The sequence below is a fragment of the Sturnus vulgaris genome, chromosome 13, assembly GCF_052056855.1.
Source record: "Sturnus vulgaris isolate bStuVul1 chromosome 13, bStuVul1.hap1, whole genome shotgun sequence".
Classification (NCBI taxonomy): domain Eukaryota; kingdom Metazoa; phylum Chordata; class Aves; order Passeriformes; family Sturnidae; genus Sturnus; species Sturnus vulgaris.
Window position 1 is genome coordinate 2,161,771 of NC_142255.1, and position 68,831 is coordinate 2,230,601.

Genomic DNA, 68,831 nt, shown 5'->3' on the forward strand with positions numbered 1-68,831 from the left:
TTGGGATGTTCAAATGGATTTGGGATATTGGGCTGGATTTGGGATGCTGGATTTGGAATGTTCAGATGGATTTGGGATGTTGGGCTGGATTTAGGATGCTGGATTTGGGATACTGGAAGGATTTGGGATGCTGGGCTGGATTTGAGATGTTGGAATGGATTTGGGATATTGGGCTGGATTTGGAATGCTGGATTTGGGATACTGGGATGGATTTGGGATACTGGACTGGATTTGGGATACTGGAATGGATTTGGGATGCTGTGCTAGATTTGGGATGCTGTGCTAGATTTGGGATGCTGGGCTGGATTTGGGATACTGGGATGGATTTGGGATGTTGGGATGGATTTGGGATGCTGGATTTGGGATGTTCAGATGGATTTGGGATACTGGGATGGATTTGGGATGCTGGGATGGATTTGGGATGCTGGGATGGATTTGGGATACTGGGATGGATTTGGGATGTTCAGATGGATTTGGGATGCTGAGATGGATTTGGGATACTGGGATGGATTTGGGATGTTCAGATGGATTTGGGATGCTGGGATGGATTTGGGATGTTCAGATGGATTTGGGATGCTGGGATGGATTTGGGATGCTCTCATGTCCCCCAGGGATGGTGACACCAGGGATAGACAGATTAAATAAAATAAGGTTGATAAATTAAATAAAAAGGTTGATAAATTAATAAATATGGGTCGATAAATAAAAAGGGGGTTGTGAAATAAAAGGGGGTTGATAAATAAAATAAAAGAGGGGCTGATAAACAAGACGGGAGTTAATAAAAAAAAAGAGGAAAAATTAAGTAAAGAGAGGACGATAAATTAAATGAAAAGAGGAGGATAAATTAAATTATAGGGCTGATAAATTAAATAAAAGGGATGATAAATTAAATAAAGGGCATTGACAGATAGAATAAAAGGGTTAATAAATAAAAGGAGTTGATGGATAAAATAAAAAAGGGGTTAAATTAAATAAAAGGGGTTAATAAAATGAAAGAGCAGTTGATAAATAAAATGAAAGGTTTGATAAATTAAATAAAGGAGGTTGATCAATTAAATAAAAGGGGTTGATAGATAACATAAAACGGGTTGATAGATAAAATAAAAGGAGTTGATAAACAAAATTAAAATGGATGATAAAATAATAAAAGGGATGGCAAATGAAAGAATGAAATGAAATAAAAAATAAAATAAAATAAAATAAAATAAAATAAAATAAAATAAAATAAAATAAAATAAAATAAAATAAAATAAAATAAAATAAAATAAAATAAAATAAAATAAAATAAACACTTGCCGGCGGACGGAGCAGGGGCCGCTCGTGCATTATTCAGGAGCCGGGGGATGCAATTAGCGGGGCAGGCTTTGCTCTGCGGGCCCGGGGCTCCTTTTCCATGGAAATACAGGAAAAAACAGCTCCTTATCCATGGAAAAGCAATGTCAGGGCCTTCTTTTCCCTGGAAAAACGTGGAAAGCAGCTGCTTTTCTATGGAAAAATTGGGGGAAGCAGCTCCATTTCCACGGAAATACAGGAAAAAACAGCTCCTTTTCCATGGAAAAGTGAAAAAAGCACCTCCTTTTCCAGGGAAAAGTGTGGGAAAGCTGCTCCTTTTCCATGGAAAAATCTGGGGGGGGAAGGAAGGAAGGAAGGAAGGAAGGAAGGAAGGAAGGAAGGAAGGAAGGAAGGAAGGAAGGAAGGAAGGAAGGAAGGAAGGGATGATGGATGGATGGATGATGGATGATGGATGGATGATGGATGATGGATGATGGATGATGGATGGATGATGGATGGATGGATGATGGATGATGGATGATGGATGGATGGATGATGGATGGATGATGGATGATGGATGGATGGATGATGGATGGATGATGGATGATGGATGATGGATGATGGATGATGGATGATGGATGGATGGATGGATGATGGATGGATGATGGATGGATGGATGGATGATGGATGGATGATGGATGGATGATGGATGATGGATGGATGGATGGATGATGGATGATGGATGATGGATGATGGATGGATGATGGATGATGGATGGATGATGGATGGATGATGGATGATGGATGGATGATGGATGATGGATGATGGATGGATGGATGATGGATGGATGATGGATGATGGATGATGGATGATGGATGGATGATGGATGGATGGATGGATGATGGATGGATGATGGATGATGGATGATGGATGGATGGATGATGGATGATGGATGATGGATGATGGATGATGGATGATGGATGATGGATGGATGATGGATGGATGGATGGATGATGGATGGATGATGGATGATGGATGGATGATGGATGATGGATGATGGATGGATGGATGATGGATGATGGATGATGGATGATGGATGATGGATGATGGATGGATGATGGATGGATGGATGGATGATGGATGGATGATGGATGATGGATGGATGATGGATGATGGATGGATGATGGATGATGGATGATGGATGGATGGATGATGGATGATGGATGGATGATGGATGATGGATGGATGATGGATGATGGATGATGGATGATGGATGATGGATGATGGATGATGGATGATGGATGGATGGATGATGGATGATGGATGATGGATGATGGATGATGGATGATGGATGATGGATGATGGATGGATGATGGATGGATGATGGATGATGGATGGATGATGGATGGATGATGGATGATGGATGGATGATGAATGGATGATGGATGGATGGATGATGGATGATGGATGATGGATGATGGATGGATGATGGATGATGGATGATGGATGGATGATGGATGATGGATGGATGATGGATGATGGATGGATGATGGATGGATGATGGATGATGGATGGATGGATGGATGGATGATGGATGGATGATGGATGATGGATGGATGATGGATGATGGATGATGGATGATGGATGATGGATGGATGATGGATGATGGATGGATGATGGATGATGGATGGATGGATGGATGATGGATGATGGATGGATGGATGGATGATGGATGATGGATGATGGATGGATGGATGATGGATGATGGATGGATGATGGATGATGGATGGATGATGGATGATGGATGATGGATGATGGATGATGGATGATGGATGATGGATGATGGATGATGGATGGATGATGGATGATGGATGATGGATGATGGATGGATGATGAATGGATGATGGATGGATGGATGATGGATGATGGATGATGGATGATGGATGATGGATGGATGATGGATGATGGATGGATGATGGATGGATGATGGATGATGGATGGATGGATGGATGATGGATGGATGATGGATGATGGATGGATGATGGATGGATGATGGATGATGGATGGATGATGGATGATGGATGATGGATGGATGATGGATGATGGATGGATGATGGATGATGGATGGATGATGGATGGATGATGGATGATGGATGGATGGATGGATGGATGATGGATGGATGATGGATGATGGATGGATGATGGATGGATGATGGATGGATGATGGATGGATGGATGGATGATGGATGATGGATGGATGGATGGATGATGGATGATGGATGATGGATGGATGGATGATGGATGATGGATGGATGATGGATGGATGGATGGATGATGGATGATGGATGGATGGATGGATGATGGATGATGGATGATGGATGGATGGATGATGGATGATGGATGGATGATGGATGATGGATGGATGATGGATGATGGATGATGGATGATGGATGATGGATGATGGATGGATGATGGATGATGGATGATGGATGATGGATGGATGATGAATGGATGATGGATGGATGGATGATGGATGATGGATGATGGATGATGGATGATGGATGGATGATGGATGATGGATGATGGATGGATGATGGATGGATGATGGATGATGGATGGATGGATGGATGATGGATGATGGATGGATGATGGATGGATGATGGATGATGGATGATGGATGATGGATGATGGATGGATGATGGATGATGGATGGATGATGGATGGATGATGGATGATGGATCATGGATCATGGATGGATGGAGCAGTGTGGGATCCCCAGCAGGAATTTTCCCCTCTGGATTTTGCCCAGTTTCTCTCTCTCTGTGCCCCTCTGGTGCCAGGGCCCTGCTCCAGCCATGGGATCTCTCTCCATTTCCATAAATCAATTATTGCCGGATATCTCCAGCCATTCCCACATCAATATCCCCCTCCATCCTGCGTTGCCACGGCAACCATGGGGTTTTTCGGGATGCAGGACACAAGAGGGGCCTTTTAGTAACCATAGTGAGGGAGCAGGGCCTGGAGGGAAGCTCTGAGTGCTCTGGCAAAAATGGGATTTTATGGAATTGGACAGACATCGATCCCCCCCACAAACTTTCCCACCCCAAAAAGATTCGATCCTAGAGCGGAGAGCAGCAATTCCAGTGACTTCCAAAGACTCAGGGAGGGAAAAGGAGCCTGGAAAAGCCCTGGGAGATCCTTGAGGGGATGGGACATGGGTGGGGATTTTCCTTTTGGGATATTTCTGGGTCCTGGGAGCCCAACAGACACCTCTGGATATCCCAGAATTCCCCCATTCAATGGGTTTGGGGGTTCCTGTGTCCCAAAAATTCCCCATTCCCGCTTCCAGGGGTTCAGGGGTTCCAGTACATTTCCAAATCCCCCATTTCCGGGGGGATTCTGGACATTCCTAAATCCCCTATTCGCATTTCCTGGACATTCCCAAATCCCCATTCCCATTTCCAGGACATTCCCAAATCCCCAATTCCCGTTTCCTGGACATTCCCAAATCCCCCATTCCCGTTTCCATGGGACTGGAGCCCCATTCCCTCCCCCTCTCCCAAGGCCAGCAGGATTCAGGGCTGACCTTGGAGCCCAGGCCCCAATTAATGTAATTAGCGCAATTAACGGCCCGGGCTCCTCTCAGAGCTCCTCAAGGCCGCGGCGAGGCCGCAGCTGCTCCCGCCTGGGGTGGCACCGCCCTGTCCCCGTGTCCCCCTGTCCCCCTGTCCCTCTGTCCTCTGTCCCCCTGTCCCTCTGTCCCTCTGCCCCTGTAGTGTCCCCCTGTCCCTGCAGTGTCCCATTGTTCCCTTGTCCCTGTCCTGTCCCTCTGTCCCTGCCCTGGTAGGAATGGGATGGAGAATCCATACTGGGATATCCCACAGGGAATAGGATGGAGAATCCATCCTGGGATACCCCATAGGGAATGAGATGGGGAATTCATCCCAGAGAATCCTGGAAAAAAAATCCAGAGCATTCCCATTCCTCGGGCCCTAAATCCGGAGCATTCCCATTTCCCGTATCCTAAATCCAGTGTTCCTGTTTCCTTGGACCCTAAATCCAAAACGTTCCCATTCCTTGGACCCTAAATCCAGAGTGCTCCCATTCCCAGTGTCCCCATGGGTGTCCCCACCTCATTGCTGACAGGACTTGGGGCGGGTTTGGGCTTTTTGGGTTTAGGGGACCGTGGAGACCCCTAAAATTCCCGCCAGCCCCGTTAAACCGTGGATCAGTTATTTAATTAGCCAAGCTCATTAACGGGGGATTAATTGATCCAGATGGCCGGGACAGCGCAGTAAAAGATCCCAAACACCCCATAATTAATGAGCCCCGAGCACCCCATAATTATCCCATCCTAATGAGGCCCTCGTTAACATTCCAACCCCTCTCCCCCTCATCAATTCCGGGATAATTAACCCCCAGAGCCTGGAACGGCCTTTGGGATGGAGGGGATAAAAAAAATCCCCGTTCCATCTGAGTTCCCCTGGAGCTTGGCCGCCCCATTCCCAAAAATCCGCCGGAAATTCCCATTTTTTCCTTCAAAAAAAAATCCGTGGAAGGGCTGGGAAGGAGCTGGGGGTGACGCTGGAATCGGGACAGGAGTGGCCGGGATTGGGATGTGGGATTCGCCTCCTCCGGGGATTATTTGGGATTCTGCAGCCCCCAAGCAGAGGAAGGGACATTCCCGGGACGCAGCCACGACCCCACAACATCCCAAAGGGAAATTCCCCCAAATTTTGGAGCCAAATCCCGACGCTTTTCCCTGGAACCGGGACAAACCCCGTGGATTTAGGGCCGGGATTTGGTTACAAAAGCGGCTCCTTACAAAACAAACGGCTCGAGCCAACTTTCGCCTGGGCCCTAAATCCCTGATCCCACCAAAAATGAGGAGATTTGGGGGGATTTGCTGCTCCCTCAGAGTTCCGGGAACCTCCAGATGTTTACAGATGTGCGCACCTTTCCCCTCTGCCTGGGAACACCATTCCCACCCTTTTCCTTCCCGCAAATCTCCATTCAAATTTTTTTTATTATTATTTTTTAAAATCCCCAGGACCATTTTATTTTTAATTTCCCAGAGAAAAGAGAAATTTCCATAGAAACGTGGCGCGCCTGCCTCATTCCCCATTTTTAGGGGTTTTTTTTTAATTTTTTTTTTTTTTTTTCCAGCTTCCCTGCGGCATTCCCGGCTCGGCCAAGCAGGAGTTAAGCTGAGCCTGGCTAGGCCGGGCTGGGGGAAGGGAAGGCAAGGCCGAGCGCTGATGGCAGCATAAAGAGAGGGCGTTTTTCCTTTCCATCAGCTCCTTTGATTTGTGTTTTTCTCCCTTTTTTTTTTTTTTTTCCACCCCGTTTCCATGAAAAGCTCCCACTCCCGCCTGTCACATCAATCGCGCCTCGGCGTTAATTGCAGGGGGGTGGCGATGTCACCGCGCCAGGGGACAAACGGGACAGCGGGGGTGGCGTGGGGCGGGCTCGGAGGGGATAAATGGGAATTTTGGGGTTATTCGCACATGGAGGGGGGAAAGAAATGGGAATTTTGGGGTTATTCCTTCGTGGAATGTTCTGGGATGTGCTGGTCGTGGGACCTTGGGGTGCGAGGGGGTTTTATCCCACTTTGGGGTCGGAGAGGGGAGGGAGCAGCCGGAATTGGATCCATCCCCCATTCCCTGCCCCAAATTCTGGATCCAGCCCCCATTCCCTGCCCCAAATCCCAGACCCATTCCCTGCCCCAAATCCCGGATCCATTCCTGGCCCCAAATCCCAGATCCATTCCCTGCCCCAAATCCTGGATCCATCCCCAATTCCCTGCCCCAAATCCCTCATCCCTTTCCCATTCCCTGCCCTAAATCCCAGATCCAGCCCTGCCATCCCTCCCTGCCACCAGGGTGTCCTTGGGGACATTCCCTGGTCTTGGGGACATTCCCTGGCCTCGGGGACATTCCAGCTGCCGGGTGCAGCTCCGAGCTCTCCCGATTCCCGAGTTAAATCTGATTTTTCCCAGATTTCAGCGGGGCTCAGGGAGCCTCGCCTGACCCCATAATCCCGGTGGGAACAGCTCGGGGAAAGATCCCAAAGCGGCTCGGGAACAAGGGCGGCCTTGTTCCCAAAGGGAACACCGGGATTTTGGGAAAAGCCGCAGGGAAGGGCTTTTCCCCTCGCTCATTAAGAGCTTGGTGTTAATTAACCCCCGGGGAGAAGCCGCGTCCTGGGCTCATCCATTTGGGATTTCTCCATCCCAAGGGGAGCCGTGTGCTGCAGAGACCTCACAAACGAACTCTGTTCCCCCCAAAATCCACCGGGTGGGAATGGGATCTTCCTAAAATCCACTGGTCACCCCAAATCCACCTGGTGGAAAGGGGATCACCCCAAAATCCACTTGGTCATTCCGAATTCACCTGGTGGGAATGGGATCGCCCCAAACCCACCTGGTCATCCCAAATCCACCAGGTGGGAATGAGATCACCCCAAAATCCACCTGGTGGGAATGGGATCGCCCCAAAATCCACTTGGTCACTCCAAATTCACCTGGTGGGAATGGGATCACCCGAAATCCACCTGGTGGGAATGGGATCCCGTAAAATCACCCCATCGCACCAGTGTGGGACTGGATGTGACCCCATGGAAAGGAAAGGAAAGGAAGGGAAAGGAAAGGAAAGGAAAGGAAAGGAAAGGAAAGGAAAGGAAAGGAAAGGAAAGGAAAGGAAAGGAAAGGAAAGGAAAGGAAAGGAAAGGAAAGGAAAGGAAAGGAAAGGAAAGGAAAGGAAAGGAAAGGAAAGGAAAGGAAAGGAAAAAGGAAAGGAAAGGAAAGGAAAAAGGAAAGGAAAAGGGCAGCCACCTTCTCCTCCCCGCTCCTCAAGTGCCGCCGCGGCATCTTCAAACCCGCCGTTGCCGAGGCAACCGATGCTCCGGGCCGCGCTTTTGTTCCCAAAAACTCGGGGAGGAGGGAGCGGGGCAGGGCTGGAGGCAGCGGGAATCGCCGCCTGGAGCTGCCGCATCCCCCGGGAAGCGCGGCCGGGGGCAGAGGTCCGGCCGGCCCTGGAATACGGATCCAGCTGGTGGAGCACAGGTTGCTCCGTGCGCTGAATTTTGATGGCGCTTGGGAGCAGAATTCCCTGGATCAACACGTCCCCGGGAGGCCATCAATAAAATATCATGGAAAGGAGAGCGGCAGAATTCCAGGTGGGCCGTGAGGCGCTGGATTGTCACCAAAAAATCAGCGCGGTTTTCCAAGAATTCTGGAAAAATGGGGAGTAACCCCCCCCGCCTTCCCCCCCCCCCCCAGTTTGGGTCGGCGTGGATTTGGGATTTGGGATTTCGGGAAGGAAATCCCTGCCCGCTTCTCTCCCCCAGCCCAGCATGGATTTGGGATATTTTACCCACACAGAGAATTTGGGAAGGAAATCCCTGATTCGCCCTCTTCCCCTCCCTGCTCCAGGACGAATTTGGGATGTTTTACCCACACAGACATTTCGGGAAGGAAATCCCTGCCCTCTTCCCAATCCCCGCCATTTCCCGGGGATATTTCCCTTGCTCTAAACTCCCCCCAGACGCTTTTCTGTGGGATTTGGAGGGATGAATACAAACACAGCCGCCGGGAACTTGTGGGATTCGCGGATCCCCCATCCCTGGCACTGCCGGGAGCACCAGGAATGATTAATCCCGGCCATCTGGCCATCCTCCTCCTCCTCCTCCTCCTGCTGCTGCTCTGCTCCTGCTTTTCCTCCTCCTCATCCACATCCCTGAGGATGCTCCCCCACATCCCCTGCCTCAGTTTCCCCACCTGTAGGCCGTGCTTTGTTCTTGGGGGGGGGGGGAAATGTTGGGAAAGGCCGGGAAGAGGAGGAGGAGGAGGAGGAGAAGGAGGAGGAGGAGGAGGAGAGAGCGTGGCCGCTCCGCTTCCAGAGGTTAATGGCTTTCCCTGGGCTCGGGATAATGGGATTCCAGGATCCCCCGCGTCCTCTCGCCTGTCGCTTCCCATCAGATCCGCTCTTGGCTTCACCGGTTCGGTGTTGTTTTTTTTGGGGGGGGTGGGATCGTGGGTGTTTAACCCTTCCCTGGAATCACGGAGAGTTGGAATTCCTGGCCAGGAGCTGGAGATTCCGCAGGGATCCACCCGTGGGAGCGCTGGGTGCTCTGCCCTCCTTGGGTGTTCCCATGGTGCCAAAAAACTACTTTTCCACCAAAAAAAAAAAACCAAAGGGATTTGGACACTCTGGGAACAGCCCGGATCCACGTGGAGGCGGAAAGCCGCGTCCCAGCACCGAGCTCCGGGAATTTCTGGGATAAATTCATTTTTGGGGTCTTTTCCTTGGGGGTTCTCCAGCCGAACCCGCTCATCCCTTGGGATTGGCCCTGCCCGTGCCAAGGATCCCGGGGGATGAAGGCGGCTCCTTCCCCCCCCCACCTCCTCCTCCTCCTCCCGGTCCCTTTGTCGCGCCGCTCCAGGTGGCCGCGGGTGGCGGTGCCAAAACGTCCTCGCGCATCAGAGCACCGGTGGTGACATCGCCCACGGAGCCGCCATCTGTCCCCCCGGCCCCGGCCCTCATCCCAAATCCGGGGGAAAACCGGGAATGTCGGCGACAGCAGCCACGTGGGTGACAAATCCGTGGTGTGTCCCTAAATTTGGTTTGTCCCTCCCCAAATGTGGCTGGAGCGGGGCCATCTCCGGGACCTCCTGTGGGAAACAGCAGCGGGAGGCAGAATTTGGTGGATTTGGGAATTCTTTTCCCCCCCCCAAACCGGATTTCCCGAGCGGCTGGAGGGTGCAGAGCTTTTTTTTCCCCCAAGGATTCCCCGCATCCAAACCTGGCTGCACCCCTGCCAAAAATCCCTCAGGAATCGCTGGCAAATCCCCTCTGAAGAACCAGCTCTGCCCATCCCGGGGGATTTTCCCAGCTCTGGAGCATCCCAACCCCTCCTTCCCAAGGCACAGCTCTCCCAATTCCATCATCCCATCCCAAGCCTGGGAGCAGAGGGGACATGGCACCGCTTTTCCAGCCTCCCTGGGAAGCTGCTGCAGAAAAAACAGCCGGGATCTCGTTCGTTCCCAGAGGAGCAGCTTTGGGATGGAGCTGCTGTCGATAAATTCCCGGTGTTGGGATGGAGCTGGCGGGGTTGACCTTCAGGAAGTTGTCCCCCATGCTGGGCACTGGCTGATGTCATTCCCGACAAGTTGATGTCAATCCCAATGATGGATTGTGGATTTGGGGATGGACACACTTCCCACTGTTCTGTATGGCCTGGAATTGCAGCTTGGGAAGGGGTTTGAGGATGAAAAATGGACACTGAGTGCCTTGCTAAGATCTGTGCTGCCCACAAATCCCAAATTGCCCACAAATCCTAAATTGCCAGTTTTGTCCTCAGAAATGGATGATGGATGGATGGATCCATGGATGGATCCATGGATGGATTCATGGATCCATGGATTCATGGATGGATCTATGGATGGATCCATGGATGGATCATGGGTTTTGGGATGCAGACCCCCTCCCCCTCCAGGCCTGGATGAACATCCTGGCACAGAAATCCCACAGGAATCTGGGATCTCTGCTCCAACCCCAGCCCTGCCCCTCTGGAAGACACCGGGGTAATTCCAAATCCATGAATTCCATGGAAAACCCAATCCCACCCTTCCTCTGCCTCCCCTGGGCACTGAGATCCAGACTCGGAGCTTGGGGCTCCACCTGTGACTCCAGGTGCGATCCCGGGGATCCCAAATCCCTTGGCTGGGAGTGACAGGGACAAGGACAGGGACAAGGACAAGGACAGGGCCCCTCCCCAGCCCTCCCAGCGGGGCTGGATCCCACTTTTATCCCTCGGCGATGTTGTCCCAAGGCTCTGGAAAAAGCAGCACCGCAAATCCGCGGCTTTTCCGGGAATTTCAGCACGTGCCGATATTCCCAGGAAACCACAGCGGGAGGAGGGGGAGGGGGGGATTGGGGAGAGGGGAGGGGGGGAAAGGCCAGGCTGCTTAACCCCGGTGACAAATGTCCATCTGTCCCCATCTGTCCCCGGGAGCCGCTTTTCCAGGGAATCACGGCCTCGGCAAGGTCGGGATGTGCCGCCAGCCCGATCGATCTCATTTCCACATCCCCCAAATCCCCTCGGCCGGCAGAATTTTGGGAATTGGAGCGGCTCTGGAATGAGGAGGGAAAAGGGGGATTCGCCTGATGAATTATTCAGGGCTCCAGGATTAATCCCAGCGCTTCCAGCTGGCGCTAAATTATCGCCGGCGGTCATGCGGGAAAACGCCTTTGGAATTCATTTCCCTGATTATTGTTTGGATCTAAGAGCTGCCAGGGGCTCTTTTTAAATTTATTTTTTTTAATTTTTGGGTGGATTTTGTTGTTTTTTTCCCCCCCTTTTCCTCAACTTCTCCCATTTCCCATTCCGGCTTCCCCGTCACGGATGGGAGAGTTGGGAGAGGAGACGAAAACCAGGGAAGCAGATCCCGATGATTTATCCGGAGTGGTGGAAATGAGGCAGAGAATTCCTGCTGAGAGAGGCCACGGCCCTGCCTGCAGCTCGGGATTTTCCAAGGAAAGTCACAATTTCCCAAGGAAAAAATGTGGATTTTCCAAGGAAAGTCACGATTTCCCAAAGAAAAAATCCGGATTTTCCAAGGAATGTCATGATTTCCCAAAGAAAAAAATCCGGATTTTCTAAGGAGTGTCACGATTTTCCAAAGAAAAAATCCGGATTTTTCCAAGGAAAGTCACCATTTTCCAAGAAAATAATCCGGATTTTCCAAGGTATGCCACAATTTTCAAAGAAAAAAAATCCGGATTTTCCAAGGAAAGTCTCGCTTTCCCAAAGAAAAAATTCTGGTTTTCCAGGGAAAGTCATGATTTCCCAAGAAAAAAATCCAGATTTTCCAAGGAATGTCACGATTTTCCATGCAAATAATCCGGATTGTCCAAGGAAAGTCACAATTTCCCAAGAAAAAAATCCAGATTTTCCAAGGAAAGTTATGATTTCCCAAAGAAAAAAATCCTGTTTTTCCAAAGATTGTCACAATTTTCCAAGGAATAACACAGTTTTCCAAGGAAAGTCAGGGTTTTCCACGGGAGGTCACGATTTTCCAAGGAATGTCATGATTTTCCAAGGAAAAATCCCAATTTTCCAAAGAATGTCACAATTTTCCAAGGAAAAACCCTGATTTTCCAAAGAATGTCACAATTTCCCAGGGGAGGCCACGATTTTCTAAGGGAAGCCATGATTTCCCAAGGAATATCAATTTTCCAAGGAAGGTCAGAGTTTTTTCCAAGTAATGTCACAATTTTCCAAGGAAAATCACGATTTTTCCAAGGAATATCACAATTTTTCCAAGGAATATCTCGATTTTTCCAATGAAAAATCCTGATTTTCCAAGGAAAGTCCCAATTTTCCAAGGAATATCACGATTTTCCAAGGAATATCCCGATTTTCCAAGGAATATCACCATTTTCCCTGGATGTGAGGATCCCACAATCCCCAAAATCCCTGGATTTGAGGAATCCTACAATCCCTGTGGGGTTTGTGAAAACCCCAGAGCCCCCACACCGAGATGAGCAAATCCCGGGAATGTTACCCCTTGGAAAAGGCACTGAGACCCCCAAAATTTTCCCTTTTCCATCTTTTTTTCCCCCCTTTTCCCTCATCCCACCCCTCTGGAGAACAAAAGCCTTTGATCATCTGCAGGAGACAAAGAAATCAAAGACTTCAGCAAAACGCTGCTGTTGGAGCAAATTAACATCAAGAAAACTCCACCTTTCCCAGGTTTTTTTCCAGGTTTTTTTCCCTTTTTTTTTTTTTTTTTTTTTCCCCAGGGGAAACTCGGAGTAAAATTCCTCCTCCCTCTCCCAGCTTGTGGCTCCTCTTTTCCCTTTATTTTTTCTTTTTTTCACCCCAAAAACAGCATTTCACCCCAAAACCGCTGCGTTTGAGGGAGGATGAACCCCGGGGGATGAATCCCAGGAATGCTGAGCTTGGAAAACACAAATCCCGAGGGATTTATTTCCATCCCAAATTTAATCACCGGCCGCGTTTTAGGCTCGGTTTTAACCCAGCCCGACCTTTCTCAGCGGCTTTAATTTGTCACCTGCCGCCTTTGGGGTGCCACCAGCCTGGCAGTGTCACCCACACGGGGATTTGGGGACATCCAGACCCTGGAAAAGCTGGAAAATCAGGGATAGGTGCTGATGGAGCTTAACCAGCTCTAATTTATGGGATTGCTGCGCTAAAAACCCCGAGCGGAGCCGGGCTGGCGCCGATTGTCGCTGATTGTCACCGCGCCAGGCTGGAGCTGTCACCGAGCCAGCTTGGCCATCAAAACCCCCCTCGGGCTGGCCAAAAAAAAAAAACAAAAAAAACCGGGATTGCATTCGGGGTGGGAGCGGGCTCGGGCTTCTCCTGCTTCCAGCCTGGATTGAGCAACAAATTTGGTTTTATTCCCAAATTAATGGGGGGAAAGGTTTGGTTTAGGGAATGCCAGAATTGGGGTTTTTATCCCCAAACCACAAGTGGGAAAGGTTCGGTTTGGGGAATTCCAAAATTGAAAGGTTTGGGTTGGGGAAATCCCAGAATTGGGGTTTTTATCCCCAGGAAATGTTTGGTTTTGGGAAACTCAAATTTGAAAGGTTTGGTTTGGGGAAATCCCAGAATTGGGGGGTTTTTATCCCCAAATCACAGGTGGGAAAGGTTTGGGACTTTCAGATTTGGGGTTTTGTCTCCAAGGAAGGTTTGGGGAAATCCCAGAATTGGGGTTTTTATCCCTAAATCATGGAAGGGAAAGGTTTGTGTTGGGGAATTCCAAAATTGGGGCTTTCATCCCTAAATAAATCATGGAAGGGAAAGGTTTGGGCTGGGGGAAATCCCAGAATTAAAAGGTTTGGGTTGGGGAACCCCAGAATTGGGGTTTTTATCCCTAAATCATGGAAGGGAAAGATTTGGGCTGGGGAATCCCAGAACTGAGGTTTTTATCCCCAAACCACGAGTGGGAAAGGTTTGGTTTGGGAATTCCAGATTTGGGATTTTGTCTCCAAGAAAGGTTTGGCTTGGGGAAATCCCAGAATCCCAGACTGGACTGACCTCAAATCCCACCCACCATATCCACCCCTACCATGGCCAGCGACCCCTCCCACCATCCCAGATTCCCATCCTTGGCTCCGTTTTTCCCGGGAATTCCACCCCATCCCCCCCAAACCCCATTTTCCCGGGGCAGCCCCGCTCCCAGCCGCTGAGTGACAGCTGCCAATCCAAGCCCCGCGGCGGTGGCAGCATTCCAGGCGCGGCCGGAGCCGGGAATGTCTTTGTTAGGGAGGGAGCGGCTCCCGCGGGAGCGCTCAGGGCAGCGTTAATTGAATTAAGAGCCCGGCGGAGCCGCAGCTGCGCCCGGCGCGGAGCAACGGCAGCGATGGGGTTAATGGGGCGGCACGGGCCGGGCTGCCGGTCACGGCCCGAGACATTCCCGGTCATTCCCGGTCATTCCCGGCCATTCCCAGTCATTTCCTGGCATTCCCGGTCATTCCCAGTCATTTCCAGTCATTCCCAGCCATTCCCGGTCATTCCCAGCCATTCCCGGTCATTCCCAGCCATTCCCTGAGCCATTCCCAGCCATTCCCAGAACCATTCCCAGAGCCATTCCCAGAGTCATTCCCAGACACATTCCTGGCCATTCCCAGAGCCATTCCCAGCTCCATTCCCAGAGCCATTCTCAGAGCAATTCTGAGACACATTCCTGGAGCCATTCCTGGATCCATTCCCAGCCATTCCTGGAACCATTCCCTGACCCATTCCCAGTGCCATTCCCAGCTATTCCTGGAGCCATTCCTGGAACCATTCCCAGCCATTCCTGGAGCCATTCCTGGAGCTATTCCTGGAACCATTCCTGGAGCCATTCCTTGAACCATTCCCAGCCATTCCTGGAGCCATTCCCAGAGCCATTTCTGGTCATTCCCAGAACCATTCCCAGCTCCATTCCCAGCCATTCCCAGCCATTCCCAGAGCCATTCCTGGAGCCATTTCCAGTCATTCCTGGCCATTCCCAGAGCCATTCCCAGCTCCATTCCCGGCTCCATTCCCAGAGCAATTCTGAGACACATTCCTGGAGCCATCCCTGGAGCCATTCCTGGAGCCATTCCTGGAGCCATCCCTGGAGCCATTCCTGGAACTATTCCTGGAACCTTCCTGGAGCCATTCCTGGAGCCGTTCCTGGAACTATTCCTGGAACCATTCCTGGAACCATTCCCAGCCATTCCTGGAGCCATTCCTGGAACCATTCCCTGACCCATTCCCAGTGCCATTCCCAGCTATTCCTGGAGCCATTCCTGGAACCATTCCCAGCCATTTCCAGAACCATTCCCAGCCATTCCTGGAGCCATCCCTGGAGCCATTCCTGGAGCTATTCCTGGAGCCATTCCTGGAGCTATTCCTGGAGCCATCCCTGGAGCCATTCCTGGAACTATTCCTGGAACCATTCCTGGAGCCATTCCTTGAACCATTCCCAGCCATTCCTGGAGCCATTCCCAGAGCCATTTCTGGTCATTCCTGGCCATTCCCAGCTCCATTCCCAGAACCATTCCCAGCTCCATTCCCAGCCATTCCCGAAGCATTCCTGGCCATTCCCTGAGCAATTCCCAGAGCCATTCTCAGCTCCATTCCCAGCCATTCCCAGCCATTCCCAGCCATTCCCAGAGCCATTCCCGGAAACATTCCCTGACCCATTCCCAGCCATTCCTGGAGCCGTTCCTGGAGCCTTTTCCAGTCATTCCTGGAACCATTCCCAGAGCCATTCCCAGCTCCATTCCCAGAGCAATTCTGAGACACATTCCTGGAGCCATTCCTGGAGCCATTCCTGGAGCCATTCCTGGAGCCATCCCTGGAGCCATTCCTGGAACCATTCCTGGAACTATTCCTGGAACCATTCCCAGCCATTCCTGGAGCCATTCCTGGATCCATTCCCAGAGCCATTCCCGAAGCATTCCTGGCCATTCCCTGAGCAATTCCCAGAGCCATTCTCAGAGTAACTCTGAGACACATTCCTGGAGCCATTTCCAGAACCATTCCCAGACATTCCTGGAGCCATTCCTGGAACCATTCCCAGCCATTCCCAGAACCATTCCCTGACCCATTCCCAGTGCCATTCCCAGCTATTCCTGGAGCCATTCCTGGAGCCGTTCCTGGAACTATTCCTGGAACCATTCCTGGAACTATTCCTGGAGCCATTCCCAGCCATTCCTGGAGCCATTCCCAGAGCCATTTCTGGTCATTCCTGGCCATTCCCAGCTCCATTCCCAGAGTCATTCCCAGCCATTCCCAGTCATTCTTGGCCATTCCCTGAGCAATTCCCAGAGTAGTTCCCGGACACATTCCTGGTCATTCCCAGAGCCATTCCCAGCTATTCCTGGAGCCATTCCCAGAACCATTCCCAGCTCCATTCCCAGCCATTCCCAGAGCCATTCCCGGAAATATTCCCTGACCCATTCCCAGCCATTCCTGGAGTCATTCCCAGCTCCATTCTCAGGCAGGCAGGGCTCAAAGCCCCTCCTTGGCCGTCGGGAGCAGGATTTCCCGGGATGCTGCCCCATGGATCCCGGTGCTGAGGTGGCCCGGATGGGCCAGCAGGGGCCAAACCCCCCCAGCCCCGTGGCCGGGAGCTCTCCATCCGTGGTTTATCCCATTAGGACCCCACTAATCCCGGCCTAACCGGATTAGGGCGAGTCCAGCAAAGCGGGGCCGGAGAGGGAAATGAGGAGCCGGGAAATCGAGTTAGCGGCGTCTGGCACGGCTCTGGCAGCGGCCGGGGGGGCACGGGGGGGACCCGGGCTTGGGGCAACCTGGAGGGCCTGGAGGGCAACCGTCCTGGGGCTGGGGGGCCCGTCCTCACCCTGAACCCCAAAATCCCCAAACCCCAAACACCCCAAACCCACTGCTCCCCCCCTCGCTCCCAGTGGTGTTTTGGGGTCCTGGATGTTGGGGGGCAGAGCACATCAAACTCAGCGCCGTCCTCACCCTGAACCCCAAAATTCCCAAACGACAGAACCCTCAAACCCCAAAACCCTCAAACCTCAAAACCTCTGAACCCCAAAAGCCCCAAACACCCCAAATCCACAGGTCCTCTCCATCACTAAAGTGGTCTTTTGGGGTCTTGGATTTTGGGGGGAAGGGCACATCAAACTCAGCCCCATCCTCACCCTGAACCCCAAAACTCCTTAAAACCAAAACCCTCAATCCTCAAAACCCCTGAATCCCAAAAGCCCCAAACCCCAAACACCCCTAACCCACTGCTCCTCCCCATCACTCCCAGTGGTGTTTTGGGGTCCTGGATGTTGAGGGGCAGAGCACATTAAACTCAGCGCCGTCCTCACCCTGAACCCCAAAACTCCCAAACGCCAAAACCCTCAAACCCCAAACCCCTCAAACCTCAAAACCCTGAACCCCAAAAGCCCCAAACGCCAAAACCTTCAAACCCTGAAACCCCCAAATTCCCAAACCCATAGCTCCTCACCATGGCGGGCATGGCATTTTGGGGTTTTGGATTTTGGGGTCACTCACCCTGGACCCCAAAACTTCCTGGTACCCCCAAACCCACAGCTCGTCTCCATCACTAAAGTGGTCTTTCGGGGTCTTGGATTTTGGGGGGAAGGGCACATCAAACTCAGCCGCATCGTCACCCTGGACCCCTAAACTCCTGAAAACCAAAACCCTCAAACCCCAAAACCCTCAATCCTCAAAACCCCTGAACCCCAAAACACCCAAACCCCAAACACCCCAAACGCACAGCTCCTCCCTGTCACTCCAAGTGGTGTTTTGGAGTCCTGGATTTTGGGGGGAAGGGCACATCAAACTCAGCCCCATCCTCACCCTGGACCCCAAAACTCCTGAAAACCAAAACCCTCAAACCTCAAAACCCCTGAACCCCAAAAGCCCCAAATCCCAAAACCTTCAAACTCTGAAACCCCCAAACCCCAAAATCCCCAAACCCACAGCTCCTCCCCATCACACCCAGTGGTGTTTTGGGGTCTTGGTTTTTGGGGTCACTCATCCTGAACCCCAAAACCTTCCTGGTGCCCCCAAACCCACAGCTCCTCTCCATCACTACGGTGGGGTTTGGGGTCCTGGATTTTGGGGGGAAGGGTGGGTCAAGTTCTTTTTTTTATCAAGAAAAAATAGAAAGAGAAATTAGAAATAGAAATAGAAATAGAAGTAGAAATAGAAATAGAAATAGAAATAGAAATAGAAATAGAAATAGAAATAGAAATAGAAATAGAAATAGAAATAGAAATAGAAATAGAAATAGAAACAGAAATTGAAACAGAAATTGAAATTGAAATTGAAACAGAATAGAAATTGAAATAGGAATAATATAAAAATAAAAATAAAAATTAAAGTTAAAATTAAAATTAAAATTTAAAAATTAAAACAAAAATAATAAAAATTAAAACAAAAATAAAAGTAAAAATAGAAATAAAAGTAATAAGAATAAGAATTAATAAAAATAGAAATAACAGTAAAATAAAAAATCAAACCCCACTGTTTTTTCCCCTCCTCCTCCTGCACTCCAGCCCTTTGTGTGGATAAATGGAGCCCGGGGGTGGCCTCGAAATCTCTCAAATCGTCTGGCTCCAAAAATAACAGCTCGTTAAAAGCAAATTTGGGTTACGGGAACAGCCCCGAGCCGCTCCCGGCCCCGCCTTCCACCTGCGGCTGCGCGGGGGAAAGAAAGGAAAAACACACAATAAAATAGAGATTTAAATTGTAAAAACAACGAGAGAAATAAAATGTAAATAAAAGATATGGAAGGAGGAACAGGAATGAAAGGAATGAGAGGAATGAAAGGGAAAAGGTAAATAAAAGAAATGGAAGGAATTCAAGAAAGGAAAGGGAAAAGGTAAATAAAAGAAATGGAAGAAATTAAAGAAATAAAGTGAATAAGAGAAATGTAGTAAAGAAAAGAAATGAAGAAAAATGAAAGAAATAGAATGAATAAAAGAAATGCAAGTGATAAAACGAATAGAATGAATAAAAGAAATAAAAAGAGTAAAAGACAAAAGAAATAAAAGAAAATTAATAAAATAAATAACAATAATAAAATTAATAAAAGAAATAGAGTAAATCCATAAAATAAAATAAATAGTAATTAAAAAATTAATAAAATGAAATAAAAATAATAAAAGAAATAAAAGCCTTGGATCCAGCCCTGGGATCCATACTTGGGATCTTCTTCTGGGATTCTCCCCTGGGATCTGGCCCTGGATCCAACCTTGGGATCCATCCATGGGATCCAACCCTGGGATCAATCCGTGGGATCCAACCTTGGGATCCAACTGGGATCTGGCCCTGGGATCCATCCCTGGGATCCAACCCTGGGATCAATCCGTGGGATCCAGCCCTGGGATCCCACTTTGGGATCTGACCATGGGATCCAACCTTGGGATCCATCCCTGGGATCTGGCCCTGGATCCATCCCTGGGCTCCAACCTTGGGATCCAGGATTGGATCCAGTTCTGGGATCCATCCCTGGGTTCCATCCCCGGGATCAATCCCTGGGATCCAACCTTGGGATCCTCCCTTAGGATCCATCTCTGGATCTCACCTTGGGCTCCACTCCTGTGATCCAGCCCCGGGATCCATCCTTGGGATGCAGGCTTGGATCCATCTCTGGGATCCATTCCTGGGATCCAGGCCTAGATCAGTCACTGGGCTCCACATCTGGATCCAGCCCCAAGATCCATCCCTGGGATCAATCCCTGAGATCTGGCCTTGGGATTCAACCTTTGGGTCCAGCCCTGGATCCATCCCTGGGATCCATCCTTGGGATCCATCCCTGGATCCATCCCTGGGATCCATCCTTGGGATCCATTCCTGGATCCATTCCTGGGATCCATCCTTGGGCTTCATCCCTGGATCCATTCCTGGGATCCAGCCTTGGAATCCATTCCTGGGATCCATCCTTGGGATCCATTCCTGGATCCCTTCCTGGGATCCAGCCTTGGAATCCATCCCTGGATCCATCCTTGGGATCCAACCCTGGGACCCATCCTTGGGATCCTCACCAGAGCAGGTTAAGTGGGAAGTGGCCTTGGGGGTGATTTTTTCAGCCCCCAAATCTGCCAACACAATCCCAGGAATATTTTCCCTGGATATTTTCCCTGGATATTTTCCAGCCCAAATGTGCCAACACGAATCCAGGAATATTTCCCACAGATATTTTCTCTTTTCCAACCCAATTGTGCCAACACAATCCCAGGAATATTTTCCATGGATATTTTCCTTTTTCCATGGATATTTTCCCTTTTCCTGGTTATTTTCCACCCCAGTTTTGCCAACACAATCCCAAAATTTTTTTCCATGAATATTTTCCCTTTTCCTGGTTATTTTCCACCCCAGTTTTGCCAACACAATCCCAAAATTTTTTTCCATGGATATTTTCCCTTTTCCTGGATATTTTCCACCCCAGCTGTGCCAGCAGGATCCCAGGAATATTTCCCACGGATTTACATTTCCCTCCCCTCCACCATCGCTTTTTTTCCTGTTTTTTGTTTTTTGGGTTTTTTTTTTCCCCGGGATTGGGAATTTTTTTCTCTCCTCTGGCAAAGCCCTGATGGGGAGCGTCACCCTAATGGGGCCACCCCGGGGCCACCCTGGGGACACCCCGGGGACATTCCCGGGGACATTCCCGGCTGATCACAGCGCTGTCACTTCCCCGCTCGTGGCTGCTCCTGATCAAACCCCGCCGGCAGCGCCGCCCGCGGCTCCCGCTGCGCACGGAGTGAAGGGAATGCCACAAAAATGGGGAGAAAAACGGAATAAAGTGGAATAAAAAAATAGAGTAAAATAGAGTACAGCACAATGCAGTGCAGGGAAATACAGTACAATGGAATTAAATATAATTAAATATAATTAAATATAATTAAATAAGATTAAAAAATAAAATAAGGTAAAATAAGATAAGATAAAATGAAATAAAATGAAATAAAATGAAATAAAATGAAATAAGATAAAATAAGGTTAAGGTAAAGATAAGGTAAAGATAAGATAAGATAAGATAAGATAAGATAAGATAAGATAACAAAATATAAAAAATAAAATAAAATAAAACAGAATAGAATGGAATGGAATGGAATGGAATGGAATGGAATGGAATAGAATAGAATAGAATAGAATAGAATAGAATAGAATAGAATAGAATAGAATAGAATAGAATAGAATAGAATAGAATAGAATAGAATAAATTTTTTTTGTAATGGGAAAATTGAAGTGAAATTAAATGGGATGAAATAAAATTTAAAAATAAAATAAGGTAAAACACATTATCTTTTATGTACTGTTATATACATTATATATGTTATATAACATAGCAGGACATAACAATTTTTTTTTTAAATGGGAAAAGAACAAAACGCAATGAAATGTAATAAAAATGCAATAAAATGTAATAAATGTCATGAAGTAAAGTAGAATAGAATAGAATAGAATAGAATAGAATAGAATAGAATAGAATAGAATAGAATAGAATGGAATAGAATAACACAAAATAACACAGAATAACACAGAATAACACAGAATAAAATAAAACGAAACAAAATGAAATGAAATTAAAATAAATTTAAAAAATAAAATAAAATAAAATAAAATAAAATAAAATAAAATAAAATAAAAATAAAAATAAAAATAAAAATAAAAATAAAAATAAAACAAAGCAGAATTCACAGCTCTACCGCTTTCCCAGATCCCGCTTTGGGATTTTCCCAATCCTTTCTCCCCCCGTTCCAAGTTTTCCTCTTCTCTCCGTTCCTATTTCCCGGCCTCTGCAGGGACAGACCCGAGCCTCTCGTGATGAATAATTTACAGCAGCACTTAACGATTGAGGGGGCGGATTTTTTTTCCTGCAGCCTCTTCAAACATTTGCTTCTCCTCCTCCTCCTCGCTTTTTTTTTTCCTTTTTTTTTTTTTTTTCCTGGCTCCCATCGCGTTTCTTTTTTCTTTTCTCCCTGACCTGTCTCTGCTCTTTGCTGAGGCTGGCAGACAAAAAAAAAAAAACCAAAAAACAACAAAACCAAACCAGATTTATTAGGTTTTTTTTTAATTAATTTTTTAAAATTAATTTCTTTGTTTTTCATTTTTTTTAAATTAATTTATTTTTATGTCGTTGCTGGCGTTTTGTTCCGGGCTCTGCACGCAACACAAAAACAGAGATGAAATAAAAAAAGAGAAAAATTAAAAAGAAAGAGAAAATCAAGAGAAAAAATGAGAGCCCAGATGTGCGAAACACCCCAAAAAAATCACCCCAAAAAACATCGGGAGGGGTGGGGGAGGAATTTGGGGGTTCCCCCAAGGGATGAGGGAGGAATTTGGGAATTCACCTCCCGGAAAGGAATTTGGGGTTCACCAAAGGGACTGGGGAGGGATTTGTGGGTTCGTCTCTGGGGAAGGGATTTGTGGGTTCCCCCCCAGAAAAGGAATTTTGGGGTTTCCCAGAGGGGTTGGGAAGGAATTTTTGGGTTCCCTCGAGTGTTTGGGAAGGAATTTGTGGGTTCACCTCCAGGAAAGGAATTTGTGGGTTCACATCCTGGAAAGGAATTTGTGGGTTCCCGGGAGGGGTTGGGAAGGGATTTGTGGGTTCCCCCAAGGTGTGGGGAAAGGATTTGTGGGTTCACTGAGGAATTGGGAAGGGATTTGTGGGTTCACCTCCAGGAAAGGAATTTGGGGGTTCACCAAAGGGATTGGGGAGGGATTTGTGGGCTCTGCGGAATGGGGAAGGAATTTTTGGGTTTCCCTCGAGTCGTTGGGAAGGAATTTTAGGGGTTCCTCTCCAGGAAAGGAATTTGTGGGTTCACATCCTGGAAAGGAATTTGTTGATTTCCCAGAGGGGTTGGGAAGGGATTTATGGGTTCCCGTCCAGGACAGGAATTTGGGGGTTCACCAAAGGGGTTGGGAAGGAATTTGTGGGTTCACCTCCAAGGTGGGAATTTGTGGATTTCCCAGAGGGGTTGGGAAGGGATTTGGGGGTTCCCGGCAGAGCCGGGGTGAAGGTGCTGAGAGGGAAGTGAGGGATGGGAGGGATGGGGAGGGGAGAGGAGGGGAAAGGATGGGACAGGGAGAGAGGGAGCTGAGAGGGGAGAGGGAGGATGGGGATGAGGATGAGGATGAGGATGAGGATGAGGATGAGGATGAGGATGAGGATGAGGATGAGGATGAGGATGAGGATGAGGATGAGGATGAGGATGAGGATGAGGATGAGGATGAGGATGAGGATGAGGATGAGGATGAGGGAGGATCTGAAGGGAGAGGGAGCTGCGGAGGCCGAGGCCGCTGCCGGGGGAGATGGAGCCCAGCGAGGCTCGGCCGCGCTTCCAGCCCCACCTAGCGTCAGTCACATCATCCCAAATTCCCGGGAATCGCCGCTTTGGGATCGGGAATCGCCACTTTGGGATCACCATGGGCTCATCCCAAATTCCTGGGAATCGCTGCTTTGGGATCACCATGGGCTCATCCCAAATTCCCGGGAATCGCCGCTTTGGGATCGGGAATCGCCCCTTTAGGATTGGAATGGGCTCATCCCAAATTCCTGGGAATCGCTGCTTTGGGATCGCCATGGGTTTATCCCAAATTCCTGGGAATTGCTGCTTTGGGATCGGGAATCGTCACTTTGGGATCACCATGGGCTCATCCCAAATTTCTGGGAATGGCCCTTTTGGGATCGCCATGGGCTTACCCCGAATTCCCGGGAATCGCTGCTTTGGGATTGGAATGGACTCATCCCAAATTCGCTGGAATCGCCCCTTTGGGGTTGGGATCGGCTCATCCCAAATTCCCAGGAATCGTCCCTTTGGGATCGTCATGGGCTCATCCCCAAATTCCCAGGAATCGCTGCTTTGGGATCAGGAATCTCCCCTTTAGGATCGGGATGAGCTCATCCCAAATTCCCTGGAATCGCCCCTTTGGGATCGCCATGGGTTTATCCCAAATCCTGGGAAAGGCCCCTTTGGGATCGGAATGGGCTCATCCCAAATCCCGGGAATCGCCCCTTTGGGATCGCCATGGGTTTATCCCAAATCCCGGGAATCGCCCCTTTGGGATCGGGATGTGTCCCCCGATTAATTGAAGTCCCCCATTAATGATCCCATGAGGAATTTTGGGATGATCCAGGAGCCGCGGTTTCATCCCAGGAGGAATTGTGGGTTTTAGAGGAATTTTGGGATAATCCTCTCCTTATGGGACTGCCCCACCTCGCATTGGCACCGAGGGCTTTGGAAAGGATTTTTGGGGGATTTTTTGGGATATTTTTGGGGATATTTTTCCCCTGGTTTATCCCAAAACATGGATGAGGATAAGGATTTTTCCCTTTTATTCGTCCTTTCTTTTTATTCTTATTTTTTTCCTTTTTTCTCCTTTCATTTTATTTTCTTACCTTTTATTTTGTCTTCTTTCCTCTTTTTTCTTTCATTTGTTTTCTTTCTTTTTTTCTCCTTTCTTTTTCTGTTCCTTTTTTCCCTCCTTTCATTTTTCTCCTTTTTTCTTCTTCTTTCCTTTTTTCCCCTCCTTCCCTTTTTCTCTTTTTTCCCTTCTTTCTTTTTATTTTCTTCTTTCCTTTTTTCTCCTTTCCTTTAATTTTTTCTCCTTTCTTTTCCTTTCTTTTTCTCTTTTCCTTTTTCCCTTCCTTTCATTTTTTCTCCTTTCCTTTTTTCTCTTCTTTTTTTTTCTCTTTTCTTTTTTCCTGCTTTCATTTTTTCTCCTTTCATTTTTTCTCCTTTCCTTTTTTCCCTTCTTTTCATTTTTTCTCCTTTCCTTTCCTTTCTTTCCCTGTTTTCCTTTTTTCTCCTTTCCTTTAATTTTTTCTCCTTTCTTTTCCTTTTTTTTTCTCTTTTCCTTTTTCCCTTCCTTTCATTTTTTCTCCTTTTCTCTCCTTTTTTTCCCTCTTTCTCCTTTCCTTTATTTTTTCTCCTTTCCTCTCCTTTCTTTTTCTCTTTTCTTTTTTTCTCCTTTCCTTTTTTCCTCTTTTCCTTTTTCCCTTCCTTTCATTTTTTCTCCTTTCCTTTTTTCCCTTTTTCTTTTTCCTTTCCTTTTTTCTCTCTTATTTTTTTTTTCCCCTCCTTTCATTTTTTTTCCTCCTTCCCTTTCATTTTCCCGACTTTTCTTTGAGGAAAACGCCGCAGCAGCGACTCTCAGAGGCTCTGCCTTATCTCGGGAGCCCAGGCGGGATGGGGGGAGCATTCCCAGCGAATTCCAGAGGCTCTCACATCCCAGAAATCCTCATTCCCGAGCTCCCAATTAATCCCTGATCCAATTAACTCCCGCCTGGAATTGCGATAAGCGAGTTCAACCCGGGTTCCATCAGATAAAGCCGAGGGGTGAGGGGAGAAACCGCCAGGAAAATGGAAAATTCTTTTATTTTTTTCCCCCAGGAATTTGGGTTCTGCACAAAACACCGGGATTTTAGGGGTGGACGGGGAAAATCGGGGTTTTCTCCCCGTTTTTTTTTTTCCCTGATTTTCCCCCATATTTTTCATTCATTTCTCAGCCAAAATTTCCCCTCATTTCCCCCCCCCTTTCCCCCCATTCCCCTTCATTTCTTCCCATTTTCCCCACATTTTTCCCCCATTTCCCCTCCCACTTCCTCCCCATTCCCCTCCCTCATTTTCCCATATTTTCCCCTCGTTTGTCCCCCATTTTCCCTACATTTTTCCCACTTTTTCCATCCCATTCCCCCAATTTTCTCCCCATTTCCCTCCCTAATTTCTCCCCCATTCCCCCCATATTCTTCTCCCATTTCCCCCACTTTTTTACCCCATTTTCCCCTAATTCCTCCCACATTTATTCCACATTTCCCTCCCATTTTCCACCCATTTCCCCCCTCATTCCTCCCCCATTTTCTCCATATTTCCCCCCAATTTCCCCTCATTCCACCTCTATTTATTCCACATTTTCACCCCATTTTCCCCTCCTTCCCCCCATTTCCCCCACATTTTCCATCCCATTCCCCCTATTTTTCCCATTTCTCCCCATTTTCCCATTCCCCTTTAATTCCTCCCTCATTTTCCCCCATTTCCCCTTCATTTCTCCCCCATTTATTCCACATTTCTCTCCCATTTTCCACCCATTTCCCCCATATTTTCACCCCATTTTTACTCCCATTTCCCCCTCATTCCTCCCACGTTTATTCCACATTTTCACCCCTTTTTCCCCATTTTCGCCCCCATTTTCCCCCTCATTTCCCCCATATTTCTCCCTCATTTTCCTCCCATTTTCCCCTCGTTCCTTTTCATATTTTCACCCCATTCCCCCCCACTCTTCCCCCATTTCCCCCCTCATTCCAACCCCATTTTCCCGGTATTTTTCCCAGATTTTTTCCCCCATTTTCCGCCCAATTCTTCCCCCATTTCCCTCCTCATTTCAACCCCATTTCCCCCCATTTTTCCCAGATCTTCTCCCATTCTCCCCCAATTCCCCCCATTTTCCCCTTCATTTCAACCCCATTTTAGCCCCCATTTTCCCCTCATTCTCCCCCATTTTCCCCACAGTTTTTTTCCCCCATTTTCCCCACAGTTTTCCTCATTTCTCCCCATTTTCCCCAGATTTTTCCCCCCATTTTTCCCAGATTTTTCCCCCATTCCCCCTCAATTTTTCCCCCATTTCCCTCCTCATTTCAACCCCATTTCCCCCCCATTTTCCCCAGATTTTTTCCCATTCTCCCCCAATTTTCCCATATTTTTCCCTTCATTTCAACCCCATTTTCACCCCCATTTTTCCATCATTTCTCCCCCATTTCCCCCTAATTTTCCCCCCATTTTCCCCACAGTTTTTCTCATTTCCCTCCCATTTTTCCCAGATTTCCCTGCCATTTCCCCTCCACTTTTTCCCCATTTCCCGCCTCATTTCAACCCCATTTTTCCCAGATTTCCTCTCCATTTTTCCCAGATTTCCCCCTTCATTTCTCCCCCATTTTCTCCTCAATTTTTCCCCCATTTCCCCACACTTTTCCTCATTTCTCCCCCATTTTTCCCTGAATTTTCCCCCCAATTTTTCCCCCATTTCTCCCCTCATGGGACAACTCCTGGCAACATCCCAGAATTTCCTCCTACCCCACAAATAACACTTGGATTTCATGGATGAGCTGGATAAATCCAGGGATGAGTGTCGAGTCTAATTCCTTAATTGTTGGGAAGATGGGATAAGCTGGGATTTACATATCTGAGGGGAAAAAAAAGGGAGGGAAAAAGCGGATTAAAGATCAGAGAGGGAAAAAAATTCCATTTTTCCCTTTTTTTTTCTCTTTTTTTTTTTTTTTTCGCGACACAAAAGCTCCCGATGCCGCTGGGAATTTGGGATATCTTCATTTGTGGAGCTCAGATATTCCCATGGGATGAGGGTTGGGGATAATGGGGGGGAAAATCCGGGAAAAATGAGGGGGAAATCTGGGGGAAAATGGGAGGAAATCCAGAAAAATGGGGGGAAAATGAAGTGGGGTGGAATGTGGGGAAAATCCTGGAAAAAATATGGGGGAAATGTGGGGAAAATGGTGGGAAAAACGGGGGAAATGTTGAAAAATGTGAAGGAAATGGGGGGAAATGCGGGGAAAATGGGGGAAAATCCAGAAAAATATAGGAAAAATGAAGAGAGGGGAATGTGGGGAAAATCCTGGAAAAAATATGGGGGAAATGTGGGGAAAATGGTGGGAAAAATGGGGGGAATGTTGAAAAATTTGGGGAAAATGAGGGAAAATCTAGAAAAATATGGGAAAAATGAAGTGGGGGGGAGATGTGGGGAAAATCCTGGAAAAATAAGAGGGAAATGTGGGAAATTGGGGGGAAAATTGGGGGAAATCCGGGAAAATTGGGGGGAAATCCAGGAATTGTGAGGAAAAATGAAGTGGGGGGAGATGTGGGGAAAATCCTGGAAAAATACGGGGGAAATGTGGGGAAAATGGTGGGGAAAAAGGGGAGAATGTTGAAAAATGTGGGGGAAATGGGGGGAAATGTGGGGAAAATGAGGGAAAATCCAGAAAAATATGGGGAAAATGAAGGGAGGGGAATGTGGGGAAAATCCTGGAAAAAATATGGGGGAAATGTGGGGAAAATGGTGGGGAAAATGGGAGGAAATCCGGGAAAATTGGGAGGAAATCCAGAAAAATATGGGAAAAATGAAGGGAGGGGCATGTGGGGAAAATCCTGGAAAAAATATGGGGGGAAATACAGAAAAACGTGGGGGGAAATGGGGGGGGAAAACGTGGGGGAAATCCTGGAAAAATGGGAGGAAATGCTGAAAAATGTGGGGAAATATGGGGGAAACTGGGGGAAAAAGCAGGAAAACTTGGAGAAAACATTGCTTTTGCCCCTCCATCCCTAAAATATTCCCCAAATCCTGCAGGTTTGGGGATATTTTGTGCCCTCCTGGTGCGGTTTGGAGGTTGATTTTCCCATCCTGCCTGGAGAGGGATTGATTCCAGCTGCCAGAATCCACCGAAACCCCACGGAGCAATTTGTTAAAGCAATATTAGGAATAAAAAAAAAAAAATAAAAAATAAATAAAAATCCTTTGGAATGAGCAAATACGGGAAGCAGCGGGAGGGGATGAAAGGATCCAGAGGCGGAGGGAGCTCGGCAAAGATCAGGGGGAAAAGAAAATAAAGATGAAAAAAAAAAATGGAATTTCAAAGCCTCGCACTCCGATTCCCGGCCTTTCATCCCGGCCTCCCGCGGGAAGCGGCGGCGCGGAGAATCCGGCTGGGATTCAGGGAAAGGAGGGAGGGGGAAAAGGCTCCGAATTCCCCCCAAAAAAACCCAAAAAACCACGGGAAAATCAATCCCCAAACCGGGCTGGGGTGGGGAGGGGCTGGGGTGTCCCTGGAATTCCCCTGTGTGGGTTTTGGGATCACCTGGAATTTATCCCGGAGGATTTTGGGATCGTCTGAGTGTCCCTGGAATTTTTCCGTGTGGATTTTGGGATCCCTGAAATTCCCCCGTGTGGATTTTGGGGTCGCCTTGAATTCATCCATGCGGATTTTGGGATCCCTGGGAATTCCCACTTGGGGATTTTGGGATCGCTTTGAATTTATCCATGTGGATTTGGGGATCTCCTGGAATTCCCCTGAGCGGATTTTGGGATCACTTTGAATTCATCCATGTGGATTTGGGGATCCCCAGGAATTCCTCCGTGTGGATTTTGGGATCCCTTGGGTGCCCCTGGAATTCATCCATGTAGATTTTGGGATCCTCAGGAATTTCCCCATGTGGATTTTGGGATCACCTGGAAATCCCACGTGTGGATTTTGGGACCCCTGGAATTTATCCATGTGGATTTGGGGATCCCCAGGAATTTATCCATGTGGATTTTGGGATCACCTGGAATTTATCCCTGAGGATTTTGGGATCATCTGAGTGTCCCTGAATTTCCCCCGAGTGGATTTTGGGATCCCTTGGGTGCCCCTGGAATTCATCCATGTAGATTTTGGGATCCTCAGGAATTCCCCCAAGTGGACTTTGGGATCACCTGGAAATCCCACATGGAGGTTTTGGGATCACCTGGAATTCATCCGTGTGGATTTTGGGATCTCTTGAAATTCCCCCGAGTGGATTTTTGGGATCCCCTGGGTGCCCCTGGAATTTCCTCATTAGGATTTTGGGATCCCCGGGAATTCCCTTAAGTGGATTTTGGGATCACCTGGAAATCCCACGTGTGGATTTTGGGACCCCTGGAATTTATCCATGTGGATTTGGGGATCCCCAGGATTTTTTCCATGCGGATTTTGGGATCCCCTGGGTGCCCCCAAGAATTTTCCCGTGGATTTTGGGATCCTCAGGAATTTCCCCTATGTGGATTTTGGGATCCCCAGGAATTCCCTCATGTGAATTTTTGGATCCCCTGGGTTCACCTGGAATTCCCCCATGTGGATTTTGGGATCCCCTGGAATTCATCCATGTCGATTTTGGGATCCCCTGGGTGTTTCTGCAATTTTTCCGTGTGGATTTTGGGATCCCTGGAATTCCCCTGTGTGGATTTTGGGGTCCTCTTCGTGCCCCTGGAATTTTTCCATGCGGATTTTGAGACCCCAGAAATTTCCCTCATATGGATTTTGGGATACCCGGGAATTCCCCTAGAGTGGATTTTGGAATGACCTGGGATTGCCCTGTGTGCATTTTGGGATCTCTGGGAATTCCCTCATGTGGATTTTGGGATTCCCCGTGTTTTTTGGGAATGACACGTGATTTGGGGAATTCCCCGCGCGGGGTTTTGGGATCGGAGCCGCTCCCGGGAGGAGTTGCCAAGGGCAGGTTCTGTTGTAGCAACAACTCCCGGGAGCCGCGGATCCCTTCTCCAGAAAAAAAAAAAAAAACGGGAAAAGCGGATTTTCTTCTTTTGCTCCCTCTGCAACCCCCAGGCACAGCCGTGAGTCCCCGGAATTCCTGGGATTCCAGGGAATTGTTTGGGAAGGGTTTGTTTGGGATAGCGGGAGCCTGACAACCCCCGGGGGCAGGGCTGGGATGGGGAATGGGGAATGGGAGTGGGAGTGGGAGTGGGGAATGGGAATGGGAATGGGGACGGGAATGGGAATGGGAAATGGGAATAGGGAATGGAAATAGGTGTGGGGTGGGAATGGGAATGGAACAGGTCAGGAATGGGGAATGGGAATGGGACACACTGGGATTTGGAATGGGACAGCCAGGATCAGGAATGGGAACAGGAACGGGAATGGGACTGGTCAGGAATAAGAATGGGACAGCTGGGATCAAGAATGGAGCAGGCTGGGATTGGGAATGGGACAGGGCAGGATTGGGAACGGGACAGCTGGGAATGGGAACGAGCAGAATCAGGAATGGGACACCCAGGGATCAGGAATGGGACAACATTGGGAATGGGACACACCGAGACTGGGAATGGGACAGGATCAGGAATGGGACACATTGGGATTAGGAATGGGACACCCTGCCCCTCATCCTGCCCCTCACCCTCCCGGTCCCTCGGTGTCCCCTGTGCCAGGCCAGGATGTCCCTGCCAGCCCCGGATGCCATGGACATTGTCCTGCTGGGACTGGAGCCAGCCCAGAGGTACGGGAATGTCCATGGAGGGAGGAGCCATTCCTCCCTGCAATGGCTTCCTGCTCCATCATTCCTGTTTTTACCTGGCAGCTCCCAGGAGAGCACTGGAGAGCCACAGGAGACGGTGAGTGACATGGGGACACCTGGAGAGGGGACAGCGATGATGGATGGATGATGGATGATGGATGATGGATGATGGATGATGGATGATGGATGGATGATGGATGGATGATGGATGATGGATGATGGATGATGGATGATGGATGGATGATGGATGATGGATGATGGATGATGGATGATGGATGGATGATGGATGATGGATGGATGATGGATGGATGATGGATGATGGATGATGGATGGATGATGGATGATGGATGGATGATGGATGATGGATGATGGATGATGGATGATGGATGGATGATGGATGATGGATGGATGATGGATGGATGATGGATGGATGATGGATGATGGATGATGGATGATGGATGATGGATGGATGATGGATGATGGATGATGGATGGATGATGGATGATGGATGGATGGATGATGGATGGATGATGGATGATGGATGATGGATGATGGATGGATGATGGATGATGGATGATGGATGATGGATGGATGATGGATGGATGATGGATGATGGATGGATAAGAAGATGGAGAAGAGGATGGATGGTGACAAGAGCCAGGGACAATCTGGACGCTCTCCATGTTGTGTCTGACCCTCATCCCGAGCCAATCCCCGGGATCCAGGGGCCCATCCCTGCCTGTCCAGCGGTGCCAGGCTCTGTCTGGGCTCTGTCTGGGCTCAGGGGGTTGCCAGGTACCGCCTGGCACTGCAGAGGATGGCGGGGGACCTGCTGTGCCTGCGCCGCCGTGTCGCCAGCCTGGAGGCCGAGAACGGGCACCTGCGGGACAGCCTGGCACGGCTCCGGGAGCCAGCCCTGCTCCGGGACACCAACATGGATGTGCTGAGCCGGGAGGAGCTCCTGGACAGGCTGGGTGAGTGCTGGGCACTGTCACCCTGATGTGGCATGTCACCCTGGGGACAGGCAGGACACACTGGGCACTGCCACCCTGGCTGGGTGATGGAGACATGGTGTGTCACCATGGGGACAGGCAGGACACCCTGGGCACTGCCACCCTGAGTGGGTGACAGGGACATGGTGTGTGGCCCTAGTGACAGGCAGGACACACTGGGCACTGCCACCCTGGCTGGGTGATGGAGACATGGCATCTCATCATGGGGACAGACAGAGCACTCTGGGCACTGCCACCCTGGGTGGGACATGTCACCCTGGGATCAGGCAGGACACACTGGGCACTGCCACCCTGGGTGTGTGACCAGGTAATGGTGTGTCACCTTGGGGACAGACAGGGCACACTGTCACCCACCCTGGATGTGGCATGTCACCCTGGGGCTGGGAAGGGACAGGGAAGGGACACACTGGGCACTGCCACCCTGGGTAGGTGACCAGGACGTGGCACGTCCTTGCAGTCACCCTGGGGACAGACAGGGCACATTGTCCCCCACCCTGGATGTGGCATGTCACCCTGGGGCTGGGAAGGGACACGCTGGGTACTGGCACCTTGGCTGGGTGACTGGGATGTGGCATCACCCTGGGGACAGGCAGGACACACTGGGCACTGCCACCTTGGAGGTGTGATAGGGATGTGGCGTGTCACCCTGGGGACAGGCAGGGCACTGCCACCCCGTGTGGGTGACCGGGCCATGGCGTGTCCCTGCAGCCACCCTGGAGCGCGAGCTGGCGGCTGGCACGGCGGAGTCGCGGGAGCTGCGGGACCGAGTGCAGCGGCTGCAGAACGAGCTGATCCGGGTACGGCCCCGGGCACCGCCCCGGGCACCCCAAAGCCCTGCCCGGAATTCCCAGGGGATTTTCCCCGCAGAAAAACGACCGCGAGAAGGAGCTGGTGCTGCTCCAGCGGTGCCACCGCCAGCAGCAGGTGACACTGAGGAGGTGCCAGGACAGGGTGGCCAAGGCCAGGGCGCTGGGGCAGGCGCTGCGGCAGCAGGAGAAGGTGAGCGCGGGGTTGGGGTGACAAGGACGGGTTTGGGGGCACCGGGAGCCCCCGTGTCACCTCCACGGGGTGGGCACGGAGTCCTGGCACCGCGCTGGGGACACGGGGACAGCGGTGCCCTCTGCCCAGGTGATCGAGGCCATGGAACGGCTGCTGCGGGAGAAGCCGGGCAGGAGCACCGAGAGAGCCGCGGGTGGGTGTGGAGGGGACAGGGACACTCGGGGATGTCCCCAACCCGCACTGGGATGGGCGGGAGAGACCCAGGGGTGGGTAGGAAGGGGACAGGGACCCTCAGGGATGTCCCCAACCCTCCCGCGGTGATCCCTGGCAGGGGATCTCTCATTCCCAAGCCCCCGTGCACGGCCGAGGTCGGGGCTCACTGGAGCCGTGTCCCCTCGTGGGGAGGGACACAGGACACGTCCCGCTGTCCCCCCACGCCACCCCACAGGTGACAGCCTCGGTGGGGACGCGCTGGTGGCGCTGCTGGCCGAGAACCGGCGGCTGCGGGAGGAGCTGGAGCTGGCCAGACCCCCCCGGGCCGTGGCCACCGCTGTGCCGGTGAGACCGGGAGGGGACACGGGGCTGGCACCGGGGACAGAGCCGGTGGTGGGAACGGGGTCCATCCTAATCCCGCTCCTCCAGGGTATCCAGGGGGGCACCGAGAAGCTGTGGCTACTGGCCAGGCTGGAGGAAGCCCAAGCCCGCGGGCGAGTGCTGGAGAGGCAGGTGGGCACCCCCCACTCCGTGCTGGGCAGCTCTGCTCCCCGGTCCCCCGTGTTTAGGGGCGACCCGGCGTGTTTTGGGGTGACCCGGAGTGTTTTGGGGTGACCCGGAGTGTTTTGGGGTCTGTCGCAGCTGGAGGAGGCGGCCAGGAGGTGGGGCCGGGAGAAGCAGGAGCTGGGGACGCGCCTGCTGGAGCGGGAGCACGGCCTCCCCCCGGCCCCGGTGAGTGCTGGGGGGACAGGGAGTGACCCCCCCAGTGTCCCCAGTGACCCCCCCGGGCCCTCCCCCTGTCCTCGGGAGTGACCCCCAGTGTCCCCATTTTCCCCCCCTGAACCCTCCCCGGGATTTCGGTGAGCCCCGGGGGGACAGGAGGTGACCCCTGGTATCCCCCTGCCCATCCCAGAGGCCCCCTCTTGTCCTCGGGAGTGACCCCAGTGTCCCCAGTGACCCCTCCAGAGCCCTCCCCCCGTCCTCAGTGGGTTCGGGGGGGACAGGGAGTGACCTCCAATGTCCCCCTACCCACCCAAGAGCCCTTTCCTGGGCTTTGGGAGTAACTCCCAGTGTCACCAGTGTCCCCCTGCCCACCTCAGATCTCTCCTCCTGTCCTCGGGATTGACCCCCCAGTGTCCCCAGTGTCCACCTGCGTACCCCAGGGCCCTCCTCCGGGCCTCGGGAGTGACCCCAGTGTCCCCAGTGACCCCTCCCGGCCTCGATGAGCACTGGGGGGACAAGGAGTGACTCCCCCAGTGTCCCCCTGTCCACTCCAGATCCATCCCCTCACTCCCAGTGTCCCCAGTATCCCCCTGCCCACCCCAGACAGGGGTGCTACCTTTCCTCACCCCCCCAAAATCCTTTCCCCGTGTCCCCCCCAGAAGCTGCCCGCCATTCCCGTGTCCCCCCGGAGGCCACCGCAGGCCCTGCCCCCCCTGCCCTGAGCCCGCAGAGACGGAGACGCGCGGGGCTGGCACAGAGGAGCTTTTCCATGGATCAGCGGCAGAGCGCACAGGAGGAGAAGCGGAACATTCCGGGGGGGGGGGGTCAGGGGGAGCTCGGTGTGACCCCCAAGGAGCCGAGGGGACCCCCCCACACCCCCTCACCCACCCATCCCGTTCCCCCGCGGGGTGGCCCCGCTTTATCTCCCCCGTGGCGTAAGCGCAGCCTTGAGCCCAGGCAAGGACGCGGCAGCCAAGGCTGCGGCCCTGAGCGCGTCCCAGCTGTCCCCAAACGCCACCCCGAGGCCACCAGGAGCTGCGGGGGTGTCACCGGGGAGGGGGGCTCCTCACTCCGGGCACTCCAGGGGCCGCAGGGTCAGCTGGATGGGTTTATCCGGGATCAGGATGAGGTCGAACTTGGTGCCGATTTCCACCGCTCGCATGGTCTCGATCTTGAAGTTCTCCAGGATCTGGGATGGAGGAGGAGGAGGAGGAGGAGGAGGAGGAGGAGGAGGAGGAGGAGGAGGAGGAGGAGGAGGAGGAGGAAGAGGACACAGCGGGTGGGGCCGGGTGGGTTTTGGAGGAGCGAGGTTGGGATGGGGTGACCTTCACTGCCATTCCACGGGTGACACTAGGGGACACTTGGGGGTGACTCACGTGCATGAGGAAGAGCTGCATCTCCAGCTCGGCGATGCGGCGCCCCAGGCACTGGCGGGGCCCGAAGCCGAAGCTGAGCCCCTGGAAGTGCTTGGGGCCGGCGGAGAGCCAGCGCTGCGGGAGGAACTGCTCGGGCCGCGGGAACACGGCGGGGTCACGGCCCATGGCGTACAGAGCCACCTGCACCAGCGTCTGCGGGACGGGAGGGGACAGTGACACCGCTGCTGCCGTGTCACTGTGTCACTGTGTCCCCATGTTCCCATGTCCTCATGTTCCCGTATCCCTGTGTGCCTGTGTCCCCATGTCCTCCTGTCCCCACCTGCACCAGAGTATGCGGGAGAGGAGGGGACGGTGACACCGCTGGTGCCGTGTCCCTGTGTCCCTGTGTCACTGTGTCCCTGTGTCCTCATGTCATCGTGTCCCTGTGTCTCCATGTTCCCATGTCCCTATGTCCCCATGTCCTCATGTTCCCGTGTCCCTGAGTCCTCGTGTCCCTGTGTCCCTGTGTGCCCATATCCCCATGTCCTCGTGTCCCCACCTGCACTAGCGTCTGCGGGAGAGGAGGGGACGGTGACACCGCTGTTCCCGTGTCACTGTGACCCTGTGTCCCTGTGTCCCTGTGACCTCATGTTCTCGTGTCATTGTGTCCCCATGTCTTCATGTCCTCGTGTCCTCGTGTCCCTATGTCCTCAAGTTCCCTCGTCCCTGAGTCCCTGTGTCCTCGTGTCCCCGTGTCCCCACATCCCCGTGTCCCCATATCCCCTTGTCCCGTGTCCCCACATCCCCACATCCCCATGTCCCCGTGTCCCAATGTCCCCGTGTCCCCATGTCCCAATGTCCCCGTGTCCCGTGTCCCGTGTGGCTCACCCTGGGGGGGATGCGGTAGTCCTGCAGGATGACCTCGTGCGTGGTGTACCTCTGCAGGGTCACGGCCACCGGGTGCAGCCTGCGCGACACGTGCCACCCGTGGGGCGGGGCTTGGGGACACAGGGACAGCCCGTCCCGCGGCAGGGCGCTCTGGGGAGGGCAGCCGTGTCCTCCTCGCCTGAGAGCCTCCTCTTCCTCCTCCTCCTCCTCCTCCTCCTCACCTGAGCGTCTCCTTGATGGCGGCCTTGAGCAGCCGTGTGGATTTCAGCATCCTCTCCCTGTCGCCGCCCGCCTCCCGTTTGGCTGCCAGGACCTCGGCCCGCAGCTGCTCCTGCACGCTCGGGGCCCGCGCCAGCTCCAGCATGGCCCACTGCAGGGTCATGGACGTCTGGGGGGACAGGGACAGGGCACAGAGCTGCCAGGACCTGCTCAGCCCTGCCAGGACCTGCTCAGAGCTTCCAGGACCTGCTCAGCTCTGCCAGGACCTTCTCAGCCTTGCCAAGACCTTCTCAGAGCTGCCAGGACCTGTTCAGCCTTTCCAGGACCTGCTCAGCACTGTCAGAACCTGCTCAGGGCTGCCAAGACCTGCTCAGAGCTGCCAGGACCTCCTCAGCCCTGCCAGGACCTGCTCAGAGCTTCCAGGACCTGCTCAGAGCTGCCAGGACCTCCTCAGCCCTGCCAGGACCCGCTCAAAGCTGCCAGGACTGCTCAGTTCTGCTCAGGGCTGCCAGGACCTGCTCCTGCCCGGCTCAGCGCTGCCCCACCCACCCTGCACCACCCAGGACCTTCCTCCTCACCCAATCAGGACCTCGTCCCAACCCAGCCCCAACCAGGACCTTCCTTCTGACCCACTTAGCACCACCCAGGACCTTCCTCCATCCCCACCCAGGACCCTGTCCCCATCCAGGACCCTGTCCCCAGGCAGGACCGTGTCCCCCCCGCCCCGTACCGTGTCCACCCCTCCTGCCATCATCTCGGTGACACTGGCGCGGATGTCCTCCAGGGGCAGCTTGTGGCGCAGGATGAGGTTGCCCAGGATGCCCACGTACTCCTGCGCGCTCCTGCGCCGCAGCCGCAGGTCCCGGTACACGTTCTGGATGCACTTGTCGGCTGAGGGGACACGGGGACAACATCAGCGCGCCACCAGCCTGGCGGCGACCCCAGGTATCCCCCCTGCCCATCCCAGAGCGACCCCCAGTGACCCCTCCAGAGCCCTCCCCCCGTCCTCTGCGAGTTCTGCTGGAACAGGGAGTGACCCCCGATGTCCCCCGAGCCACCCACGAGCCCTTTCCTGGGCCTTGCGAGCGTCACCCAGCGTCACGCAGCGACAGAGGTGGCGGTGGGGGGGGTGGTGGCACTGACCCTGGGCGAAGATGGCATCCCAGGCGTGCACGTGGTCGCGCCAGGTGCGGGTGTTGAGGCGGCGCAGCAGCGCGGGCGGCAGGTACAGCATGGGAGCCGTGGTGTGGAACATGCGCGACACGGCCTCGATGAAGCGCTGAGCCTCGGGCTGCACGAAATCCTGCAACAGCCCCAGGCGCTGCCCGTACAGCACGTGACACACGGCTGGGGACAGGGACACGTCATTGTCATTGTCACCATGGTCATAGGGATCAGCCCCAGGCGCTGCCCGTACAGCACGTGACACACGGCTGGGGACAGGGACACGTCATTGTCATTGTCACCATCCCCATGGCCATGGAGAGCAGCCCCAGGCACTGCCTGTACAGCACTTGGCACACGGCTGGGGGCAGCGAGGGACATGGCACTGTCACTGTCACTGTCACCATCCCCACGGTCACAGGGAACTCCCTGTACAGCATGTGGCACACGGCTGGGCACATGAGGGACATGGCACTGTCATTGTCACCAGGATCACAGGGACCTGCCTGTACAGCACGTGACACACGGCTGGGGGCAGGGACACGTCATTGTCATTGTCACTGTCACCGTCACTGTCACCATCCCCACGGTCACAGGGAATTCCCTGTACAGCACGTGACACACGGCTGGGGACAGGGACACGTCATTGTCATTGTCACCATTGTCATAGGGATCAACCCCAGGCCCTGCCCGTACAGCACGTGACACACTGCTGGGGACATGAGGGACATGTCATTGTCACCACGGTCACAGGGTACCCTGTACGGCACGTGGCACACGGCTGGGGACAGGGACATGGCACTGGCACTGTCACTGTCACCATGGTCACAGGGACTACCCTGTACAGCACACGTCACACGCTGGGGACAGGGACAGTGAGGACACGTCCTTGTCCCCATGGTCACAGGGACAGTGAGGGACCTGTCCTTGTCCCCAAGGCCACCAGCCCCAGGTGCTCCCAACGACCATGAGGAACATGTCCCTGTCACTGTCCCTGTCCCCACGGCCACTCCCAGTGACCCTCAGGGACCTGTCCCCATGTCCCCAAGGCCACCTCCAGCCTGGCCATGGCCATGGTGACCTGGCCTGGCCTCCTGAGGGGTCGGGTTTGTCACCAGCTGGTGACAAGTAAATGACAAATGTCACCAGTGTCTCAGTGCTGTGGGCTCGTCTGGGGAGGGGACGTGCCACCATACAGGGGACATCCCATAAAAACGGGACATCCCATAAAAAGGGGACATCCCAAAAGAAAGGGGATGGGAATTTTGGGGGATTTTTGGGGTTTTGGGGGGATTAATTGGGTTTTTAGGGGGTTTTGAGGGTTTGGGGGGAATTTGGGGTTTTTTGGGGGGGATTGAGGAGGTTTGGGGGGTTGGGGTTTTTGGATTGTTTAGGGGGGGGTTGAGATTTTGGGGGGCTTTTGGGGTTTTGGGGTTTTTTGGGGGGGTTGGAGTTTTTGGGGTTTTGAGGATTTTGGGGGGTTTGGGGTTTCTTGGGATGCTTTGGGGCTTTTGGGGTGTTTTAGAGTTTTTTGGAGTTTTAGGGGGTTTTTTTGAGGTTTTTGGGGTTTTGTGACGCTTGGGGTTATTCTGTCGTTTTGGGGACTTTAGAGATGTTTTTTGGGGTTTGGGTTTTTTGGGGGTTTTCGTATTTTTTTTCTGGTATGGGATGTTTTGGGGTTTCAGCATTTTGGGGTTTTTGGGGGGTTTTGGAAGGTTTTGGGTTTTTTGGGGGGACTTTGGGGTATTGGGGGGTTTGGGGTTTTTTTTGAAGTTTTGAGATTTTGGGGGCTTGTTTTGGGGTTTTTTTTGGGGGGTGGGGTTTCTTGTGAGGTTTTTGGGGGTTTTGTGGGGCTTTTGATGTTTTGGGGGGATTTTGGGGGGACTTTCTGGGGTTTTTATGTTCTTTTGGGTTTTGGGGGGGTTTTGTAGGTCTTTTGATTTTTGGGTTTTTTTGGGGGGCTTTTTTTTTATTCTTTTTGGGTTTAGGGGGTTTTGGGTTTGTGGGGTTTTTTGAGGTTTTGCGGTTTTGTGTGGCTTTTGATGTTCTTTTGGGGGTTTTTTAGGGCTTTTGATTTTTGGGGGTTTTTTTGGGTTTTGCGAGGCTTTTGATTTTGGGGTTTTTTTTTGGATCTTGCGGGACTTTTGATTTTGGGGGGTTTTGGGGGGATTTTCTGGGGCTTTTGATTTTTGGGGGTTTTGGGGGATTTCTGAGGCTTTTGATTTTTTGGGGTTTTTTGGGGGAGTTTTGTGGGACTTTTGCTTTTTCGGGGGATTTTCTGGGGCTTTTGATGTTTTAGGGTTTTGGGGGGGATTTTCTGGGGCTTTTGATTTTTGGGGGATTTTTGGGGGGATTTTCTGGAACTTTTGATTTTTTGGGGGTCTTTTTGGGGTGGATTTTCTGGGGCTTTTAACGTTCTTTTGGGTTTTTTTGGGGGGGGGAGTTTTGTAGATCTTTTGATTTTCAGGGAGATTTTGGGGGGGGATCTTTTTATATTCTTTCAGATTTTGGGTGGGATTTTTTACATATAATTTTTTTTTCTTGTTTTTTTTTTCCTATTTCCTGCCTAATTTCGGATATTTTCGGTGCCCCCTCACTCACACTCGAGGGCGAAGCGGAACAGTTCGTGGCTGAAATCTCCGCTCCAGCTCTCCCGGCCGCTCTGGCTCGCCTGAGCCCGCGCTCTCCGCACGAAATCCTCGCCCACGGCGCTGAGCAGGGGCACGAAAGCCGGGATGGCCCCCGGGGCCAGCGCCTCCTGGTTCAGCAGCAGCCGGTCCGAGCGCCACGCCGGGCCCGTCCTGCCGGGGACACACACGGGGGTGACACCCAGCATGTCCCCGGCATCCCCCGAGCCCCGCGCTGCCACTGCCGGCACGGGTTTGGGGTCCCCAAAACACTTAAAGAACGATGGGAGGCCGGGTTTGGGGTCCCCAAACACTTAAAGAGCGATGGGAGCTCAGATCTGGGGTCCCCAAACACTTAAAGAGTGATGAGAGCTCGGATTTGGGGTTCCCAAACACTTGAGGAGGGACAGGAGCTCAGATTTGGGGTCCCCAATCACTTAAAGAGTAACGGGAGCCCGGGTTTGGGGTCCCTGTTCACTTGAGGGGGAACAGGAGCTCGGATTTGGGGTCCCCAATCACACGAGGAGGGACAAGATCCCGGATTTGGGGTCTCCAATCACTTAAAGAGAGATGGGAGCCCGGGTTTGGGGTCTCCAATCGCTTGAGGAGGGACAGGAGCCGGGTTTTGGGGTCCCCAAACACTTAGAGAGTGATGGGAGCCCGGATTTGGGGTCGCTGTTCACTTGAGGAGGGACAGGAGCTCGGATTTGGGGTGCCCAATCAATTGAAGAGTGATGAGACCCCGAGTCTGGGGTCCCCACTCACTTGAGTGACAGGAGCCCGGATTTGGGGTCCCCGGTCACATGAAGAGGGACAGGAGCTCAGATGTGGGGTCCCCACTCGCTTGAGGGGCATCAAGTGCCCAGATTTGGGGTTCCCACTCACTTGAGTGACAACAGGCAGAATTTGGGGTCCCCACTCACTTGAGGAGGGACAGGAGCCCGGATTTGGGGTCCCCAATCACTGGAGTGACACCAGCCAGGATTTGGGGTCTCCGTTCACTTGAGGGGTGACATCAGCCCGAATTCGGGGTCCCCTCTCCCTTTAGGGTGGCAGTTCCCCCTTTGGGGCGGGCACTCACTTGAGCAGCACGCCGTAGGGTTTGTTGCGGAAGTCGCGGTACGCCACCCACGGGGGGACACTGAAGCGCTCGGGCAGGGTCCCCTCGGCCTGGAACAGCGTGGCCGCGTCCCCGGGGCTGATGATGTTCACTGTGTCGTACACCCCCAGCTTCTCCCTGCGCGGGAACCCCAAAATATGACACCCCTGGCACGGGGTGGCCTGTCCCCAAGGTGTCCTGTCCCTGTCTTGTCCCAGTGATGTTCCGTCCTGTCCCCAGGGGTGTCCTGTCCCCCTGTCCCAGGATGTTCTGTCCCCAGTGATGTCCTGTCCCGGGATGTCCTGTCCCCAAGGATGTCCTGTCCCCAGGGATGTCCTGTCCCAGGGTGTCCTGTACCCAGAGTGTCCTGTCCTGTCGCAAGGGGTGTCCTGTCGCAAGGGGTGTCCTATCTTGTCCCGGGATGTCCTGTCCCTCTGTCCCCAAGGATATCCTGTCCTGTCCCGGGGTGTCCTGTCCTGTCCCGGTGTCCTGTCCCAGGGATGCTGCGGGGTCAGGGACCAAACCCCGCTCCCTCCGTGCTGCCATCCACACCCTCGGTACCCCAAATTATCCCCAAATTATCCCCAAATTATCCCAAAATGTTGCGTCCACAAGGTCCTGTCCCCTCCCTGGGCACAGGGTCTGTCCCCTCTGTCCCTCAGTCCTGTCCCCTCCTCGGGCACAACACCTGTCCCAACCTGCTCCAGGTTTCCTGTCCCCTCTCAGGGCACAGTCCCTGTCCCCTCTGCCCCACGGTCCCTGTCCCCTCTTGTCCCATGGCCCCTGTCCCCTCTCAGGGCACAGTCCCTGTCCCCTCCCCACCCCACGGTCCCTGTCCCCTCCCCTCTTGCCCCTCTCGGTGTCCCCAGGCCGGGCCAGGCCCCTGCAGCAGCTCAGCCACCAATCCCTGGGGACACGGAGAGGGGACACGGGGAGGGGACACGAGGAGGGGACACAAGGAGGGGACACGGGCAGGGGACAGGGGGATTGGACACGGGAGGGGACACGGGGATTGGAGCGGGGAGGGGACACTGCAGGGGACACAGGGAAGGGACACATGGAGGGGACACGGGCTGGGGATACAGGGAGGGGACACAGGGATGGGAGCGAGGAGGGGACACTGCAGGGGACACGGGCAGGGGACAGGGTTGGGGTCAGGGGAATTGGACACGGGAGGAGACACGGGGATGGGAGCGGGGAGGGGACACTGAGAGGGGACACGGGCTGGGGACATAAGGAGGGGACATGAGGATGGGATACAGGGAGGGAACATGGGCTTGGGACATGGGGAGGGGACACGGGAGGGGACACGGGCAGGGGACAGGGCAGGAGTCACTGGGAGGGGTCACTAAGAGGGGACACGGGCTGGGGACACGGGGGTGGGAGCGAGGAGGGGACACTGCAGGGGACACGGGGAAAGGACACATGGAGGGGACACGGGGATGGGAGCGGGGAGGGGACACGGGGAGGGGACAAGGGCAGGGATCAGGGCAGGAGTCACGGGGATGGGACACAAGGAGGGGACACGGGAGGGGTCACTAAGAGGGGACCGGGTGGGGACACGGGAGAGGACACGGGCTGAGGACCGGGAAGGGGACACGGGGATGGGAGCTGGGAGGGGACACGGGCAGGGGACACAGGGAGGGGACACAAGGAGGGGACACGGGAGGGGACAGGGTTGGTGTCAGGGGGATTGGACACGGAAGGCGACACAGGTGTGGGAGCCGGGAGGGGACACGGAGAGGGGACACGGGCTGGGGACATGGGGAGGGGACACGGGAATGGGAGCGGGGAGGGGACACGGGCTGGGACCACCACAAGGAGGGGACACGAGGATGGGATACAGGGAGGGAACAGGGGCAGGGGACACGGGAGGGGACAAGGGCAGGGGACAGGGCAGAGGACACGGGAGAGGACATGGGCTCAGGACCGGGAAGGGGACAAGGGGATGGGAGCGAGGAGGGGACACCGGCAGGGGACAGAGGGAGGGGACACAAGGAGGGGACACGGGAGGGGACAGGGCAGGGGTCAGGGGGATTGGACACGGGACGGGACACGGGGATGAGAGCGGGGAGGGGACACGGGGAGGGGACATGAGCAGGGGACACAAGGAGGCGACACGACAGGGGACACGGGGAGGGGACACGGGGAGGGGACACGGGGAGGGGACATGAGCAGGGGACACAAGGAGGCGACACGACAGGGGACACGGGGAGGGGACACGGAGAGGGGACACTGGGAGGGGACAGGGAGGGGACACGGCCAGCTGACCTGTAGATGGGCCCGAACTGGCGGAACCTGCGGGCCATGATGAGGTGCAGGTTGCTGAGGCCGCCCTCCTGCCAGAAGCGGTACAGGTTGAGCCAACCCGCTCGCCACTCGCCCGGCACCTCGTTAAAGGGCCTGGGAACCGAGGGGACAGCCCCGCCGAGCCGGCGACATCGCACGGCTGCGACACCCCGCAGGGCTCCGGGCTTGGTGGCGATGAGGGCGAGCATGGCTTGGTGGCCCTCGATGGACGCGGTGGCCTCGCTCTTATCCCGAGCTCCCGGAGCCGCTCCCGCCCGCCTCCCTGCAGGGACAGCCCCCCCCGGCATCGCCACCGGGCCACGGGTGGCCCCGGGTGGCCCCCAGGAGGCCCCCGCCACAGGTGACACGGTGGCCTTGGCAGAAAGGAGGGATCTGCCCCAAAAAATGATAAAGACGAGCGGGTCGGGTCACCCCGGCCGGGGACAGCCTTGGGGGCTCCCAGCCAGGGTCACCCCGCCGGGGGTGGCCTTGGGGACTCGGTGCCACCGCTGGGGGGGCCTCACGTGGCTCCTCCCCGGGTGGGGGGAAGGGCTCGCATTCCTGGGATCCGGCCCAAATCCCAAAAATCCCAAAAATCCCAAATCCCAAGCACGCCCTGGCACCAGGGAAAGGATTTTGGGGTGTCCCGAGGCGGGGACGAAGCTGCAGACGAGGTCCCTTTGTCGCCAAGAGCGACAACTCCCGGTCAGCGATGGGGCTGGGGGACAATGGGGACACGAGGGGGACACGGGGCCTCTCTTTGGGGTGTCCCGGGAATGCCGAGCGGGGCTGGCGGAGGATGCGACATCGGCGACGGGCACCGGGGGGCGCGCGGAACCCGCCAGTGCCACCGCACGGGGACAGCGGCGGCTGTCGCCTCCCTCCTGGGAGCCTGGAGCCTGTCCCCTGCCAGGACACCGGGGCTGTCCCCTCCTGTCCCCTCCTGTCCCCTCCTGTCGCATGGTCCCTGTCCCCTTCTGTCCCACAGTCCTTGTCCCCTCCTGTCCCATGGTCCCTGTCCCCATTGCTGTCCCGGCACCAAAACCCCACCGGAGCGGCCCCAAACCTTGGGGACATGGTGGCACAGTGCCACCCCCTCCTGCCCCCTGCGCTGTCACCGTCCCTGGGTGGGACCCGCTGCGTCCCCTCAGCCACTGACACCGAGGGACACCGAGGGACACACGGCTCCATGCTGAGCCATTGTCCCCACTCCCGATGTCACTGTGTCACCTCTGCACCCCCTGGCAGCGCCTTCCCCAGGTGTGGGGACACGCCAGCACCCCGGGCGTGTCCCCTGCGTGACCCTGGGGTGTCACACACCTCCCTCACGGGGTCCTGCCCTTGTCCCTCTTGTCCTGCCACCCCCAGAGCACCAAGGACACGCGACAGTCGTGTCCCCTGGCCCGGGGGGCACAGGAAGGGGTCGGAGGTGCCAAGGCACCCACGGCGACACTTTGTCCCCAACCGTGGTGACAAAAGCGAGGGGATGGCGGTGACACCGCCCCTCCCCCGCAGCTCGGGGCTGAGCGGATCCGCGTCACCTCTCCCGCGTGTCCTTGTCCCCAGTGCCACCCACGCCGGTCCCCTCGCGTGTCGTTGTCCCCAGTCCCCCCGCAGCGGGGGCGAGGTGACACCGCGCCCTTTCGCTTTCCACCCGCGGGGGTTTTTTGTCACCTCTGGAGCCAGCGGGTGACACCACGGCCACCCCCCCGTGTCAGTCACCCCCGGGGGACCCTGGGATTTAGGGCAGGGATTTGGGGGAGCAGCTCATCCCTGTGGGAATGCAGGGAGGGGACAATCAGGGGACATTGTCACCTCCCTGGGGTGCCCCCACCCGCCTGGGAAAAGGGCCTGGAGCTGCGGCTTGGATTCCTGACCCTAAAACTCCACCCCCCTGCACAGAGACCCCCCCCTGCCCTATAGGGACCCCTCTGCCCCATAGAAAACCCTATAAGGAGCCCCCTGCCCCATAGTGAACTCCCTACCCCATAGATTCCCCTATAGGGACCTCTGGAGGGGGCCCCTTGCCCCATAGAAAACCCTATAGAGAACTCCTACCCCATATATTCCCCTATAGGAACCTCTGGAGGGAGCCTCCTGCCCCAAACAAAACCCTATAAAGAACCCTCTGCCCCATAGAAAACCCTATAAGAACTTCCGAAGGGAGCCCCCTGCCCCATAGAAAACCCTATAAGGACCTTCCTGCCCCATAGATTCCCCTATAGGAACCTCTGTAAGGAGCCCTGCCCCATAGAAAATCCTATAAGGAAGTTCCTATAGGGGAATCAATGGGGCAGGGAGTTCTCTATAGGGTTTTCTATGGGGCAGGGTTTTCTCTCCGGCAGTTCCTATAGGGGAATCTATGGGGCAGGGACGTCTCTATAGGTCAGGGAGGTCTCTATGGGGCAGGGGTTGGGGGTTTTTTGAGGTATTTCGGGTTTTGGGGGGTTTGGGGTTTTTTTTAGGATTGAGGGTTTTTTTGAGATTTTGGGGGTTTTGCTTGGATTGGTTTTGGGGGTTTTGGGGGTTTGTTTTGGGATTTCGAGCCCGCGTGGCTGCCAGGCTTTTTTGGGGGGGTTTTGGGGTATCCCCACCCCGTGGGATCCGTTCTCCAGCCTGGATCGCCCCTCGGAGATCAGGGAGTGGGAATCCATGGCTGGAAAGGGCAAAACATTGGGAGGAGGAGGAAAAAGAAGAAGAGGAAGAAGAGGAAGAAGAGGAAGAAGAGGAAGAAGAGGAAGAAAGAAGAGGAAGAAGAGGAAGAAGAGGAAGAAGAGGAAGAAGAGGAAGAGGCCCTCGTGGTATAATCCCGAGTTTAACTTCCCCCAGTTCCTCCCGGGCCATCTGATTTCCCCAAAAGCGCCGCGTTTCCCGCTCGGATCCCTCTCCCTGCTCTTTGTCCCACCTGGATCCCTCCCTGTCCCGGCAAATCACAGGGACAGACAGACAGACGGACACCAGGTTAAACCCCGAGATTCTGGGGAAAAAAAGCAGCCGATAATCCCTAAAAAATAGGGATTTGGACATGGGGAAAAGCGTTTGGACAGGAGGTGACGGCAGCCGGGAGCGTGGAGGGGTTTCAGAGACCCCCACCCCGACTCTGGGAATCCCTGGATGGAGCCACGAATGGATTTTATGGAAAGGCGTGGCCGGGATGAGACAGCTCCCATCACTCTTCAAGTGATTTGGGGTCCCCGTTCACTTAAAGAGTGATGAGAGCCCGGATTTGGGGTCCCCAAACACTTAAAGAGTGATGAGAGCCCGGATTTGGGGACCCCAAACACTTAAAGAGTGATGAGAGCCCGGATTTGGGGACCCCAAACACTTAAAGAGTGATGGGAGCCCGGATTTGGGGTCTCCAAACACTTAAAGAGTGATGGGAGCCCGGATTTGGGGACCCCACTCGCTTGAGGAGGGACAAGGACCCGGATTTGAGGTTTCCGTTCACTTGAGGGGGAACAGGGGCCCAGATTTGGGGTCCTCGTTCCCTTAAGGGGGAACACGAGCTTGGATTTGGGGTTCCCGATCACTTGAGGAGGGACAGGAGCCCGGGTTTGGGGTTCCCATGCACTTGAGGGGCATCAGGAGCTCAGATTTGGGGTCCCCACTCCCTTAAGGAGTGACAAGGGCCCCGATTTGGGGTCCCCACTCACTTGAGTGACAATAAGGCCCCACTCACGTGAGGAGGGACAGGAGCCCGGATTTGGGGTCCCCAATCACTGGAGTGACACCAGCCAGGATTTGGGGTCCCCACTCCCTTTAGGGTGACAGCACCCCCATTTGGGATCCCATCTCTGGTGAATCCAGGGGGATCCCGATCCCATCCCAGCGGGAAAAGATTCCCAAAGTGCTCCCATCAACTCTGGAATCCCATCCATGGCATGGTCCTGTCCTGCACGGCAAATCTTCCTCCTGGAGCTGGAATAGCCCCAAAAACGACGCTTGGAGGGGAAAAAAAAAATTAAATTCTCCTGTTGGCTTTTGGCCATGCCGGGAAAAAAGGCTGGAAAAACTGCTGGAATATTCGAGCTTCCCGAAAATAACTCCTGGGACAACGAGGTGACATCGCGGTTCCCCCTCGGGCAGCCTCGAGGCCACAAGAAATCCCAAACGCTCCCGGTTTATGGCGAGGGGACGCCGAGAGCCCCTCCCTGTGTCCCTGTGTGTCACCCTGGCTGTCCCCGTGCTGCTCCATCCCACGGTCCCAGCCGGGTGTTGGGGCAGGGAAATGGGATTTTGGGCAGCCAGACTGGAATTCTGGCTCCCTGCAGAATTCCCATTGCGGCGTCACCTCCGTGCGCTGCTCCCAAACCTCTTTCCCGGGGTTTGACTGGGGCGTTTTGGAGTTTTGGGGGTGGAATGGGAACGGGAACAGCTCGGAGCCCCAAAAATTCCCAATCCCGTGGGGCTGCCAAAATTCCCACTCGCGGCTGGGGAATCGCCCGCTCCCCGCTCCTTTCCCTGCCGGGAATTCTGTGCCAGGCAGGGACGGAGGCAGGGAAAGGTTCCGATCTCGGCTGCCAAACCTCCCCCCCCACCCGAGGGTCCCCTGGGTGCCACCCCCGTGTCCCCAGCGCCGCCCGGGCTCTGCCTCACTGCGCTCCCAGTGACAACCACGGCGCTCTGCTGCTGTTTTTCAACTCTTTATTCCAACCATCCGCTTTGGTTACAGGTCTGAAAGGGTTGGGGAGGTTTTTTTTATTTTTGGTAGCTGTTGTGGTGGGGTTTTTATTTTTATTTTAAATTCTCCTCTAATCCACCCCCGCCTGCTGTAATATTATAAAATCCTATGAGACAGTAACGAGCAGTCGATACAATAAATATCTGTTAGTCCACAAAGTTAAAGTGCTTTGAGAAGGGGTGTAAGAAGCTCAGTCCTCCACTGGGGATGGGGAAAATCTCGGGGTTGTAGTGCAGTAGGAAGCTCTGGCTCGCTGTCCCTGCGCTGTGGACGAGACCCCTCGGGCTCTCCTGAGCTAGCAGGAGCATTGGAAGCACGACCAGGATGTCCCCTGGGTGTCCCCTGGGTGTCCCCTGAGTGTCCCCTGGGTCGGGCCGTTCCGGGCTGGGAGAGGTTTGGACAAGGAGCAGGACCCCTCCCCTTTGCAGGGAGAAAAATCCCGATTTTTCACAGTTTAGTCTCGCTCCGAGAGCTCTGGAAAGGCGGGGGAGGCGAAGCCCGGGCCTGGCTCGGTGGACAGGGACAGGGACAGGGACAGGGACAGGGACAGGGACAGGGACAGAGCCGGGGACAGGCGCAGCCCCCCCGGTGCCCTGAGATCCGCTTTCCCTGAGGCCACCCGGGCCAGGGTGGGAGCGGGACGGCCCCGGCCATGCCCCTCAGCTGCCTGCAGGTTTGTTTTTAGTTTTTTTTTTTTCTTTGTGCGTCTCCAGCGTCTTCTCAGCGCCTCCCGCTGCGCTCCGGGCTCTGCTCCCACCTTCCCTTCCCGTCCCCACACCCCAAATCCAGTCACCTGCCCAGGAGGCTTTTCCATGCAAATTCCCAACGCGGTGCCGATTCCCGAGCTCCCTCCCACACCAAAACCGGCTGCAAATAAAAAAAAAACAAACAACGAACCGAGCCCCCCCCTCCGAGCCCTCCGGAGCAGGAGGGGCTGTCCCAGCTGACCCCGACATCATCCACAACCAAAACCTCGGGAAGCAGCGGGCATCCCGAGCTCATCTTCCTCCTCCTCATCTTCATCACATGCAAGGAGCGGCCGCGCCCTGAGGATCAGTGCATGCACGGCGGCGTGAACCACACGGCGGCCACCACGTGTCACCTTTCTCCTCCCGAGGAGAAATCACAGCAGCGGGCAAGGACGAGCGGGGTTGGCATCAATGGAAGAGCTCAACCAGAGGCAGCAGCAGCAGCAGAAGCAGCTGGAGCCCCGAGGGCAGCGTGGCCGGGCCACGGGAGCGCTGCCACTGGAAGCGCAGGCGGTCGAGCAGGCGCTCCTTGACCAGCGCCTGGCGGAACCCGTCCTCCTCGGACACGCACACGTAGTGGCCGTAGTGCTCGCTCCGCACGCTGGGGATGAAGTGGAAGCAGTCGTGCTGAGGGCGGGACGTGTTGCAGCTCTTGATGAGCACGTCCTCGTGGTACCAGTTGTAGGTGGCGTAGTGGGACTCGATGGAGCAGTTGAGGTAATAGCGGGAGAACGGCATCACCGAGATGTTGCGGAAATCGCCTGCGGGGACACAACGGCGGGGCTGGGTGAGGTGGATGCGCTGTTAGAGGTCTAGGAAAATTACAGCCAGGGAAATCACTCCCAGGCTGAAGTCTCTCCTGTTCTCTCAGCTCCTTTCCCAAGCTGATTACGTGCTCAGCTCCAGCAGGGAGGTTTTTCCCCAGTGTGGACACACATATTTAGAGAGCTGGGGAATCACAGCTTGGAAATTCCTTTTCAGGCCTGGATTTCTCCTGACTCTCAGCTCCATTCCCAGGCTGACAAGCTGACTGCAGCTTCAGTTAGGGAGGAGTCTCCCAGGGTGACAACATGGTGACAAACAGAGTGGAATTCATCACCAACATTAACCCCTGGTGTCTTTCCCGTGGGACACATCCTGAGGTGCTGTCCCAAGGATGTTTTTCCCAATTGTCCCATGAGCTCCTGTCCTGTCCTGGCTGCACTGACACACTTTAAATCCGGGCTGTCTGTACAATAAATTGGCCTTTTTTCCCCAAAGAGCTCCGTGTGTGTTGCTGTCCTTTCTGTCTCTTTGCAGCACAGTGACCACATCCCAGGAAGATTGTTTTGTCAGAATACCTGACAAAGAAATGTTCATATTTATTACACATTGTGCTGGTTTCACCTGGGGACAACGGGCTCAGAGAGAAGTTCTCTCTATGAGAATTTCCTCTGGGAGTTGATGGGACCGATTGAAGGCTGGTTTAGTTACTGACAGCCTGAAGAAGCAATTGGAGAAAGTTACTTTGCTCTGTGAACACACATTTAGAAGGAGGTAGCCTGGAAAAGAAATCTCTTTCTTTTCTGGCAGCAGTGCAGGTAACAGGGCCTGGCTGCACTGCAGGACAGGGGGGCAGGGCTGGGGCCCTGTCTGGGGAGCTGGCATGGGCCAGCAGGGAGGAGGGGTGGCCATGGACAGGGCCAGGACCCCCAGTCTGGGGAGGTGACATGGGCCAGCATGGAGGAGGGGTGGCCATGGACAGGGCCAGGACCCCCAGTCTGGGGAGGTGACATGGGCCAGCAGGGAGGAGGGGTGGCCACCCACAGTGAGTGCCAGGTGAGCCCACGGAGGCTCAGCCATTTTTCCAGCCTGGCCTGATTTCCCGTGATTTTGGCACAGCTCCAGCATTGCAGCCTTGCTTTCCCCGGGTGAAATCTTAACCCTTTCAATGCTCTGATTTGCAGACTTTTCAACCCTGCCCGGAGTGAGAAGGGAAATAATGAAAGAGCTAAGTTTCTTTAGATGGAAGGAGAAGGAGGAGATGCTGTGAAGATGGCTGGAAAATGCTTTTGTGAGATTGTAGGGATGAAATGATATCACACTGAATATTCCTATAAACCATGGAGAAAGACAGGGGGGTTGGAGATGTTCCATTTGATGGATTGTTAATCAAAGGTATCTGTGTTGAGAATCCTTCACCCCCAGGAGAAAATGGGATCTCTGTTTCTGGAGATGAAGAATGAACAGAGAGAAAAAAGATGAAGAGAATTTTTGGTTTGGAGCAGCTCATTCTTAAAAGTAAATACCCCCTGAGTTTAACATGGCCCATAAGCCCAGCTTTGGGAAAGCTGTGAAAATGGGAGGAGCCTCGTGATTTGTGAGGTTTTTTTCCAGACTGATACGACTCGTGAGAAGTAAAGCCACGAGAGAATTGTTTTGGCTTTTTTTTCCCTCCTTGTGGAGATGTTCCTGTAGCCTGACAAGAGGAAACTTCTCTCTCTGAACTGAAAAAATGACCATTTAAGTTGGGAAGTGACTGAAGAAGATTTTCTATGTTTGTCTTGTTGTTATGAAGATTGGGAGAGGGAAGGAAGGAGTGGTCTGAAGATCTTATTCTGAATTTGCTTTTCTTTCTTTATCTTTGTGGAGTTAATAAAGATTTTTTTATACCCTTTTAAGTTTTAGGCCTGCCTTGCTCTTTTGCTCCTGGTTCTGTCTCACAGCAGAAAATGAGTATATTTCAATTGGGAAATCAAAAGTATGATACACACATAGATATAGATAATATAGATAATATGGATAATATGGATAATATAGATAATACAGATAATATGGATAATATAGATAATATGGGTAATATGGATAATATAGAGAATATAGATAAAGACAGATATAGATATATAGATATAGATATAGATATAGATAATAATTTTAAGTGTTATCTCCCTGTGGAACAGAAAAGAACATCCAGTGCAGTGGAGCTGGTTTGGAGTAAATAAAAGAGGGGAAATAACAACTCCACCACATCAAGAAGGAGAATTATAGCAAGGACTCTTCCTTGGGCTGAAATGAAAATGTTTTGGGTTTTTTTTTTTTCATTTTATTAAAATGAATGGAGATTCCTGGAGACCAAGAGGTATAAAAATGGAACATCTGTGGTTCCATTTTCCACTGTGGTTGAGGCTTCTACTCTGGCCAGCAGAGCTCGTCCCTGAAGGCTCTGACAACATCGGGCAGCCCGAAGATTAATTAGATAAATTGGATAAATCAGATAAAAATTGGATAAAAATTAGCTAAATTAGACAAATTAGCTAAATTAGATAAATTTGATAAATTTGATAAATTTGATAAATTTGATAACTTAAACAAATTAGATAAGAATTAGATAAATCAGATAAAAATCAGGTTAATTAGATTAAAATTAGATTAATTAGATTAAAATGTGATTAAAATTAGATTAATTCGATAAAAATTAGATAAATTAGAGAAGTCAGCAACGCCTCTGTGATGGTGCATTTAAGAAGGGGGAAAAAAGGTGCCCAATTTTTTTTCCTCTCTTTGGGTGTGTGGGGGACACTGGGCCCCATCCCATGGTGGCCACTGGGCTCCTTCCCTGCCTGGCTGGGCCAGCACGGGCATGGACCCCACACAGAACCCAGATGGGATCAACTTTTCTGCAGAGCTCAATGAAACTTTTTGATTGATAGAACTTGAGGACAAATGAACCTACAGACACCGATTTCCTGATGCAGAATCTGGATGGGATCAACTTTTCTGCACAGATCTATAAAAATTTTGTGATTGATGGAACTTGAGGACAAACAAACCTATGGACACCCATTCTCTCCCAAGCTGGAGAGAAGGTGACATGAGGAGAACATGGTGACACCAAGGTTGGTGCAAAAGAGGGAGAAGGAGCTGCAATTCTCCGTGGTGAGGATGACAACACAAGGGATGTTTCCCTGTAATTCATCACACAATTCAGCCGTGGCCTGTGAGGAAAGGGCGCACGTTGAGAAGCCGTGACCTGGGGAGCAGAGACACAGAACCCACCCAGCTTCACACGGGAAGAGAACCCCGAGGAGCTCAGCCCTAAAATCTGCACCCCATGAACCCAACGGCCCAGGGAAAAGCAGCTGTGGGAAGGCTGGGAGCCGTGGGAGGGACTCACAGTGCAGCAGGTTTGGGTGGGATTGCTTCTCCTGACAATTAAACCACATTTGGAGAAGTTCCGAGAAATGGAAGGACCCCACGGCACAGCAATATAGAAACTCCTGCCCCAAACAAACTGGAGAAAGATTTCTTAAAGTGACAAACTGACTAAAATCCCTGTGTTGGTGGGGGTGGGGGAGAAAGAGTTCTAAACCTTCATTTTATTCCCATTTTCCTCTTTGAATTCTGAATCTTTCTTCGTACTTTCCAAAGTTTTGAGCCTGTTTTGAAAGCTTTGAACCCTTTGAGTGTTTTCTGCTGATCCTTATCTCTCCCTCATTTCTTTTTCGTTCCCCCTTTTCTGCTCAGCTATAGCAGAGAACGAGTGGAAGGTTTTTTGTGGGTGCTCTGGTGTTTAGACAGCGTCAAACCCATACCAGACATCCAGGACCCACAAACAGAACTGGAGGGTCTTCAAATCCACAAGAGACACCCAGGACCCACAGATGGGGCTGGAGGGTCTTCAAACCCATAAAAGACACCCAGGACCCACAGATGGAACTGGAGGATCTCCAAATCCACAACAGACATTCAGGACCCATGGATTGGGCTGGTGGGATTGTGGCTGTTCCTGGAGGGGTGGAACTGGATCTTCAAACCCACAACAGACACCCAGGACCCACAAACGGAACTGGAGGATCTTCAAACCCACAAGAGACACTCAGGACCCACAGATGGGGCTGGTGAGATCGTGCCTGTGCCTGGAACTGGAGGATCTTCAGGGTCTTTTCCCATCCCAACCCCGCCGCGACGTCACAGATCCCCATAAGGACAGCAGCTCACGTCTGGTGAAGCCCACAGGACTTTTCTCCCAGTTCAAGTGGAAAAATGATTTCCACTGGTTCCATCCCAGTGTGCTGATTCCAGCTCCCCAGCCACCCCTCCAAACCCATCCAAGCCCATCCATAGCCTGGAGAATCCAACAATTCCTCCCCCAACCACGAGGCCCCCGCGTACCTTCCTTGACGTCGCCCCTCTGGCAGCTTTCGTGCCACGAGCCCAAGTTCAGGTTCTGGAGCACCTCCCTGGAGGATGGAAATGGGAATAAGAACCAGGAGAACTTTGGGAAATGGGGTTTGAGGGATGGGAAACCCCGGATCAGGGGGATGAACGGGAATCTCCCCTTCCCATCCCAATTCCACAAGGTTGGAGATGACCAATGAGAGACCCAGCAGCAAGGAGAGGGGCTGGGTGCCCAAAACCCTTCAAGGGAGGGATGGATCTGCACAAAGCACCCCAAACTTTGGAGTTTGGTGCCCAAAACCCTTCAAGGGAGGGATGGATCCATGCAAAGCACCCCAAAATTTTGGGGAGAGGGACTGACTGTCTAAAATACTTCAAAGGAGGGATGGATCCATGCTGAGCGCCCCAAACTTTTAGGGAGACAGGTTGGGCACCCAAACCCCTTCAGGGGAGGGATGGATTCATATAGAGCACCCCAAACTTTTGTGGAGAGGGGCTGGCTGCCCAAAACCCTCCAAGGGAGGGATGGATCGTGCAGAGCACCTAAAAATTTCGAGGAGTTGGGTGCCCAAAACCCTTCAAGGGATGGATAAATTCATGCAGAGCACCCCAAACTTTGGAGTTGGGTGCCCAAAACCCTTCAAGGCAGGGATGGACCCACACAGAACACCCCAAACTTTTGGGCACAGCGCAGCCACCCCAACCAGCCCAGGAGGGGAATGCTGAGGGTGTGGCCGTTTGCCCGGTGGGATGGGGAGGGGGGGAGTGGCCACCACGCACCGGCTGAGGGCCACCGAGAGGCAGGAGCCATTGGCCCAGCCGCAGTAGGGGTCCCTGGCCAGCACACAGCTGTGGCAGTTGTTGCGGTACAGCCCGCACATGTCCATGGGCAGCTCCAGGACGCGGCTGTTGGAGCCCACGTAGAGCACGGCCTGTGGGAGCAGAGATCAGGGAAAGGTCAGGGAGTGTCCCAGGAAGGACCTGGAGCTGCTGGAGGGAGGACAAGGAGATGCTGCAATGGTGGAGCCAGGCTGGGATCGTGCCCGTGGCTGGGGGGGTGGAACTGGAGGATCTTCAAACCAACAAGAGACATGCAGGATCTGTGGATTGGGCTGTGGGATGGCTCACCTGGAGAAAGGAAGGCTCCAGAGCCTCTTCCAGGGTCTAAAGGAGCTGCAGGAGGGCTGGGGAGGGACTTGGGACAAGGGATGGAGGGATAGGACAACCAATATCCCTTGCCAAAGGGATATTGGGAAGGAATTGTTCCCTGGGAGGGTGGGGAGGGGCCAGGATGGAATTCCCAAAGCTCCTGTGGCTTCCCTAGAAATGCCCAAGGCCAGGGTGGACATTGGGACTCTGGGACAGTGGAAGGTGTCCCTGCCATAGGGTGGGGCTGGGTGATCATTGAAGGTCCCACCCAACCCAAATAATTCCATGATTTCTCTCCCAGACCCCAGGCCCCATCAGTCCCTGCCTGACCAACCCCATTCTCCTGCCCCCAGAGCAGGGACTCACCCTGGCATGGTCCAGGATCATGGACTGGATGGGATCCTTGTTGGGGAACACCTGGATCTCCATGATGTTCTGCACCCCATCTGGCAGCTCCACCACCTTGTGGATGGAGCCCTTGTCTGGGAAGAGAGAGGGGACAGCCCTGCTGAGGCAGCCTGGGGGGAGGTGACAGTGCCAGGTGCCTGGGTGATGCCTTGAGTTTTAAGTTTTCCTGTTCTCCTTGGATGTGCTTTTGTGATGTGCTGGGGTGATGAAGGCAAAACAGTCCTAGTCCAGTTGAAAACTCAAGTTTCTCCAAACTTCAGGCTCTAAGCATAAACAACGTGGAAAGGTGGAGGGTGGGTTCATACAAATGAACCAAAACCCATAAAAGTGTGAGATTTTGTGACCTTTCCTTCCATCTTGGAGCCATCCAGGCAGGATTCACAACTGTGGCACTCATACTGCTAGGGTGTGGCTTTTGTAGGCCTTTCCTAGGCCTCTCAATAAATACCCATTTTATTCTCCTTAACTCTGTGTGCAGCCTCTGTTCCAGCTCCTCAAGGCATCAGGATGTGACACCCAGACAGGGCAGGGAACAGGGCTGGGCACCCCCCGTGGTTCCCCCTTCCCAAAGGGACCCCGAGCCCCCCTGAGCCAGGGGGAGGGGAAGCCCAGCTCGTGCAGGGGTTGGGACCCCCAGGTGACCCCCGTGTCCATCCCACAGCCCTTCCTGTTGGATCAGCCTTCCCAGGGGTCCCTGCAGGGCCTTGGCTGCATTTAAATCCAGGATTCTGGAAAATCTCTATTGCTCTTTCTGTCCATTTCTCTGTTTCTCTCTATTTTTCTGTTTCTCTCTAACTCTATTGTTCTGTTTCTAGCTCTGTCTCTCTGTTTAACTCCATTTCTCTCTAATTCTGTTTCTCTATTTCTCTTTATCTCTATTTCCCTATTTCTCTCTTTAACTCTGCTTATCTACTTCTCCATTTCTCTCTCTGTTTATCTCTGTTTCTCTCTTTTTCTCTGTTTCTCTCCATTTCTATGTTTCTATCTCTCTTTTCTCTCCAACTCTATAGCTGTTTCTAACTCTGTCTCTGTTTAACTCCATTTCTCATTTATTTATTTCTGTTTCTGTTTCTCTGTAACTCTCTTGCCCCGTTTCTCCATTTCTCTGTTTCTCTACTTCTGTTTAACTCTCTTGCCCTGTTTCTCTATTTCTCCATTTCTGTTTCTCTATTTGTTTAACTCTCTTGCCCTGTTTCTCTATTTCTCCATTTCTTTGTTTCTATCTCTCTGTTTCTCTCTAACTCTGTCTCTCTGTTTCTCCATATTTCTCTGGAAAATCCACAATCCAAGCCCAGCCACCCACCTGGAGCCGGCTGCACTTTCCTAATCCCAAATCCAGGATTTCAACCCCTCCCTCCGGGAGCTCCAGGGAGCAGATCCCAAGGATGGGAGGGATGAGGAGGAGCAGGAAGAGGACGGAGCTGCTCCTTTGGGAAGGATTTGTGCCCCACAGCACGAGGGCTCTGCCCCCTCCCCCGTTCCTTGGGACGCCGCCCGGATCCCCCCGCCTGTGCCCACGCAGCCAAGCTGGCATCGTTCGGCTGTTCCCGAAATTTGGCAGCTCGCCTCTTTGCCTGACGAGCATATGCCAGGCTGGGAAGGCGGGGGATGTCCCCTCGGAGGTGTCCCCCGTACCTGTGGCCAGGTAGAGCACGTTGTAGCGCTGCCCGTCAGCCGCGGCCACCTCGTGTACCCCGATTTTTTGGTAGCGATGCTTGTTGTGGAACAGGGGGCTCCGGGAAGGCCACAGCGGCTCCACCCGCTCCTCCACCTCGGGGTGGCTGTCGGCGATCTTGAACGTCTCGCTGGGCGTGTGCTGCCCGGAGGGGACACACTGCGGCCAAAAAAAGGGGACAAAAAAAAGGGATCAGAGGCGGGCGGGGCGCTGAGGATGGCGAGCGGGGGGGGGGATGCCCAAAGCTGCCCTGGGGGTGTTGTCACCGCGCCATCCAAAATCCTCCATCGGTGTTGGAGTGGGTAAATCAGGAGTTCCTCTGAATTCTTCAGAGAGAAATCAGAGTGCAGGGGTTGAATGAAAGGCTTCGGATGGGTTGAAGTGTGTTAAATTGCTCACACATAAGGCAGAGGTGAAAGTTTAGGTTTTAGCAGGAGGGAGCAAGCAAGTAAGGGAATAAATTAGTAGATGGGATGAATAAATAAGTGGAATAAGTTTTAAGTGCTTTTAGTGAATAAAGGTCTCGGATGCCAGAGAAGTAGTAAATGTTCTAGTGAGGGTTGAGAAACATAGTCCTGATACTGGTGTTTCCTTAGAGGCTCCAAGAGCACAGTTTCAAACATAATAGAGTTAAAAATATTGCTTACATTTTTCAGATAGAACAAGATAGGCCATGAACGTACTTTATACGCAGCCTGGTGTGCTAAGAAATCAGAATTCTAATAGATTAAGAAGATTTGAGTTTGTGTCTTAGCTTGTTGGGAAGTTTCTATAAAAGAACATGCATTAGAGAGAGCTGGTGCCTTTTGCCACTGCATTTTGCCATTGCATTTTGCCATTGCATTTTGCCATAGCTTTATGCCATTGCATTTTGCCATTGCTTTATGCCATTTAATTTTACCACTGCATTTTGCCATTGCTTTGCTTTGCTTTTGCCTTTGAGACTGACGTGCTTCTGCAATAAACAACTTTATGGCAACTGTTAATTGCTTGGCTCATTTGAAGAACACAACCCGACTAAGTTGGGTGCCTAAGGGCACCTGGAGGGTCTAACCTCCAGGTCTGGTGCTGTGCTTTAAAAGGATTTTAAGCCTCTGTCGGGGGCCTCATTGACGTGTGCTAAGGAGAAACCGGACACCCCAGCAATTGCTGGAAGAAACAAGCACCAATAAATAAACGGGATCTTTTCCAGCCTCCCTTCATCCCCAGCTCCGTGTCCCTTCCCCTCTCCTCTCCTCACCTGGCCAGGTTTGACCTCCGGGGCGGGGCCGTTGTAGCCTTTGAGGCGCGATGTGCGGAACACGCTGTCGATGTCCCCGAAGGAATAAACACAAACGGCGGAACTCCCCCTGCCAGGGGACAACCAGAGCGTCAGGAGGGGACAGCTGCCACCCCCCCGGGCTGGCAAAGAGGGCTGCGAGGCAGGGTTTGGGCCAGGGCTCCTCACCAGGTGTTGGTGAAGAGCCCGTAGACCTTGGAGTGGCGCCAGTCGCCCGCGGGGACGATGAAGACATCCTGGAGCCAGTTGAAGTTGCCCTTGGTGATGGGATCCACGCAGATCAGCGTGGCCTTGAGGAACGTGGTCCACTTGGAGGCCGAGAGGGAGCTGGTGCCACCCTTGTCCTCCTGGGGGACAGGGACAGCACGGAGGGGATCAGGGCTTGGATCCCAAAAATCTGGGATTTTTGAGCTTTCTGGCACTGACCCCCTGGAGAACACTGCTTTGGACCTGAGGCCTTGGAGAAGGCTCCAAATTTGGGTGATGGAGTTAAAATCACGGGTGTGTAGTTAAATTGATTTCACATAGTGAAAGCTTTTAAATCTGAGGGTTTTATAATAAAGGAATAGGTATGGGAAGAGATGGAGGATTTAGGATTTTTTTTTCAGTGCTCATCTTCTCCATGGTTTCAGGCAGTAGTTTCTGGTTGGACAGTGAGTGCTGCACTGAGGGTCACAGGAATTTAATTATTGGGTTAAAAGTATCAATAATATAGGTGTTAATTCTCTGTTTAGCTTTAAGAGACCTTGTAGCAGCTGCATCTCTCTCCATTTCACTCACTTCTAGCTGGTGGCTGGAAGTGTTACTGAACTTTGTGTGCTTTAGATAAGATTTAATCTTATCAAAAATTTAAATTTCTCTCAGAATCACTGCTCCAGTGGATACAGGAGGTTGCACGAGCTGACAATCCAGACAAGCACTTATTTGATTGATATTTTTGATATTTATGCTTATTTATCGATATTCATGCCCTTGCTTGATCTTTGGAGTCGGGGTTTGGGGGGGAACACCCACAACATCCCAATGGGGAGCTGCAACCCCAGTGTGATAAGCACATATTATTATATTAATTATTATATTATTCTTATATTATTGGCTTTTCACAAATATTAAAATGAATGCTAGATGTATAATGTTGGAAAACTTTGCTGGATGAATCTAGTTTCTTTTAGTTCTGCTGTTGACAAAACTTAGAAACAGTAGTGTGATAAATATTTTGTTTTTCTTGGACTATAATAAGGTACAAAGCTTCTGTTCACCTAACTAACTCAGAGAATGGTAAAAAGATAATCAGGATTTTCTTCACATTCTTGAATTATCGGACACCAGAACCCCAGGGAAGGAATTTATTGATCTCCCATTATCAGGGAGTACCAACAGGTTGGAGCCACGAGGAGAAATAAGAAAATTGTTGATTTACAGGTTGGAGGGGGTGATTTTGAATAATTCATGAGGTTCCATGAATATGCAACACGTTGATGCATTTAAGGAAGTGTTTCCTCAGTTAGTGTGTGCTCTTGGCCGAAGGCTTTGCTTGATTTTTTTTTTTTGTCTCCTATCGTCTTTTATTACATTTTAAATTTAATTTTTAATTTTTTTTTTACATTTTACCAGCGAGATGGAGCGGGGAAATTCTCTCTCCATAGCTGAGAGAGGCCAAGCCAAGCCTGGGCTATGAGCTGGCACGTCCCGTGTCACCCCCTGGCTGTCACCTCGCCCTGTCCCCTGTACCTTACACAGCTGAGCCACCCTGGAGATGTTTCGGGGAGCCTCGGGGCTCTTGTCGGGGTTGTCCTCGCGGAAAAAATAATAAATCTTGTCCTCGTGAGGCTCCTCGTGCCTCAGCGTGGTGGCCTTGACAAACTGAGGGTCTGCGGAGGGAAGGGACAGAGATGGCACCCGCGAAGCCACCCAGGGGTGGCGACAGCGAAGGGGACACGGATGTGGCGCAGGGAAAGGAGAGCTCCGAGCCTGGCTGTCCCAGAGCCTCATTCCCTGCAGGGAATCGCCCCCGGCATGGATTTGTCTTTACAAACAGGATAAAACAGCGCTGAGACAGAAAAGAAACGACGGCAAGGATTGCACTGATTGATGAATGGAAAAAAAAAAAAAAAAGATATTTGCCTTTACAGACAAACTGTAGGTTTGCTGAGAAATGAAATTGGGTATTGGAAGGTGAAAGAAGCAATGGGGAAAAACTCTGAATGAAGAATTAAAGATTAAAAGGGAGGGTTGTACATTAGAGGGGAATCTCAGGTATCAGGAGCTCCGGGAAGTCTGCACCTCTCATGTACCTCAGCCAGTGGGGAAAGAGAGAGGGAAATAAATTGGGATAAAAAGGGAGGCTGCATCCTCCAAAAATATGAGACACACCCCAGAGGAATGCCCCATGGCCTCTCCCTTTATTCCAATAAAGTTACAGGACTCCTCTGTCTCCTTTTTGGCCATAAACCTCTGGTTTTGGGGATTAATTTTCCTGACATGGGGAAGCCTTGGCAGCCACGGAAACCCAAATCCCTCCCGGCCCTGGGAGCTGCTGTGGGAAGGAAAAATCCGTGCTGTGTGCTGGGAAAACCCCAGAACACCATTCCCAGAAATGCCAGGATGGATTCCTCTGAACCCTCAGCTGCTCTTCCCAAGACAGGGAATGCCCGGGATCAGAGCTCTGCTCTTCCCATGGAATATCCCGGGATCAGAGCTCTGCTCTTGCCATGGAATATCCCGGGATCAGAGCTCTGCTGTTCCCATGGAATATCCCGGGATCAGAGCTCTGCTGTTCCCATGGAATGTCCCGGGATCAGAGCTCTGCTCTTCCCATGGAATATCCCGGGATCAGAGCTTTGCTGTTCCCATGGAATGTCCCGGGATCAGAGCTTTGCTGTTCCCATGGAATGTCCCAGGATCAGCCCTGGGGCTCTCAGCTCTGCTTTGGTTTCCCCTTCCCTGTTTCATCCCGCTGTTATTTTAATTCTGTTTTTTTTTTATCCCGATAATCCCCCATTTTCCCCCTGGAAGTGGAGCAGGGTCCTTTCCCCACGTCCCCACCCTGTCCCTGCCCGGCCCAGCCCCAGGGCTGGGCTTTGCCAGCACTGGAAGTTGCCCAACACCAGGGGACAATTTTGCACAACCCAATTTCCTCCCAGCCCGCAGGAGGGACCGGCGGGCAGCATTTCCCCATGCCCCGAGGACTGGGAAATCACTTTTGTGCTGGTTTGGGGCAGAAGCAGAGCAATGACAGGGGGTGAGGAGGGGAAACCAGAAGCTCTGCAGCTTCTCCTGCCCCCTGCCAGCTGTGGGGGTGGCAGAGTCCAGCTGGGAATGTCCCCTCACCGGGAATGTCCCCTCACCGGGAATGTCCCCTCACCGGGAATGTCCCCCACTCACTCTGCATCACCGTGTCGCTGGTGTAGAGCTCTCCCCCGCCCCTCACGCGGCGGAATCGAGGGATCTTCCCGTTCTGCTGGCTCTTCTTGATGGTGGAGTAGATGTCCTGGCCTGTGGGACAGCGGGGATGGTGATGATGATGATGAGGAGGAGGAGGAGGAGGATGGTGGGCATAGAACAGGAATCCCTGTTCCATCCAGGGATTCCCATCCATCCAGGATGGTGCTGGCACCCCATCCTTGAAGGGTGGCAGGGACACATCCTCACCTGTGCCCCCACCAAGCCTGGAGCTGTGGGGTCACCGCAGGCCCCTCCTCCTGATTCCCAAAATTCCTCCCACATCCCACATCCCGGTGGGAATTTCCAAAAGATGTGCGTTTCCACGGGGACAAACTGAGGAGAGCCAAGGCCACCCAGAGCAGGGTTGGAGCAGCCTCGGGGGGTTCCTGTTTGTCCCAGGGGGGTTTGGAGAACAGGAAAATGGGAAAACATCCCCTTTTCTTACCATCCACAACCACGAGGGTGTTGGAGTCGGGGGTGAAGGGAGCGATCCCTCTGCCATCCCAGGGCGGGCTCTCCTTCCTCTGCGTCTGGGGAAGGACGGGACGGGATCCTGAGTGGGATCGGGCCGGGTTTTGCCCGTGTGGGATGGGGGGAAGGGTCCTTACCACATTCCAGCAGGTGGGGGAGCAGCCGCCGGTCCCGCACACCAGGAGCCCGTCCCAGTACTGCTCCACGAGGGTCAGGAAATTCCTGCTCTCCTCCTGCCAGGGAGGGGACACGAGCTGGCAGTGACACCCAGTCCCCAGCGCCACACAGATTCCCACATTTCTCCTGCGTTTTCCCGGATTTCCACATCCAGAGGGAGCTCACGGGGAGCACGTGAAGCTTCTTCATCTCAAATCCTCCCCATCCCATCCCAGTGTTCCCCTTCATCCCAAATCCTCCTCATCCCACTGATCCCTCCTAAAACTCAAATCCTCCCCATCCCATCCCACCCCACTGTTCCCCTTCATCCCAAATTCTCCCCATCCCACCGTTACCTCCTTCACCCCAAATCCTCCCCCATCCTACTTTTCCCTCCTTCAACTCAAATCCTCCCCATCCCATTGTTCCCCTTCATCCCAAATCCTCCCCATCCCATCCCACTGATCCCTCCTAAAACCTAAACCCTCCCCATCCCATCCAATCCCACCCCACTGTTCCCTCCTTCACCCCAAATCCTCCCCACCCCATAATTTGGGACTTACCAAATTCCCAGATGCCACGCACTGCCCTTCATTTTTCACCGGGAATTCTTCCTAGGATAACAGAGAAGGAAACATTTCCATTTCTGCTTTCTCAGCTCCGAGGTCACCAAACACCGCCAGATGTCCTTGTCCCCTCCCCTGGCGCCTGAAATCCCTGGGGAAAGCCGGGCTGGATCCCAGTGATGGAATCATCGCTGCTCTCACCCCAAAAAGGATCCCTGGCTGGAATTATCCTCCCACCCCGGGAAGAACCCACCCGGGAGATCCCTCCCTGCTGGGATTTTGTTTCCTGGCAGAGCCCAGCTTCATCCAGGTCTGGAATGTGGGTGGGGAGATGAATCCCAACCACTTTTTATGGGGTTTTATGAGGCAGAGCCTCCTCACCGTGTAGTACTCGCGGGTTGTAAAGTCGTAGTAGTAGAGCCTCCCCTCGCCCCCGACGTAGATGGAGGAGGTGTTTTCCTGGTGGAAGAACACCGGGAATCTCTCCCAGCGCGGGAACACAAATTCCTTGGCACCTGGGGATGGCACAGACCTCAGGGAGCTGCTGGGGGGGCACCCTCTGACCCCCTCCCTTCCCTGGCCAGTGAGAGGAATGAGGGATTTGTCTTTACAAACAGGATAAAACAGCGCCGAGAGAGAAAAGAAACGACGGCAAGGATTCCACTGATTGATAAATGGAAAAAAAGAAAAAAAAAGAGATTTGCCTTTACAGACAAAGTGTAGGTTTGCTGAGAAATGAAATTGGGTATTGGAAGGTGAAAGAAGCAATAGAGAAAAACTCTGAATGAAGAATTAAAAATTAAAAGGGAGGGTTGTACATTAGAGGGGAATCTCAGGTATCAGGAGCTCCGGGAAGTCTGCACCTCTCATGTACCTCAGCCAGTGGGGAAAGAGAGGGAAATAAATTGGGATAAAAAGGGAGGCTGCATCCTCCAAAAATATGAGACACACCCCAGAGGAATGCCCCATGGCCTCTCCCTTTATTCCAATAAAGTTACAGGACTCCTCTGTCTCCTTTTTGGCCATAAACCTCTGGTTTTTGTGGGTTAATTTTCCTGACATTTGGAGCGCCGAGGAAAACGGGGAGGGCTGGGAAAGGGGACAGGAGGCTCCCAGGCTCCAGCCATTGTCCCCTGGGCCCCCGGGGACAGGAGAGCTCCACAATGCAGAGAGGAAACACGGGAATTGCTGGGATGGCAGGAGGGGCAGCGGGCAGGGCCCCAGCCCTGGCTCTGGGTGCTGCCTTCCACAATTCCAGTTCTGCATCCCAGCTGAGGCAGGAGGGATCCCTCCCCCACACCCTGGAAACAGATCCAGGCAATGCCAGAGAGATTTGGGTCCTTCCCAGAGCCAGGAGGATGGACAGGGCTCTGGATCCCAAAATCACACACAGGGTTTGGATCCCCAAAAGAACACCAAGAGTTTTGACCCCAAAAGCACACACAGGGTTTAAATTCCGAACCAGAGCCCGGTTCTGTCAGGGAAAAGCCTCACCCCAATCCTCACCCCCTCGCTCCCTGTCCCAGACAGGAACAAAAAGTGGCAGCAGAGCCGCCCTGTGCCCCCCTGCCCTTCCTCTTTCACATCCCGCCTTTTCCAGCTGCCCTTCCCTGCAAACCCCCTCTGTTCCCTGCCCTGTGGCCAGCGGGGCTGGGGGAGCCTGGTCCCGGTCCCCTCCTGCTCCCAAAGTGCCGAGATGTGCTGGAATGGCAGCACAGGGATGGCTCCAGGGATCAGGGCTGCCCTCAAGCACTCGGCATTCCCGCTTTTCCCTTTCCCAAAAATTAAAAAAAAAAAAAAGCGGTTTCTGCTCCGGGCAGCGCTCCCAGGCGGGGAGCGCCTGGCAGGCGGCACCGCCGGGTAATTAATTAATTCATTAATCAGCGGCGCGTGGCTCTCAATGTTTGGAGGGCTGGCACTTGGCACTGCCCAGCCCCGAGCCGCCTCAGAGGTCACCGGGGCTGAATCCCCGCCGGGTTTGTGGGGTTATTGCCTCCTCCTCGGGGTCCCTCGTCCCTAAAAACAAGCGGAGTTTTCCCAGCAGGGCTTGGGGAAGGTGCCAGAACTCCCCGGGCTGGTTTGGGTCGGGCTGTGGGGATACAATGAGGGGACAGTTCCCTGTGTCCTTCCCCTGGGACCCTCAGCCCCACTGATCCCGGTCCCTGCCTGCCCCCAGCCCTTCCCTGTGCCCAAGGGCTCTGAGAAACCTCTGAGCCCGAGCTGGAGGAGCCGGCACAGAATCTTCCAGGATAATTCTGTCTCAGCCTGGCCAGGAGAGGAAGAATCCCCTTCCCAGCCTATTCCTTCCCAAAAACCCCACTCCTGGGGAGCCCCTAAAATGCTGTGACCCCACCACCACCACGCCTCAAGCTGATCCGCCCAGACCTCACCAAACTTGACCCCTGTTGGAAACCTCCAGCCCCTAAATTACTGCTAATGCAGGCAAATCTCCAAACTCAGCTGCTCTTCCTCTTCCACACTTCTCTCCTGCTGCCCTGGGGCTCCTTTGGGGGCTCTCCCTGAGCCCTGCCAAGCTGCTGAGCCCAAAACAAACCAGCCCTAAACAATCGTTTGGCGGGCGCCGAGGTTGTTGTTTATCCTGCAGCTCCCCAGGGACAGCCGTGAATCACTCCGGGAGCCGAGGGAGGGAACAGCTCTGCCAGCCAGAGACCCTCCAGAGAGCCCGGGCTGGGCTCCCTGCGCTGGCAGCCGGGCTCCAAACGCTTCCAGCAGCGGCTCCTGGCTCCCTCTGCTCTGGAGAACTGGTCCCAAGTCCTGCAAAGCTGGTCCCAAGTCCTGCAAAACTGGTCCTAAGCCCCGCAAAACTGGTCCTAAGCCCTGCAGCAGCTTGGATTAGGGAAGGGTTTGATCCCTTTCTCTCCTGGAAGGGTGAGGGAGCAATCCTGCACCCCAAATTGCAGCTCTGGGGTTTGAAGTGAGGATGAGGAGGCACAGCACCATGAAATCGTGGAATTGTTGGGACTGGGAGAGACCCTAAAGCTCATCCCGTTCCACTCTGTGCCAAGGGCAGGGGCGCTTTCCACTGTCCCAGGGTGCTCCGAGCCCCGTCCAGCCTGGCCTGGGACACTGCCAGGGACGGGGCCGTGTCCCATTGTGTCCCCAAAGGACGGGACATCTCTCCTGGCAAACCCGCAGCTGCTTTTGCCACTGCAAAGAAAGGCTCGTGCCCTTGGGAGGCCTGGCCCTGCCATCACCCCCGCTCCCAAATCCAAGCCCGGGGCTCCAGAGGACACAGGGCTCATTCCCAGAGCCTGGCTGACCCCGCCGAGCCCCTCTGCCCGGCGTTTGGCGACATCAATGGCACCACTGTCCCTGGAAATGTCCCCGCTCGGGCCGCCTGAATGGGAGAAAGGGCGGCTTTGTGCTCGGCAGGGCTGCGCGCCAGAGGGAAGGGGAGCGGGAACATCGAACCGGGGAGAGAAGGGAAGGGAAAGGCTCCGAATGCCATGGAGAGAAGGGAACAATCCTGCTTTCCATCAGGACACAACGAGCGGCTCCTTGTGGAGCCTCTTGGGAAGCACCGGAGCATCGTGGAGCATCCGGGAACATCCATGAGCATCCCAGAGCATCCCAAAACATCCAGGAGCATCCCAGAGCATCCCAGAATATCCAGGAACATCCGGGAACATCTAGGAGCATCCCAGAGCACCCCGAAGGATCCGGGAGCATCCCAGAACATCTAGGAGCAATCTGGAGCATCCCAGAGCATCCAGGAGCATCCGGGATCATCCCAGAGCATTCCAGAGCATCTGGGAACATTCGGGAGCATCCTTGAGCATCCCAGAACATCCCAGAGCATCCCGGAGCATCTCAGAACACCCAGAAGCATCAGGGAGCATCCCAAAACATCCCGGAGCATCCCAGAGCATTCCAGAACATCCAGGAACATCTAGGAGCTTCCCAGAGAATCCCGGAGCATCCCAGATCGTCCCAGAACATCCTAGAGCATCCTGGAGCATCCCAGAGCATCCCAGAGCATCCCAGAACATCCCAGAACACCCAGAAGCATCAGAGAGCATCCCGGAGCATCCCAAAACATCCAGGAGCATCCCAGAACATCCAGGAGCATCTCAGAGCATCCCAGATCGTCCCAGTGCATCCCAGAGCGTTCCAGAACATCCGGGAACATCCGGGAACATCCGGGAACATCTGGAAGCATCCCAGAGCACCCCAGAGCATCCAGGAGGATCCGGGAACATCCTGGAGCATCCCAGAGCATCCCAAAACATCCGGGAGCATCCCAGAACACCCAGGAGCATCAGGGAGCATCCCAGAGCATCCTGGAGCATCCCGGAGCCGGCTGTTCCCATCTCCGAAGCACAGGGGCAGCGTGGGCTGCAGCCTCTCCCGGCAAATTCCATCCCCCAGCCCGGCTGGGGCTGAGTCAGCTCCGCCTTCCCTCTGCTCGCTCCAGCATTCCCGGCTGGCAGCGGCTCCCGCAGCCTAGACACTCCTGAGTCACCGGCTCGCACCGCTCCCGGCTCCGAGAGGGGGGAATTCTGTAGGAATTCTGCGGGAATTCTGCGGGAATGCGGCTGGAGGTGATGGTTCTGACGGGTTAAAATCGGGAACTGAAATAAAGCTCGGCACGAATGGAAGTGGAAGCGGGATTGGAGCAGAAGCTGCTGGGGTTTGGGGAGCTGGGGTGGGTACGAGGCAGAGATTTCATTTTCCACCCATAAACTCCTTCCAAGTGGGAATTATCTGGGAATATCGGGTGGGAGAGCTGGGTAGGGAGTCTGCCTGCTCCCTGGAATTGTACACTCCTGGAATTGTGCTCCCCTAGAATTGCCCTCTCCCTGGAATTGTGCTCCCCTAGAATTTCCTGTCCCTGGAATCTCCCTCTCCCACCCGGCCCCTCGGCTGAGCTGTGCCATCCCGGACTCTCCCGTGGCTGTCGCAGGCCGGGGGGACACGCGGCACATGGAAAATCGGGATTAGCACGGGCACCGTGCCGAGCCCTGGCAGCGCAGCCGAGCCCCCGGGAATTGTCGCTGTGACGCGTGGCAGCGCTGTCACTCGCGGTGGCCCCGATGGCACTGCCACCTGCTCCGCCACCGCTCACAGCTCCAAACCCTGCGCAGCTCGGATTCCTTTCCACATCCTCATCGGGATTTCGACCTCAGTGACGGGAGGGAAGTGACTCGAGGGCTGGGAACGTGGGAGTGTCCCC

General features: G+C 53.3%; 5 protein-coding genes and 1 long non-coding RNA gene across 8 annotated transcripts in view; 4 read left to right on the forward strand and 2 right to left on the reverse strand.

Annotated features, from left to right (window-relative positions):
- The first annotated feature begins 8,277 nt into the window (after positions 1–8,277).
- On the forward strand, positions 8,278–34,983 carry CCDC33 (coiled-coil domain containing 33). Its single transcript, XM_088172805.1, has 11 exons — positions 8,278–8,448; positions 31,228–31,295; positions 31,377–31,410; positions 32,098–32,287; positions 33,035–33,123; positions 33,194–33,325; positions 33,455–33,591; positions 33,694–33,883; positions 33,968–34,051; positions 34,181–34,270; positions 34,921–34,983. Exons 1-11 carry the CDS (start codon positions 8,422–8,424, stop codon positions 34,981–34,983), a joined length of 1,104 nt encoding a protein of 367 aa, XP_088028931.1. The 5' UTR covers positions 8,278–8,421.
- LOC148222210 (uncharacterized) lies at positions 11,204–28,779 on the forward strand. 3 transcript variants are annotated; one of them, XR_015806452.1, is made up of 2 exons: positions 11,204–13,038; positions 28,618–28,779. XR_015806452.1 is itself a non-coding variant. In XM_088172312.1 (2 exons), the coding sequence occupies exon 1, from the start codon at positions 24,575–24,577 to the stop codon at positions 25,523–25,525; it is 951 nt and encodes a 316-aa protein (XP_088028438.1). In that variant the 5' UTR covers positions 23,399–24,574; the 3' UTR covers positions 25,526–25,601; positions 28,618–28,779. The 3 variants fall into 3 exon arrangements, 1 of the variants encoding a protein (XP_088028438.1); XR_015806451.1 differs by having other exon boundaries at positions 11,204–13,026; XM_088172312.1 differs by lacking the exon at positions 11,204–13,038 and adding an exon at positions 23,399–25,601.
- On the forward strand, positions 25,601–27,609 carry LOC148222211 (uncharacterized). Its single transcript, XM_088172311.1, has one exon. The coding sequence runs from the start codon at positions 25,626–25,628 to the stop codon at positions 26,730–26,732; it is 1,107 nt and encodes a 368-aa protein (XP_088028437.1). The 5' UTR covers positions 25,601–25,625; the 3' UTR covers positions 26,733–27,609.
- A 344-nt stretch (positions 34,984–35,327) lies between the features above and the next one.
- Positions 35,328–44,009, reverse strand: CYP11A1 (cytochrome P450 family 11 subfamily A member 1). The gene is made up of 9 exons (XM_014889256.2): positions 43,885–44,009; positions 41,596–41,751; positions 40,489–40,688; positions 37,867–38,070; positions 37,454–37,614; positions 36,726–36,892; positions 36,505–36,583; positions 35,638–35,829; positions 35,328–35,450 (listed from the first exon to the last, which is right to left on the reverse strand). Exons 1-9 carry the CDS (start codon positions 43,920–43,922, stop codon positions 35,328–35,330), a joined length of 1,320 nt encoding a protein of 439 aa, XP_014744742.2. The 5' UTR covers positions 43,923–44,009.
- Positions 44,010–48,526: 4,517 nt separating this feature from the next.
- SEMA7A (semaphorin 7A (JohnMiltonHagen blood group)) overlaps positions 48,527–68,831 on the reverse strand; it is a 30,071-nt gene continuing 9,766 nt past the window's right edge. The window contains exons 2-14 of the mRNA XM_014889276.2: positions 64,019–64,152; positions 63,635–63,685; positions 63,053–63,148; positions 62,890–62,974; positions 62,385–62,495; positions 60,732–60,871; positions 59,169–59,347; positions 58,962–59,070; positions 57,682–57,880; positions 56,005–56,120; positions 55,270–55,421; positions 54,484–54,551; positions 48,527–50,093 (exon numbers count right to left, since the gene is read on the reverse strand). Of these exons, the coding sequence (XP_014744762.2) occupies positions 49,741–50,093; positions 54,484–54,551; positions 55,270–55,421; positions 56,005–56,120; positions 57,682–57,880; positions 58,962–59,070; positions 59,169–59,347; positions 60,732–60,871; positions 62,385–62,495; positions 62,890–62,974; positions 63,053–63,148; positions 63,635–63,685; positions 64,019–64,152 (1,793 nt within the window). The 3' untranslated portion in view covers positions 48,527–49,740. The remainder of the gene's footprint in view (positions 50,094–54,483; positions 54,552–55,269; positions 55,422–56,004; positions 56,121–57,681; positions 57,881–58,961; positions 59,071–59,168; positions 59,348–60,731; positions 60,872–62,384; positions 62,496–62,889; positions 62,975–63,052; positions 63,149–63,634; positions 63,686–64,018; positions 64,153–68,831) is intronic.
- LOC148222212 (uncharacterized) overlaps positions 67,064–68,831 on the forward strand; it is a 2,971-nt gene continuing 1,203 nt past the window's right edge. The window contains exon 1 of the long non-coding RNA XR_015806453.1: positions 67,064–68,303. This is a non-coding gene — a long non-coding RNA (uncharacterized LOC148222212). The remainder of the gene's footprint in view (positions 68,304–68,831) is intronic.

Excerpts from the sequence above, each read along its gene's own strand:
- CCDC33 (XM_088172805.1), top strand. The coding sequence starts at position 8,422 with ATGGAAAGGAGAGCGGCAGAATTCCAG. Across the intron at positions 31,296-31,376 it reads GGACTGGAGCCAGCCCAGAG|CTCCCAGGAGAGCACTGGAG; the intron begins GTACGGGAATGT and ends TTTACCTGGCAG. Across the intron at positions 33,884-33,967 it reads CCGTGGCCACCGCTGTGCCG|GGTATCCAGGGGGGCACCGA; the intron begins GTGAGACCGGGA and ends CCGCTCCTCCAG.
- LOC148222210 (XM_088172312.1), top strand. The coding sequence starts at position 24,575 with ATGAGGATAAGGATTTTTCCCTTTTATTCGTCCTTTCTTTTTATTCTT.
- LOC148222211 (XM_088172311.1), top strand. The coding sequence starts at position 25,626 with ATGGAAAATTCTTTTATTTTTTTCCCCCAGGAATTTGGGTTCTGCACA.
- CYP11A1 (XM_014889256.2), bottom strand. The coding sequence starts at position 43,922 with ATGGCCCGCAGGTTCCGCCAGTTCGGGCCCATCTACAG. Across the intron at positions 36,893-37,453 it reads TGGCAGGAGGGGTGGACACG|ACGTCCATGACCCTGCAGTG; the intron begins GTACGGGGCGGG and ends CTGTCCCCCCAG. Across the intron at positions 36,584-36,725 it reads GCCATCAAGGAGACGCTCAG|GCTGCACCCGGTGGCCGTGA; the intron begins GTGAGGAGGAGG and ends CGTGTCGCGCAG.